Genomic DNA, 69,313 nt, shown 5'->3' on the forward strand with positions numbered 1-69,313 from the left:
AATAACGAGAATAAGTAAAGCATTACTCTATGTGGAACAACTAATATAAGTAGAATAACTACTTCGCATAGAATAACTACTTCACACAAATAACAATAAAAGCAACTTGCAATAAGTAGCAGAATTCACGAGTTATTTTCATCTTAAAATGTTCTAGAGAGTTTGATTTAGTAGCTCAGACATTGAGGTAGTTAAGAAGTTTTTCTCTTAACTTTTTTTCTGAAATACAAATGTTTCTCTATCTCGCCTTCGCCTCATTCTCCTATACATATTCACATATAGCTTCCTCTCTTAACTTGATCTCGTATAACTTTTCACATATACCTCTTCTCTATTACCTTATACTTAAAGAACAAATCTAATTATATCCAATTACTTCGATGGTCACATCATGAGTTTTTAATCGTTACTTATCATATACTAGTAACGATTACTCACATTAAACCACTTCTTAATAATGTTATTCATTACATGTAGTAAAATTTATTTTTTAAGTAACCGTCACTTTTAGCGCTCTGTATAAATTCTTCACAATTCATTTGGAGACTTTTCCAGAACTTCACATTCTAGTTCTCTTCTCTAATTCTCTAGCTATTCTCTTCTTAATCATTTCTGCTTGCCACGACAGTCAATACTTCATAAACTAATCCAATTTTCCTCTTCACTGCTTTTGGTATCTTTTTACTTGTTTACAACAATTCTTCCTTTCACAAAGAACCCCTTTACAGCTAACCAGCTATATCTGTGCCGTATACATATATTCAATAATCGACTTCATTAAGGCCATATGGGAATCAGATTTACAAATTGTCTTATGACAGCACAAAATGGTACATGGACTAATAGTTTAATCTCCACTGCCCTTTATGTACACTATCAGTAAAGCCTAGTACATCTACACATCCCGTCTACATACAGGGCATGAACCCCGCCTTATAAGCCACTTATCCACACATGCCAGGTGAAATGTGTGCTGGCACTTCGGCAAGCTCCTTGCAGTTTCCCCTACTTTAATATCCTGCCAATGACAAAATCTGTCGTTATTGTTGTTAATAGTACTATCATCATTATTTGTGCATGATTTGTAAAGATGGCATCAGGGTTATTATCAGCACAATCACAATCGTAAACAGAAGAGCATGCACACACAAAGTAGTACCTGCAAACATATTGTGCAATAGATGCCCTGAGTTGCCTTGATTTCATCTAAAATCACATGACATGGTAGGTTTTTCAGTGAATCTCCCGACAACCCCCTTAAGATCACTTCACCATAGATATCATGGATCTCATCATAGCTTATATCAGCAAGGCTTAACTGTGCCAGAGAGAGAGAGAATAAAAGTTAAACTTTTAAGTATAAGCTGTGAATTAGTATCAAGTTTCTTAAACTTTTTTGCACGGTTACATGCAAAACTAAGATTTGAAGAGACATCAAGAACAAAATGCATCATGCAGTCAGACACCTTTGGGAATCAGAACTGGTAAAAACAAATTCCATTTGGCATTATGCATATTCCTCCAAATTCAAGAAAGACATCAAAAAAGATATGTTATCAAGAAATGAGATTTTGAACAAGAAACAGGTCTAAAACTGTCTCAATAAGAAACCTCAGATGGTCATGGCAGTACTGATTTAAAGGAGATTATAACCATATACACGGTGCTAACTGAAATACACAATACTAGCAAATGCTCCAACTTATAGAAACTTGTAAGAGATCTTAAATGAGTTTACATTTTGCATAAACAGATATTTCAAGTGTTCTTTAGACTTTATCAAGAAACAACATTCCAAAAGCAAGCATGCAAAGATTGAAGTCAATAATAAACTGAGCTATGAAGCAAGCGAACTAGAAAAGTGAAGAAGATTAGGTCAAACTAGATGGTAATAAGATCTTCTATCCTCTCCTAGAGTCCTCTTTCTCATCTACACTAATTAAGACTACAGTCCAACTGACAACTATCAACTTCAGCTGTCAATGCACAAAATACCACACAGCCCTTTTAGCGAGTGATTGCCCCCTTGCATATCTCCATAACACACTAGTTAAAAAATGAAAAATTAAAGATATTTACCAATCATTTTGTCCATATTTACACACAAAGGTAAAGGCATTTTCTTGATGACTAGCCAATCGTGTAGATACGTGCATAAATTTCAACAGGAGCCCATCTAGAGTTCTTAACAACTATGTAGCAAGAGAAAAGAATAAAAACCTGCCAATTGTAGGCATTTAACATCGCTGGTGTCAACCCTTCTTCTACCAATCTTCCACGAAGAAGCTCCTCTATGAAGTCTGCCTGGACCCAAAATGTAGACAAAAACATATACCATCGTCTATAACCAAAGGAATAAAACAATTAACTTTGTGCATAACCAATAGAAAACTTCAAGAAGATTTGTGTATCATGCGCAAGCAATAAGGCTGCTAATCTAGTAAACTAACCATAGATGACGAACCCCTTGAGCCAGATTGTTCCAAGCACCAGTAGGCACGTGATGCCTCCAAGACCTCAACCGAGAGGATAGCCCCAGCTATAGCGCCTAATCCAGCCCCACGAAGGATGCCACTATCAGAAGCCTTACCTGCTAAAGCACCCATAACGGCTCCGGTAAAAGCTCCTGCTGCAGAATAGAACAAAGAACAAATATATGCCTCGTTAGAAAACCACAGAGCACTGCGGAGTATGAAAACTACAATATTTACCCAAGAAAAAAAAAAGCCAAATTGGACTGAGCATTGGTAGATAACGCCTGGTTTGTAGTGTTTCGTATGCATCAAGTACCCCTTCCCGCGTAAAAAAAGTACTTATCCATCTTGCATGGAATACAACTTTCCTGTTGTTCCCAATTGCTGGTGTTTTTATGAGCAATATGAAAATCAGCCAAAAAAAAAAAAAACGAAACACCATGCCATTAATAAATAATGCTCCGTTTTGTTGTTACTTCTTTTACTTGTTTTTATTTCCTAAAGCCAAAAACAAAAAGAACATTTGGATATAAAAGCTAATATTTTTAAATAACTAAAAACTAAAAAAATCTAACTTTTATGAATAATAAAAAGGTTATTAGATAACAGGACAAATTCTGGTTGGATGCTCTGTTTGCTCTGCTCAATCAAATATACAAAAGCAAATAGCAAACGAAACTACCAAACAGAGCCTAATCGAGCATGTGGCAAATAAGGATGCAATCATTGAATGAAAAGTAAGAGATATATAAGAAATTAAGATGAGAAGAAAATGGGGTGTAATCACCAAAAGCAAAAAGGCCCGTGAGAGCTCCAGAAATGGCTCCGGCAATGAAGCGGGGAACGGTGTCAACAGCATCCAGGAACATGAGGGCAGCAAAACGGGTAGGATCCGGATATTTCGAATGGGGTAGAGGTACAGAGCGGGACGAGTGGATCACATCCGTTTAGATAATCAGAGAGACAAAAGATTGTTGCACAGCAAGAGAGAGAGAGAGAGAGAGAAGGTTTGGGTGGATTTGCTTTGATGGGTGAGAAAAAGAAAAGCGCCTAGATATTTGGGTGACTCTTTGGAGGGCTGAAATTTAGAGCGGAGATTGAAGCTGAAAAGGAGGAGGAGGGCACCTGGACTTTGGGTCGCGAAGGAGGACTTGTTCTTTTCAGTTTTGTAACTTACTCTTCTCTTTATTTGGCCACAGAGTGCTGAAAAATGTCAATTAACTCACCTTCTTCATATAATACGACCACTCATCCATCCAAACCATTACCAACCATTAACAATACTACCGCCTTATTTTCAACCTATAATTCATACTTTTATTAAGTTGTCCCACGTTAATTGTTAAGTGTTAGATCCTACCCAAATGCTCTTTATTTTAGGGCAACAATGGCATGTGCTTCATTATCAAATAATTTATTTTGGATGAATTCAGTAGAAATAATTAATAGTATAACCGAGGATTTGACCGGGCTTCACAATTAATCCAAATAAATACAATCTGACAGTTGAGCTGGTTGTCTAAATACAGCTTGTTGTCTACATTTCCCAACCCAAATTCATTGCCAACAACTAAATCTTTAAGCTAAATATATTTGCCCTTTCGTCTAATCCGATCATGGAAGTCCATGTGGTCGCATCCTTTTCTCCTAAGCTATCACACAACTTCCTTGCAGTTTTTATCTCACCACATCTTGCATACATGTTTATGAGAGCATGCCTTGAGCTCCGGTTCTCGACGAACGTATGCATGAATCCATTCTCCCATTTCTAGTGCCCTACAGGCAGAGAGAGCAACCGTTACTGTCACTTGATCAGGTTCCACATTGTGCATTTGCGTCTTCCTGAATAGGCTCTACAGCTTTTTGGGGTTTCTGGTTCATTTCCTTTTGTAGTGAGATTAGACAAGTATTACACTTCCTTTGTGTAAGAACGAAATTTGAAACCTAATATTGGAATGAAATTTTATATTGCTTTTGATTGGTTAGGGAACACCAAAGACTCTGAGCTAGTTGAGCATTGATGTCATGATTTCCCCACCCAAGTGGCTCAACTTAGATGGCTTGCTATCAAGAATCCAAGAGATCTTCAAAGACAACTGATACATGCGATGCCAAGACTTTAGTTCGTCAAAGAAAAGAGAATCAAAAGTCTGGCATCTCGTGGCTCCCAAAGATTTCAACTAGAATGATCACTGGCAACCACAAGTATGGCAGAGCTTCCCCCCTTAGCAACAAATAATTTGATGCAGTGCCAAAAAAATTTCACTACCTCAAGCTCTGAGGGAGACAATCAGAGAGTGAATGCACCAGCACTATGGGAACCTTTCACCTATTAGAAAGATCACTAACGAGAAACTAGCCTTATTTGTCCTCATTCACTGCATGCTGAAGTTCTTTATGGTCTCCTTGATTGAAAACACCCAAGCTCTGAACCGCTAAATCCTCAGAGCACATAAGAGCTAATCTGAGGTCTCCAATCTCTTGATAACCCCTCGCCATGATCATGTTTACGGTAATGCTTGGCATGATGCCAATCTTTATCATATCAGCATGCAGCATCATCACATCAATCATATTCTTGGCTTGAAAGTGACCCTCTAACATAACGATGTAAGATGGCACATCTGCTATCAAGTCAATGCATCTTATATCTGAGAAAATTTTATTTGCCTTAAATATCTGGCCATCCTTGCACAGGGCCTGAATCAAGGTTGTATAGATCATATACATCACATGATTTGGCAAGCAAAAGAGGCCATCCATTTCATTGATTCCATTTTCACTAATACCAGCTCTAGTTTTCTCCAAGAAAACACTGAAAGCCTCAAAAACTATTCCATCCTTACAAAGGCCATCAACTAAGCAACTTAATGTGAAAGCATTGGGTGTTAAGCCTGACCCTAGCATCACTTTATGCAGCCGGAGTGCCTCCTTCACATTCCCATTTTTACAGCACCCATTAATCAAAGCTGTGTAAGCCACCACATCAGGAACAATGCTTTTGATAACCATTTCTGAGTAAAAACCCATGGCAGCTTGCATATTTCCAGCCTTGCAGTAACCATCAATCAATGTTGAGAAAGTGATGACATTTGGTTCTACACCTTTTTCAGTCATTTGAGAGCATATCTCCAAAGCTTTCTCCATGTTACCTACTCTACAGTAACCATCAATTAGTGAATTGTAAGTCACAGAATTTGCCAAAACTCCATCTTTGATCATTTTCTGCAATAAAAAACTCCCTTCTTCCACTCTGCCAACACTACAAAGACCCTTGATCAGTATACTGTAAGTGAAAACATCAGGCAAAATTTTTAACTTCTCCATTTCTGAGCTCAACTCCACTGCTTCAGAAACATTACCTGCCTTACAGTATCCATCAATTAAACAATTGTACACAAATACATTGGGAAAAACACCATATTTAACCATACAAACAAAATAGTTCCTTGCCACTACCAATGCACCCATCTTACAAAGTCCATCAATCAAGATACCAAAAGTAACAACATTTGGTCTCAAGCCATCACCAATCATCATCCAGTATATTTCAAAGGCACGTTCAACATTATCCATCTTGCAATAACCATTCATCAAAACATTAAAAGTGTACAAATTTGGAAGGAAATACAAATCTTTTATTAACCTAAACATACATTCCGCCTCCAGCATCTTACCTTCACTGCAAAGAATTTTTATGACAGTCGTGAAGATGACAACATTGGGTTGAATTCCTTTCATTAACAGCTCATGAAACAACTCGCGCGCCTTTGAAGCATCACCTTGACAACAACAACCATTTATCAACACCCCATAAGTAACAACATTAGGCAAAAACCCACGCGAAAGCAAGTCATAATAAACATCCCACATCGAATCAAATCTCCCCATCTTAACTAACCCATCTAAAAGTGAATTACAAGCCTGCATTGGCGGGAAAGTTCTGATTTTTCTATAAACCCACAAGGCTTCCTCGATCAGACCCATCTCAGAAAATGCAATGATTAACGACCCAAAAACATTGGGAGTGAATTTTGAGGTTTGTAATTTGCTAAGGGCATTGAAAATTAAGTGGCAAGCGCGGCGGGGTTTTAACGAGCTTTGGAGGGTTTTGATGAGGTATTTTATCAAACACCTGGCGTCTGTATAAAGTTTAGCACCGGTTAACACGTGAATAATGGCTGAATAAGGCTCGAGATTTTTCGATGGATTGATGAGTTTTATGTTGGAATTGAAAAGGTTTAGAGCTTGGTGGGGAGTTTGGGAGTTGAGGATGGCCTTGGTCAGATTCAGATGATGAGATGGTGATGAGTGCGAGGCTATTTTGGAGTGGCTTGAAGGGTACTTGGTGTAACAAAATGGCGTTCGATTACGCGGCACAAGCTTCAACATTTTTCAGCGAGAGGTTTACATGGCCCAATTTGATGAATAAATATGTAGTCCTAGAATTTGGCATAAGTTTTGGAGAGCGCACCGCACACCAATAAATTCTTTGTTACGTCTGCTGCATAGGTGTTAAAATTTTGGATAATCTTTTTAATAAGTTCTTGAGTTATTTAAAAATACTTAATCAAATTTTTATTTTTTTCTTATGTTTAATTAAGTTTTTATACTTTTATTTTAAATCAAATGCATTAACTATTATTAGTTAAAATTCAATTTTTCATTTTTTATATCATATGACATTAATATGACATTGATATGAAAGGTAACAAATAGTATTTTAACTAATCACAGTTAATCAACTGTTAGTCATAAAAGACTATTTGATCCAAAATAAAAATGTAAGAGATTGATTAAACTAATTTAAAGAATAAAAGTTTATTTGAATTTTTTTTAATAGTACATGATTTTGTTTTATATAATATGCCTTAAAATTGTTTGAGGTGTGTAGAGTTTATGATAAAATACAATTCATTCCAAATAAAAACTTTATTTTCCAAACTTATTCACTTTTTAATTTTTTTATGGCACAAACACTAGAGTATTTAACCCAATGATTGATGCATGATCTCTTACATAATAGATTGAATTTCTCTTTCTAAATTAAAAAAATTATTTATTACACAATGTTGTTTTGAAAGTGATAGTTAAAATTAAATTTCTTTCACATTTTTATGTATTACAATTAAATGAAAATTAAATCTCCTACATAATAGTTTGAATTCATGGCCTAGAATGATGTAATTGGTTTTTTAGTATTTCCCCTAAATAAAAAAAAAAAGAATTTCTCTTTCAGTGTTTGATTTCACATTTTTATGCAACACAATTTAATAAAAATTTTATTTCTAAAATAAGATTTTAATTAAAAAAAACTAAAACACAACATTAATATAAACTTGTTTTTAACACACATTTTTAAGATTAACAATTACATATAGGATAATTCGATGAATTTGATAAAATAAATTCAAAATATATGGATTTAAAGAATAAATATTTTTATTAAGATGATGAAGTTTATCAGTTACTCGAGGCATAGGAGATTCACATGAAATTCTTGTAGTAGTAAATAAGTTGGAAAATAACCATAAAAAAACCTTAAGTTGACAAAGTCTTCTTTTTATCATAATAATTTAATTTTACTAGGATTAAAAAATATATATTTTAATAGATTTAAGCATTTCATTAAAATACATTTGTGAAATATGGTACCAATGATTAGAAAAAAAATCTTTTGATATAATCTCTCTTAGGTTGTACTTATCACTTGTAAAGGAGGTTTTTGTGATAAGAAGAAGAAGCATTGCAAATAAGTAAAAGAATACATCGGAGGCGACAGAGAAGAAGATTGGAACAGTTTCTGAAGTATTAAGTATTGTTGCAAATGAAAGACAATAAAAAGAGAATTAAGGAGTAGAAAAGAATTAGATAGAGAAGCTTTGGAGGATCATCTATTCGCTCGTAGAGGAAGAGCTCTTTTAAATGAATTGTGAGGCTTTATATATAGTGCTAAAAATGACGGTTACTCAAGAATAGGCTTTAATGCACCTCATGAATGACATTATTATAAAGAATTTAATATGAATAACCGTTACTGTAATTGGATGTAATAATATTTGTTCTCGAGTAAAAGGTAATAGCGAAGAAATATACGTGAAAATGTATAAGAGAAGAAACTGTACGTGAACAAGTATAAGAGAAGATATTGTACATGAATAGGTATAAGAGAAGAAAGTGTAAGTGAATAGGTATACAAGAACAAGATAAGAGGATAAAATACTTATACTTTAGGAGAAACTTAAGAGGAAGATCTCTTAATTACCTTTATATCTAAGCCACTAAACTAAATTCTTTGGAACATCCCAAGATGAAAGTAACCCATAAACCCTACCACTCATTCTTGGTTGCTTTCACTATCATCCATGTGAAGTGGTTATTCTGTGCAAAGTAACTGTTCTACTTGTATTAGTTGTTCTATATGGAGTAGTGCTCCACTTATTTTAGTTGTTCTTATGAAGTAGCACTTTAATTATTGTAGTTGATATGTGTAAAGTAGTATTTCACTTGTTTTGGTTGTTCTCTGTATAATATTATATTGTAAAATAATTCTTCAGAAAATAGGTATTAACCAAAATCAATATCTACATCACTTAATTTTGTAATCCTCTCTTTACAAGTTAAAATCATAAAATTTGCTATCTCAAGATTGGTTGCTACTCGACACTAATAGAGCTCATCGAACTTCATGTTATTAATCCATTGCGAGAGTTGTTCTTTGTGATCACTTTGGAAATTGGAAATGTGATTTTTTGGTCAAATTTGAAAAATGTTCTGCATATCAAGTAGAATTATAAGATGCTTATTGGGGGTTATCAATGGCATGGGATGAAAGATGTTTTTTGGTTATGGATAACAAAACTACTGCATAGGTAATTCAAATGGAAACATATAAACCAAATGCTAATCCAAATCTGACTTTGACTATTAAAAATCTCTTAAAAATGGAATTACAAATTATTAACATTCATGTGTATCGTAAACAGGGCTGATCCTCTCTTACTCACAACTCTCTAAAAAATTTTAAAATTTTTTTATGTTACATAAATTTTTAAAATCTTTTATATATTCTCTTAACAGCCTCTCAAAATAATTTTTTATTTAATAATTAACACAAATAAAGAATAACAAAATGACCCTATATGTTCCATTCAATTTTACCCTTTTAAACTCTTACTTTAATATTAATATTTAAATATTAATATTTTATTTAGAATTTAATATTAAATATTTTAAAATATTAATATTTTATTAAAAATTAGAATCAAGGGAGAGAAGGAGGAGAGAGAGAAAATTAATACTTTATACAAATAAAGTTGTAATTTTTCAAAGTTGTAAGGAATATTTTTGTCTTTATCATTTTATGAGTTTATTCTTCAACTATGGAATAGCTAATACCATGGGGGAGGGTGGTATTAGCTATTCCTTTGTTTTGGAGGATTTTGGAGAATAGACATTTCATAGGACTATTTCTCAACCAAATAAAGGAACCAAAATTCCTTGGGAATAAAGGGGGAATGGCCAACCAAACATCTATTAAGGTTCTCTACATCTCTTTTACTCTTTCTTTTTTTTTTTCTCTTCTTTTTTGTTCTTGCATTTTTATTTTACTCTCTTTTCTATAAATCACTACTGAAACATATTTCATTCCTCAAGAGGGGTTTATGAACTTACCAACTTAGAAAGGAAGGACGGGAACTACTAACCACCATCGTATGAAATTAAGAAAAAGGTAAAGTTCTCTTTTGTCTTTTTCTTTCAACTTATGCTATTATTTTTATTTATATTTGTTTATTTTTTTTCATTTTTGTGCTATTTATTCATATATTCAAAGTTTTTATAGATTTTCTTTTCCAAATTTTTATGAACTATTAACTATGTTCTTTTTTTTGGTTATATGTGGTTCTATCTTTTATTTTCCATGTTCTTCATTTTTCTATTATATGAATTTTATTTTCTATCATTTTAATCTTTAAAAATTAAAAAAACTATTATGTAATTCTCAAATATAAATTATAGCGTTGCACTGTTATTTAAAATTTCATTAATGTATCATTTTTTTATTAATCCTAATTATATAAGAGAAAATTATTAATCATGTATATCATATGTAACTATTTTTAGTTTTTTATTTGGTTTTATAAGTTTAAATAAAAATAAAAAAGAATATTGGATGTTAATTGTATTAATTTTTTTTTCAAGTTTAATTAAAGTATAAATAAGTTGAAAATAATTGATAAACTCTTTAAAATAAAATATGCAAATTGTCCAAATGATTCTGCTACAGTGGAGCCACTAATCCTCAATACTTCAACTCATAAATAAGAGTAATGTGAATTAAAACATCCAAAACCCAATTTGGAAGAAAGAGATGCTATTTAGCACGGAATCAATAATTGATGAATTTGAATCCCAAAAACATCGTCGAGCACAATTTTTTTAAAAAATTATTGAAGGTTTTCTTTTTTTTTTTTATGTACATATTATGTAAAATTATTTTCAATTATGAATATTTTGATTATTGGTTAATTCAATATATTAATTTTTAAAAGTTTTAGCTCTTATTTCTCTATCTTTGGCCCCCAACAAAAATTGATTATCTCCGTCCCTAATCGTAAATCTAATCATTTGGCAGATTTTTTTTGTGATTATGACTTTTTAATACCCTGTTGGTACAATGCTTCTTAAGATCTCTTTAGAGTTAGTATTTCAATTTTATTGAGCAATGTTATGGAATTTCATTCTCATGAGTTATTTTGACATAAGTGTACTATTTTTATTTCTTTTTAAAAAATAAACTTGATTAAAATTATTTGCCAAGTTTAAAAAATTCTTGGGAAACTATTTATCAGGTATAAGTTAAGCATGTCAAATTTTCATTTTGTCACTTGTATACCTATAAATTATAATTAAGGCTCGTAGTTAATAATATCTACCGCGACTTGCAAATATGTCTCCTTAACAATTTTATTTTCAAATGTTAGTTGAAGGAGTCATTCCCGCCAATCTAGTCAACTCCAGAACTCTACAGCAAAGCATCATTTCCCTTCTTCAAAAATGTAGCACCATTAAAAAGATTACCCAAATCCACACCCAGATCATCATTAACGGTTTTTCTCAGAAAAATTTCATCCTAGTAAACCTTATCTCATTCTATATAACCTCTAGTAATAATCTCCCACATGCCCTTAAAATTTTCGAGACTATCGAAAAACCAAGTACTACAATCTGGAACCGGGTCATCCGAGGGTATTCAAGAACCGAAAACCCTGAAAAATCGGTTGAATTGTATAACCAAATGGTTGCAACGGGGGCTATCCCTGATGGGTTTACTTATTCATATCTTTTGAGCGCTTGCGCGAGGTCTGGGATGTTGAGAGAAGGGGAACAGGTTCATGGGAAAGTTTTGGCAGATGGGTATTGCTCCAATGTGTTTGTGAGGACGAATTTGGTTAATTTGTATGCAATGGTGGGTGGTGGTGATGGTATTGGTTATGCGCGTAGAGTGTTTGATGAAATGGGGGAGAGGAATGTGGTGAGTTGGAATTCGTTGCTCGCTGGCTATATTAGGTATGGGGATGTTCATATGGCGAGGAGAGTTTTCGATGAGATGCCAGAGAGGAACGTGGTGTCGTGGACGACAATGGTTGCAGGGTTTTCTAGGAATGGGAAGTGTCGGCAAGCTTTGTCCTTTTTTAATCAGATGAGGAGGGCGCGTGTCCAATTGGATCAGGTGGCATTGTTGGCAGCATTATCAGCCTGTGCTGAATTGGGTGATTTAGAATCGGGGAAGTGGATTCACTCACATATCAAAGAGACATCACGGGTTAGAAGCCAGCGATTGTTGGTATCTTTGAACAATGCACTTATACACATGTATGCCAGTTGTGGTTTGATTGAGGAAGCTTATCAAGTGCTTAAATACATGCCGGAAAGAAGTACTGTTTCTTGGACAAGCATGATCATGGGATTAGCAAAACAGGGCTTTGCACAAGAAGCTCTTGTCGTGTATGAATGTATGCTAAGCTTGGGAGACAGAGAAGTCAAGCCTGATGCATTAACCTACCTTGGAGTTCTCTGTGCTTGTAGTCATGCTGGATATGTTGAGGAGGGTTGGCATCATTTTACACAAATGACTCAAAACTGGGGAATTGAGCCCAGGATTGAGCACTATTGTTGCATGATTGATCTTCTCAGCCGTGCTGGTTTCTTGGATGAAGCATTCAATCTTATTGAAACCATGCCTGTGAAACCAAATGATGCTGTGTGGGGTGCCCTACTCAGTGGTTGTAGGATTCATAAGAATGTTGATCTTGCCTCTCAAGTGGCTCAGAAATTGGTTGCTGAGCTTGACCCCGACTATGCTGCTGGGTATCTTGTGCTGTTGTCAAATGTGTATGCTTTTGCAAAGAGGTGGCAGGATGTTGCTAATGTGAGACAAAAAATGATTGACATGGGAGTGAAAAAGCCTGCAGGTCGGAGTTGGGTTCAAATTGATGGAGTTGTTCACGATTTTATGGCAGGTGACAGTGCCGACAAACATGCATATTCAATCTATGATATGCTTTGGCAAGTCACTAGACAGGCAAAGCAGGAAGGCTACGAGCCAGACATATCAGAAGTTTTGTACTAATAGTGGGGGATTTTAGAATTTAGTATTTGAGCAAGGATCTGAATTTATTCCTTCTGTAAGTACCAAGTTCAGAGACTCAAAAGTTAAATCCTTCTATTATAACTACTAACTGTCATCTACTAAGTTCAGATGCTTAAATGTTATCAAGTATAACTACTAATGTGGCACTCGTCATCACCATATTTCTGAAGTAACTCTCTGTAACAGTAACAGTATCATATGTTTTATTGTGCACTTCCACACAGATATTGAAAAGTTATCATTGTGAGCAATGGCAAGTGCTTGTTATTTTGTAGATGATAAAATTGCATAATTCGCTTTTGGATGATATGTTGTCGCCAAGGTGTGTGCATCATGATGATTGATGAAAACCATTTATTTATTAGTATTATTATTGTTCCTATAATATATATATATATATATTAAATTGTCTCCTTGTAGTGCAAGCAGTTTTAAGATTCTTCTTCTTGTTGCAAGGAGTTTTGGCTTGATCACCAAGGAAACGTGGGAATTGGGACAAGGCTGCCGTGGTTACTAACTTAATAAAGGAAATAGGAATGGCTTGCCCTTGCAGTAATGGTTCTTGAACGTTTGTGCACAACGGCAAAGAATGATACCTAGTTGTACATGTGCCATTTAACTTGGTGGTTGGGGCTTCTCTTTTTGGAATCATGTCACCAAACCTCATGCCTAAAAGTGAAAACACGCATACTATTTATTTACCAATTAAGTGCGTGACTAAAATTCAATAGCTGTTTCTTCTCTGTGCTTCAAAATTTTATAGTTTTTGTTATGTCAAAAACTTGTAATATTACTTTCACAAAAACAAAACCAAAACCAAATTAATGTTAATAAATATATTATTTTGTTTCCAATGGAATACCTTAATACTTACATTAATTTAAAATTTGATCTTGAAAGTTTGGAATTTTGAAATAAGTAAATTGATTAATGAGAAGTAAGAGATAAGAGGATTATTGTGTAATCCAACAATAATCAACTCCAAGAAGTAGTTTGGATTGGATAACTCACAATTTTTCTTTAAAAGAGACTTATAATGCTTTAAAAAGTTATTGAACAATTTAAGAAAATTTACATAAATTTTCATTTAATTGTCATTAGTCAAAATATTATTTATTATTTTTATATCATAAATAATGGTGAAAATTTATAAAATCATGTCTTTATATTAAATTATCATTCACAATAATAGATTAGTTTATCATATCAGTATTATTGGATATAAAATGACATAGCATTTTGATTAACTACAATTAATCAACTACCATATAAAGATTGATTGAAAAAAAAATAAATAAATATTTTTTTAAAAAAATTCTCAATAATTTAAATTTTTTAAAAAATATTATGTGAAAAAAAATTTAGCATTTGAGGAAGAGATGATAAAGGTGTATTCTAAAGCAATAAGGAAGAAGAACTAAAATGGGCCCCTTTGAAAGAAAAAGGTAACCCACCAAACGAAGCAACCCAACTGCCACGCACAAAAAAACAGTGTTTTATATATTCCTCGTTAAATTGGAGCGTCTTACTTGAGAACTCTCTATGCTTAGACGCTTTTCAAACACAAAAGCAGAACAAACGTTTTTTCTCTCTTCCAAATGGGGCCGACAACGTCGGGTGACAGATCCGAAATCTGCTTCTTCGATCTGGAAACCACGGTCCCTAAGCGACGCGGCCAAGGCTATGCCATTCTCGAATTCGGAGCCATTTTAGTTTGCTCCAAAAGGCTCCTGGAGCTCGAAAGCTACTCCACCCTGGTCCGACCGGACAACCTCGCTTCCATTTCCCCTTCCTCCGAACGCTGCAACCGCATCACCCGAGAGGACGTCGCTTCGGCACCTTCCTTTTCAGAAATCTCCGACAAAGTCCACGACCTTCTTCATGGTCCGCATCTCACGCTCAGATTGCTCTCTCTCTCTCTCTCTCTCTCTCTCTCTCTAATATCTCATTAATTTTAAGTTTTTAAATGAATTTTTTAGGAAGGGTTTGGGCGGGGCATAATATAGTGAGGTTTGATTGCTTGAGGATAAGGGAAGCGTTTGAAAAGATTGGTCGGCCGGCGCCGGAGCCTAAGGGAATTATTGATTCATTGGCGTTGTTGACTAAAACATTTGGAAGGAGAGCTGGTAACATGAAGGTAATTTTTAATTCATGTTACAAAGCTTACCTTTAATATGGAAAAGTATCGAAACTGTATGCAGTAAATTACAAAATTTTGGATTTTTCGTTAGCTGGATGGATGTTTATCTTGTTAGGGGTGGCAAAACCCGACCTAATTAGGCCCAAATACAGTTTTTGAGCAAACCCAACGATTCAAACCTGAAACCTGAAATTGCTTGAACTTGATCCTAACTTGAACTCAGTTATTTTCTGCTTGTAGAGAGAATATGGCAAAGCTTTTACCTGAACCTGGAAAGCTCGCTAGAAATCCCAGTCAATACAACCCAAACCTGAGACCTGACCCTAAGCCCAAAAAGTCAAAAGCTGTAAAAAGATCCAATCTGCTCAATTGGCACCTCTAATCTTGATCACATTTGTGTTTGTCTGTGTTATGTTTATTCCACTGTGGGGAATGGGAATTCCATTGCCACCATATTTACAAGTTACGTGATTTAAGTTCCTAGCACATTTAGATACTTGTTTAATGATTTGCTTTCTTAGTTGTGTGCAATTCTCTAAGTAAGGCATTGCAAGTTTTAGGGTTAATCTGAAGTTTTGGTTGATTACATGTGTATGTAATTCTATGCAGATGGCAACTCTTGCAAACTATTTTAATATTGGAGAGCAGAGACACAGGCAAGTCTGTGATGAATTAACTTATAAGTCTTTTCACCTTGGATGGCTGTACAATTTCTGTTCCCTTGAAATAACTTTTTGCTACGATATTTAGGAGCTTGGATGATATCCGGATGAACCTTGAAGTTCTTAAGTACTGTGCAACAGTTTTGTTCCTGGTATGGTTGTTTTGGAGTGCTAACTTTAGTTGCTTTTGCATTCTTTGGAATGATGTGCCATCGGTTTTACTTATTTAAGAGTATCTGACATTGAAAAATTTAAGCACCATATTTGACTTGTCCTAACTTTTGACATGTTAAATCATAAAGTTTGATGAAATAGTGCTTCATTCGTTTGGTATGTGGATAAGCCGTTTTAATGGCAGTGAGAAGTTAAGATCCTCCAGCAAGTTTGATGCATTGGCTTTTCTCTTCCCTATATATAGCCCAGCTCCTGCTGTATACCTTATAGTGTCTGCTACTTGTTTGTATAATGGTATGCACTTTGGTTATTCTTGCGTGGCTATATATTATTAAATCAATCTTTGGAGAGCTTTCACGACTCCTCCTTTCCTCTTTTTAGGAAGCTGATTTTCTTTACAACAATGTTTTTGTTTGCTTTTGAGTTATGCTTATATTGTTATCATTTCTGATTGCAAAGCCCTTGCATTGAGTGGACCTTGCAATGTGTATCAATAAGCTTAAGTACTAAGAAAGGCCCTGAACTACGTCCATTTATGCAACTAAACCTTTATTCTTTTATTGTATCTAAACAAGCTTTTGTCCTTTGATTTGTACTGGAACAAGCCCTTAACCAAATTAACAGCTGTTAGCCTATTGTCAACTAGCATTTTCTATCCATGTGGCATATAACACGACAGCTAATGTTTATGCAAAGTCCTTTCCATTGAGTGGACCTTGCAATGGGTAGTGGACCTTGCAATGGGTATCAGTAAGCTTAAGTTCTCAAAAAGTCCCCAAATTATTGCCCATTTATGCAATCAAGCCTATATTCTTTTATTGTACCTGCATAAGCCTTTATCCTTTGATTTATACCTACACAAGCCCTTTTCTTTAAGGGAATATATTCAGCTGTCAGCCTAATGTTAGTTGGTATTTTCTTTCCACGTGGCATATGACGTAGCAGCTAACATGACCACATAGTAATTGTTGTGGAATGGGCTACATGACCACATCATCAAGCGATGTCATATGCCACATGAACAAAATATGTTAGTTAACATTGAATCTTGCAGTCTTTAATTTTTGGCATAAAACTTAAAAAAATTAAATAAACTCTTATTCTTTTATTGCATGCAATTAAGCTCTTGTATTTTTATTTTGAGTCAAATAAGCCCTTATGATTAATGGTTAACTAACTATTGTTAGTTAAAATGTCATTTGTCATTTTATGTTACATGATGCTAGCATGGCATGTTAACATGCCATGATAGATGATTACGTGATGTACTAATATGGCATGATGACATAGTTATGTGGTATTTTTCACTCCACATTAGCGTCACGTGAGGATAAAATGACAAGTGACATTTTGACTAATAATAATTAGTTAACCATTAGTCACTAGGACCTATTTGGCCAAAAATAAAATTACAAGGGCTTAATTGAACACAACAGAAGAATAAGGGTTTATTTGAATTTTTTTGAATAGTTTAGAAGCTTTTTCAAGTATTATGCCTTAATTTTTCATTAAGGTTAAGGGCTTGTATGTTACAAACCAAAAAGTAAGGGCTTCTTTGGGTATAGTAAAAGAATAAGAGTTTAGTTTCATAAATAGACATAGTTCAAGGTTTTCTATATTATTTAAGTCAAATTAGTTTTGTATCTATGTAATATGAGTTCCTTTAATTATACTTTGCATATTGGAGTCGGGAAAAAAAAATTGATCGAGTAAGCTTAATGTAGGTTTTGTTGTGTCTGCCATATAATGGCACATGTAAATATTATTGCTCTATGGATATAGCGGTGCTTGCATGTGATTTTGATTTGTTCTTGGTATCTTATATTACTCTACAAGCCAAGGATGATATCCATCCTGGAAGTGGCCATGTTTTATAAGATTAATTACCCAAAGTTTAAGCAAAATCTTAAATATATCTGCAGGAGTCGAGCCTCCCCGATATACTCACAGCAGATAGTGTGGTTTCCCCAAGGCCGACTACAAGAAGTATTAGTAATAGCAAGTCATCTCCTGAGGGGCCTAGCCCAAACATGCAAGCCCCTTCAAGTTCAATTTATGAAAGTGTTCCAAATTTATCTCCAACAGATCTAGAAAATGGTGAACCCCATCCAATAATCTCTCTTTTGACTTGCCACATTGGAGAGGAAATCCCAAGTTTAGATGCATCTGATTCGGCTCAACCAGATCCTTTTGACATGAGTCGGCTCAGCAATGAAATAAAAACGGAGGCCTATCAATTAGATGTCACCATGGAAGAAAAACCTGAGCCAGAATCTCCTGAGGTGTCTCTCGCAACAGCTGTTGCTGGGGGTTGCAGTGGTTATGCAGGATTCCTAGAGCCTGATGAGGTTTCTGTAACTTCTATCAGTGCATCTCTTACACCATATTATCGTGGCACTGACCGAATAAAATTGTTGCATGAAGATGTTGTTTTACAACTCTTTTGTTCTCGTTTGAGAGTGCGATTTGGAATTAGTAAAAAGTTTGTTGATCAGGCTGGTCGGCCACGCTTGAGCATCATGGTTAATGTGTCTCCAAGTTTATGTAGGGTTCTAGATGCTTGTGATGCTGTTGCGAAGAAAAGATTTGAGGATTGTGGAAGCAGCTCTGAGTGGAGGCCTGTTGTGAACAGGAAAGATGGTTACGTCAACTACCCAACTGTGAGACTGCAGTAAGTTCTCATAGCTTTTGTATTTTCCTTTTCTTTCTAATGACATGGAAATGAATAGCTCCTAGCCTAGGAAAAAGGATGAAATTTTGCACTGCAGAGTAAAAAAAGGAGTTTGTTTCACATTAAACTACCATTTAATAGGAACTCAGAAAATAATGATAAAGTTTATGAGCTTTCCAAAATGGAAACAGGTGGTCCAGGACATGCTCTTGAATCTTGACTCACCCATACATGGTTTCTTTTTCTCCTTTGCTATTCTGTTGATGTGCTATTTAATTGATGGAAGAATGAAGTGACATGAAAGTTTACAGAACAATATGATTTGCAAATTTGAGAAAATTGGAGAAGGCATAATTTTTTTTTAAACTGTCAACTCTAGAAACTTGCCTGATGCTTTGACTTTTTCTGTCAGCATACCTACTGTAGTCAGCGGGGATATTGTCCAATATGCCACAGAGATACATCAGAAAGACAGCTCTGGTACTGTGCAAAAACTTGTATTCAGTAAATTTGATGCCGCCGAGCTTGATAACTTATTTAGAACAGGGATCTTTGTGGATGCATTCTTCAGCTTGGATCCTTATGATTATCAGCAGAGTGCAGGTATCCGTTTGGTGGCTAAAAATTTGATTATACATTCTTACTAGTGGAGTAGAAAGGTGAATCAGTACAATTTCAGATAGTTGCCAAATATGTAACATGTCTCTGTTAGTCTGATCCATAGATATGAATTGATTTCTCGCATTCATAAAAAGTTTAGGATGACAAAGGACACTGATACATTGTACCAAAAGAAAAAAGGAGATTGATTCTGCAGCTGACAATTTATGTAATTGCAATAAGTGTAACAATGTTATATGCAGACTTTACACAGATATAATATAGACGCTGGTCCTAAATTAAAAAAAAGAAAAAGAAAAAGAAATTGCAAGAAGTTGAAACTTACCAACAAATGCCATGCTCTATGTATCTTCTTTATCAGTTTCCTCTCATTGTCATTATTTCTTAATATAAGTTGGGTCATGGATGGACTATAATGTTAATTACTACTGGTTGTTTCGAACTTTGATCCTTGTGTTGAACTTCAGGTAGTAAACAAGGGTACAAGATTAATTATTTCCATCATAATGTAGCTAATATACTTGATTCATTAGGATGTGGTTCTGATCAGAAAGGTGGAAAAGTGAAAAGATACAAAACTTAGGAGAGATAACAAAGTGAAAAGGAGAGGAATTTTTTCAACTTTTCCTCCTTATTGGTAGGATTAAAAGTATTAAACAAATTTATAGATTAATATTATAAAATTTAAATTGTATATAATTGAAATAAATAAAAATAAAATATAATAGATTAATATTACATTATTTTTCAAATTCATTTTGACACCAAAGTCCCAACCCATCATACCTAAGTCATACCAAGTGTAGCTTTATTTTTGCCAACCAAAAACAAGAATTCGGAAATATAATAATAATAATATGGATGAAACATAAATAGTAGGTAGGTAGGTAGGTAGGTTGATTTAATTGAAGGAGTTGCTCCTGCATGCAAAAATTTGTGTTATGAGATTGGCTCTAGTTGCCAACAAGCCCATCCAAGGGCGGTAAGTAAAATAAGCATTAACAAACCATTGCTTGTATTCTCTAACTGTTAAACACTGAAGAGTATCAGGGTAAAAACTGTGCACTGATATTTTCCGTAATTGTCAAATTTTTAGTAAATAAGATATGATAGATGCATTTAAATATTTAGTTAAATAACATGTACATGTATTTTCCTGATCAAATAATTATGTACAAATCTTTCCTTTTCACAAATTTAAAGTAAGATTAGGGATGTCGATGAATACCTTGTAAACAAGTATCTTGCATTACCCAACCAATTAAGTAAGATTAATGTACCTTATAATTGGGTTTGGATAGTAAAACCACTATCTAAAGGATCATGCAACGATTTTAGAGTACTCGTTATCCAAACAGACTTAAGTATAAATAATGATTTTTAATATTTAAATTTAGTTTTTTATAATTAATTTAATATTTACTAAAATTTATTAATTTTCTAATGATGAATTTTAAAATTTAATTTATTTTTTACGAACTAATTTTAATTTATTAATTTAATTTTTATTAATAATATACACAAAAATTAATTATAATTTATTTTAATCGATGATTTAATGAGTATGAGTATTTAAAAGGTAGTGTCTATAGTATTCAAGTATAGATTCGAATAACAATTGAAAAATTTAATCGAGTATTTACAAGGTTCGGATATCTTATCAAATAATAAATTTGAGTTTGAATATTTAAAAAATAATAATACCTTATCTATTGACGTCTCTAAATAAGATATAGAAAAAATTCTAATAAAAACGGAAAGTTGACATTTGTAGGAAAAAATGAATAAATTGAAAAAAGTAAAATAAAAAATAAAAATATCAATTAAATGAAATTCAAGGTCTTTTATTTATATTAGAAGAGGAGTGATGTTTAAAATGTTGTGTAAACATGTGATTAAAATAATGATGATAGAACATCTTCAAATGTATCATTAAATTTCTCCTTTATGATTCTACACCTTAGTCTCTTGTTGTTTACTGTAATCTGCCTTACTACGCAGTGTTTACGAAAAGAGTAATAGACCCATTTTTAAATTTAATAGGTTCAATAATTTGTCCTTAATCAACTTCATTTTGTATTTTCTCAACTTTAAATAATTTTCATTAGATTTCTGTTTCTTGCAGCTTCGTTGATAAGGAAAGAAAGACAAAGAAAAGCCAAAGACCATTTGCTAAATAAATGCAATTAAAAAAAGAAACCTTTTTGTTTTTTATTTAAACACATGTGCTATTGTGGTTGGCTGCTCACCTCTTTACTCTGACCGCTCCATGGCACTTTCCAGCTGGACTATCTACGTGTCAACCTTTCTTTAGATTTTTATTATAAAGGTATTCTTTTCCCAAATAAATAAAAAAGAAAACCAGATAATTATTTTTTTTTTCAAAAAGATATTTTTAATTTTTAATTTTAATATTTCCAAGGGGTTGCTCTTGAAAAGAGATCTCAAAGAGTGACGTGGCCTTCTCTCTATCTCTACCAAACTATCCAAACATTTGCCCCCTTCGCTTTTTCTTCCACTTTTCTCTCTTCTGTGTCCCTCTTTCCGTCCACGTCATCCTCTTCCCTATCCTACACCCTGATGCGCACTATGCAACCCTCTTCCAATCTCCTCCCTCCGTTGCCTTCCATCCAACGCTCCAAATCCATCCCACCAATCCATCGCACGTTAGTCACACTCAGGATCCCCGATTCCATCTCCTAACCATTGTCTGAAAAGAAAAAACATTTACTCTCTCAGATTCAGACCCAAAAAAGAAAAAAGAAAAGAGAAGACTTTCCTTTATCAGAACTGAGAAACCCCTCCGTCGCCCTTCCCTTTGGGCGTTACGTTAACGTGCGCCAGATCCTTGGTGAGCTGAAGTCTGACCTGTTGATGGCTCCTGCCACCTTCATCATCCGACCCTTGATCCTTACCGTCCGATTGGGTCCACTTGATCTTTTGCTTGCCGTTTATGGAAAGTGATTCATTTTAAAAAGGGGGGAAAAACCATAACGTTGATTAACAACAATCTTAGTCTTTTATTAGGCGGTTGGTGTACGGACGGGAAAAAGGATTCAATCACAGGATGGATTTAGGAACCCTAACCGTAATTTTGTCTCCAATTTCGGTTGTGCGAGAGAGGATGACTTTTACGGGCTTTTTCTAGTATTTTCCCTTTTCAGTAATTATTTTTAATTTAGAAAAAAAGGGGCTTTTTGGGGGGGTTTCCTTTGTGGGATTTTTTTTTTGTAGAAAAGTGATCATTTTTGGGTTGAGGGGATATGGAGAGCAAGGAGCTGAATTTGAATAAAGAGTGTAAAGTAGGAGGAGGAGCAGGAGAGGGGTTTATAGATAGGAGCAAAGTGAGGATATTGCTATGTGATAACGATCCTAAGAGCTCTGAGGAGGTCTTTTCACTTCTTTTGAAATGTTCTTATCAGGGTAAACTGTACTTTTATTAGTATTCTTTTTTTTTAAAAAAAAAAATCATGTCTTATTGAATTTTAAGCTATTTGTAACATTTTTTGTTTATAAGTTGTTGTTTTTGTTGTTGCGTGTGGTTTTCTTTTTTTGATTGGTTATTGGGTATTTGGAAGTGAATTCTGGGTTTTCTATCTGTTGAGTTTTTGTGTTAGTTTATTTGTTGCGTTGGTGTTATTTGAATTGTGTATTGAAACAGTTAATGAAGTGAAACTGAGATGCCTAGGAATTGATGCCTTGTTGTGTGGGTGGTACTCGTTGAATTTTGTGTAAGGCATTTGAATATTGCAACTGAATTTTGATTTGAATTGTATTCTTCCTCGGTGATTATTTGCCAATCTGATAAAAAAATTTCATATGTTTTAGAGTATGTTCATCATGTCAATGATTTAGGTTCCTTCTGCTGTCTATTGTAACTCAACTTTTGTCTCCTATTATATTTTAATTCTATCTTTATATATTTGCATTTATGAGTTCTCTATAGTTTCATGACACTTATCCTATATTTTTTCTAGAAGTGATGTGTCAGCTCCATGATTCTGTGTTAGTTTTTCTTCACAGTGACTTCAGTAAGGTCTGCTAGACAGGTTATTGATGCATTGAATGCTGAGGGACCTGAAATTGATATCATACTGGCTGAAGTTGACCTCCCAATGACCAAGGGAATGAAGATGTTAAAGTATATTATGCGGGATAAGGATCTGCGCCGTATTCCTGTTATTAGTAAGTTTGTCTTGTACTTTTTTTCTTCAGCCATCCAACTTTCGCGGAAGTGAATATTCCTTATGGTGTTTGTTGGTCTGATCAGTGTATATTTCTTTCCTTTTTATGATAAGTGATGTCGGCCCAGGATGAGGTCTCTATTGTTGTTAAGTGCTTGAGGCTTGGTGCTGCTGACTATCTTGTCAAGCCTTTACGCACCAATGAATTGTTGAACTTGTGGACACACATGTGGAGAAGACGGCGCATGGTTTGTTTTTAATCAATTTATTTTTCTTTTCACAGCTAGTCTTTGTTGCATTTGTTGTTGTTTTTCATGTGTCCTGTTTTGTTGCTTTGCTTGGTTCCCCTCTATTTCAAAAAATGGTTCAACTGCAGTTGATACTTTTAAGAGTATAATTAGAAGCAATAATCTTGGCCAGATAGAGGGAACTAAAATCCCATTAACTGGGCATTACTTCAGAAGTTGATAAAATTTTTTATCTATATTTGTATGGATGTGTAACAAAAACCATTTTTAGATATTCACTTAGATGTTTTCCCATTGGCAGCTTGGTCTGGCAGAAAAGAACATCTTGAACTATGATTTTGATCTAGTGGCATCAGACCCTAGTGATGCTAATACAAACAGTACTACTTTGTTCTCGGATGACACAGATGACAAGTCCCGGAAGAGCACCAATCCAGAGATCGGAGTTTCAACTCATCAGGAAGACGAAGTGAGTATTGAAGTTGGATAACTAAATACGTGTTTGCCTGCATTTAAAATTAAGGGGAAAACATTTGTTTGACTGTGCATTATGAGATGATGAACTTTTGCTGTAGGAAATGACCTTGCCTCATGACATAATGGGTATGAAATGCATGATTGCATTATAAATTCCAATCACACTTAGAATTGTACCTTTATATGTCTGAATTTTGCATACGATATATGAGTTGAAGTTTTAGTCTTAGACATAGAGTCAGTTATTCAATTTATGTAGTTGCTAAAGGAGTGATTGCATATTAAAAAAAAAAAAAGAATGGAATCAAATAAAAATAAAATAAAAGAAAATAAAAACATGGACTTCTGATCAGCAGATTTTGCAATCCTGAGATACAGACAGGCTATTTCTCCTGAAGTAATATTTATGTCATGTAGGCTGCCAACAAGATTTATGCAGCCTTCCTTGACTGCAATGGTTTGAAGGGATACTTTAGCTACTTCTAATTGATCATATATTATTCAAGAAAACAAAAAGAGATCTGTATTATTTTTGGCCCTGGAATTTCAATTCTGTAAACATAGTTTCAAAGTTAATTCTCAGAGACTATTGAGCTCCTATTCTCTTTTTTTTTTTTTTGAGAGGTTTGAGACTTGGAATTTTTTTGTTAATGGCCCATGCTTCTGGCTATGTTCTTAGTTGTGTGATTTGTATAGTGCTTTAATATTAACTCATCTATTATCATAGAACTAACTGAACTGAGACGGCAAGCTTATGTACCAAACAATAAAGTAAAAAAGTTCATGGCTTAAGTGAAAGTTTGGGAAATGGTCCTTCTTAACATATGATGACATTTCCCCATCCTTCTGCCCACATCCCCCTTCCCAAAAGAATAAATAAATATAGAAAAGGGAAAAATTTTGTATTATCACCTTATTAGTCATTAACTCATCCATATGAACTTAAGCTTGGCAACGATGTCGACTATCTTCTGTATAATATTGACCAAGTCATAGAAAGCAAAGATATGTGATTTAACTGTATTTTCTATTGTTACCCTCTTCCTCTTTAGATTGCTTCTGTTAAAATTATTCCCATGCTTGTAGTATCCGGTGTTGTATTCTTAAGATAAGCTTTATAAAGTTGGTGACATTAGGCTCCTGAAAAGGCAACTGTTGTTTAGTTGAACCAACTGTTCAGGTAGTAGCAGCATTAGGAAGTTGTAAATGATAGGTATGAATATATACTTTGCAGAATATAAAATCATAGACATGTTGAGGGGTGGAAGAAATTAGGATCTGAAATCAAACACTAGACTTGAACAAATTATACACAACACAATTTCAAATTATATGCATTTATGTATGTTTGCATCTATGCATTTATATCTGTACATGTGTTATCCTTATGAATATATGTGTATAAAATGGATTATGAGCAGCAAACTTAACTTGAGAAGTAAATGTAATATTGGCATCAACCTAGGGGCATATCACGTGAGAGATATTGTATGTGCTGAAGTTTAAAAGTAACCAGTGAACAAAGTGAAATTGAAAAGAACATAAAAATGGTACTTACAGATTTCTAATGCCTTCAACTATTGGCAGTCCTCTACAACTACCAGATATGATTATTTAAATTTGGAAAACCATTCATCTATCATGCTGTATGATTCTTTTCACAAAAGCTTTAGGCAATCAAGATTTTCTTCTTTAACATCTGTGTGGTTGTATGTACATGCCATAAATTTCAACCTGTACTTGGTTTTGCAAATGTATGGCAAATCAATGGTGTTAAGAGTGAAATATATTGTTTGTGTTCATTTAAGTGTTTTCCTCTTTCAGTATGTTGCTGCTGTTGTAGAGCCTCCTCAGACTGAAACATCAGAATGTCGTCCTGATGTTCCAGGAATAAGTGACCGCAGAACAGGTTGACTTCTCTTGAACTTCTCCATACCTGAAAATTGTTGGGCTGTCCTGAACATGAATTTTCATATTCCGTTCAGCTTACTGTTGCATGCCATATATGAGAGAAATTATCTTTGATTAATGCATGGGATATTCATTAGGATAGTGTGAAATGACATCATTTTGCCTTCTATTATCGTATTGCTTCTAAAATGTTAAGTCTTCAGTTTGAAACAAATTCTCAATAATGTTTCTTCTATGAATGCATGGGATTTTATCTTGTTTACTATTAATCAAGTCGGAGATTGTTTCTCTTAAGCTTTGTGTCAAAATTAGCCTTGTTTTTTGTCAGAAGAAGAAGAGTATGATTTGATGAAATTCTTTAAGGTTTTGACACTGGTTCTAATTTTAGTTTGTTTGATGGCTAGATTACTGCTTGCATTACATTCTTGTTTATTTTCTAATACTACAAGGGTGTTTCTTATTTGAGGCTTCCTTTACCATAAATAGCATTCTAGTTTACATGTTGTGAACTGGGATTGACTTCATGCTACTAGGAATAATCTCCGTCTTCTCTCTAATCTATAGTTCATTACCATGCAAGCACTCTTTATCATGTCATAACATATCAATACAGGAACAGCATGGCTCTGATTCTTTTCTGGTTTCCAAATATTTTCCATTCATGGATTGCCCTTATAAAGAAGGTGTTGGAATGTTGGCAATATTTTGCAGGGCAATTTTCATCTGGTCCAAAGAAGAGTGAGCTAAAGATTGGTGAGTCGTCAGCCTTTTTTACTTATGTGAAGTCAAATGCAGTCAAAACCAGTACTCAAGTAGTCACCCCTCATGGCGAAAATGCTGCTCAAAATAAGATCATTGAAGAGAATCTTCAGCAATCTGGTCAACAAGTGGTTAACGATGTCCAAGTACATGAGAATGGAGAAGCATGGGAAAACCGTTCACAAGGAGATGACTTTCCTAGCAGCAGCAGTATACCAGATTCACTTTCCTTGGAGAGGTCCTCTACTCCTCCTGTGTCTATGGAGTTCTCACAACAAAGGAATTTTAAGGAAGAGAAGCTTTCTCAGGTGCTTGTGCCCCCAAGAAATGAACCTCAACATGATTTATCAGGTTTACCTACACAAACTGCTTACCCATACTATATGCCAGGAGTTGTAAATCAAGTTATGATGCAGCCATCAGGCCAGTTGTTTCAGAATAACCTTCATGACCTTCAAAATCATGCCGCTTCTTCTGTGCTACCTCAATACAGTCATCTTCAACAATGTCTGTCACATCCTCATGTAAGTGGGATGGCATCATTTCCATACTACCCAGTTAATATGTGTGTACAACCTGGTCAGATGCCAACTGGTCACTCATGGCCATCATTTGGAAATTCCTCTACCAGTGAAGTGAAATTAAGTAAGGTTGACAGAAGAGAGGCAGCATTAATCAAATTTAGGCAGAAAAGGAAGGAGCGCTGTTTTGATAAGAAGATTAGGTATGTTAATCGAAAAAGGCTAGCTGAAAGGAGGCCTCGTGTGAGGGGACAATTTGTCAGGAAGGTAAATGGTGTAACGGTAGATCTTAATGGGCAACCTGCTTCTGCTGATTATGATGAGGATGAAGAGGAGGAGGAGCAGGCATCAAGGGATTCTTCTCCTGAAGATGATACGTCAGGATGTTGATGTCAAGTTTGTACATTTTGAGGATCTTTTAGTTTATGTTTCCCTCTGCCTGTCTCCTCTGGAAGGATGAGAATGAGTGACACAGTGTTCCATTGAAGAAGTCTAAACATCAGTGTATTGATTGAAGAGCGCAGATCACAGATCAGAACAAATGTGCATCCCCAAATATCAATCAGGTGAAAGCAGCTGGATTAAGTTATTGCAAAGTGCTTCCATCAGGATGCCTAAATTGCCTGGTTCACCTTATTGAGGTAAGCATCAGCTTAAGGAACTAATATAAGGAAGCAATTGATGGAGCCAGTTCCCCTGTCGACTGCATGTCAGTGGAGATAGCACTTGGTGTTGTATTGTTTTCATGGTTCAAGTGTTAAAAAAAGGTTCCAATTCCAAAGGCTTTTCCAGTTTTTGAGAAGTGAAACTTTCTAAAATTGTTCTCAAAGGAGAATGCAATCTTGTAGGAGTTTTTCAAGGAAATGCGAAGCTTGTAGGCTTTTCCACTTCTACATATTTGTTTCTATTATTAACTTGTGGCCCCATTTGTCAACTAAATGAATCAGTGAACGGATTTTCAGGACCATGTGCCGTTTGATTATGATAGCTGACAGGGGTGAAATCGTGTTTTGAATTAAATTCTTACGTTTGCGCTGATGTTGCCAGTGTCTGTTGAAGGGCGAAAACATGCAACCGTGGAATGCAGCTGGAGAATGACTTGAACAAATGAATGACCATCAGATAACTAAACCAGGGATGCAATCCGGTTCGGATGGCAACTAGAATTTCTCAAGTTAGGTCTTTCTTCAGTCCTACAACTTAGGTTATCTTACCTAATCTGACCAGACTGAATTCTAATGAAGCAAATTGAGCCTTCTTACAATCTAAGCATAAAACCTGGGATGCCTGAATTTTCCATGGTTTACATAGCTCGTTCAAAACACCGGCAGATCATCACACAATAGAAATGCAAAATATTTCTAGTCTTAGCTATGTGATTTAAGTAAGAAGCACAGAAGACAAAAGAAAATAAGAGACTTTCATAATGAGGCATAAGCGTATTATATAAAGTTAAGGTGGTAGCTGTAGTGCAGGCCTCGGGTGAACAAACAATAAGCAATTATGGCACACAAAACTCAGAAACGGATGACATACATGCCTTTTCTTTGATACTACAAACATCAAAAAATTGGAATTTTGAACCACCAAGGCCAGCACACTAATGAGTCAGCTTAAAATATAGGATAAATAGGATGGCAAGAACTAGGGCTGCAATTATGGAGCCAATTATCCATTTGTTCCTGCTCATCCTTCTTGACATGTTTGTCAGTATCTTTTTGCTCCTGCTAATGTTGTCATCTACTCCATGGAGCTGCAGAAGTAAGAAGCAAATTTGTTACATTTTCAGCTACATCTCTGCTGTTTGATTAGAGAAACGAAATTACCTACACACACACACACACTCTAAAGCCAGTGAACCCTATTTGGAACCCAAGAATGGGTGAAAAGCATACTGTGTTATGCGCATGGAGGAGAGATTCGCGTTGTTGATGCAAATCCTGTAGGATTGAAACACCCAGCTCTTCTGTTTCCAGCATTGCTTTTCTGCTTTCTTTAATTCTGTCAGTAGATTGGTTTAATCTCTCTGTTGACATCAACAATCTTCCTCTTTGATCAGCAGAGACCTATGCCATCATTCAACAATGAGTGTTCATAATAAAATGTTATTAAGATGTTTACCTTAAATTCAAAGGGGAGAAAAGTTTATATGTTATTACCTACAGAGACTGGCATTCTCCCAGTTCAATAAGATGCAAAGCCAAAATGTTAACAGATTTATATAGTAACATGTTTTTGCTTGTGCACATTTGCGTATGTGGCAATGGATTTGCGTACACGTGCATACACAAGTGTGCTAATACCTATTCCATAATTTCTTCCTCTAGATTCAAATCTCAGCATCCTGTAAGCAGAACATCTCATATATTTAATGCACAAAAGCCTGAAAAACAGGCAACATAGTTTTTTTCTATGGGTTTGGTTTTTGTCAAAGGGCAAATGAAAGTTAATGGTGAACAATCAGATGAAGCTATAGGACATACAGGACATGCTTCACAAACTTTATTATGATATAAGAAGGAAAAAGAGTTTCATAGTAGATGGTTGCTTTACCATACCAACATTAAGTTCAAAATGATGGCACTTTGGAGAAAAGAAAGTAGTATCAATTACCATCCTTGCATCTGCCATTCCAGACCCCAACAACTCATCTCGAGCAGCCTGATTTGCGTTACCTGAGGTAATTCTTTTAACTTCACTTTTCAAGTTGTTTAGATCATTTCTATATTCTCTTAATTTAGAAAGAAGTGTTGCCTTTATGCTTGGCTGCAAACTCCTTGCTTCAAGGTCCATTTTCCGAATCTGGAACAATTCAGACAAAGGATCACATTACAAATCCAAGAATGTCAAAAGAAAAAACAAACTTAGCCACAGAAAATGTCTTTTTCATTACCAAAGCATCAGCATCATCCAATCCTGCTTTGATTTCAGTAAGTTTCTGCTTCTTCTGTTCTGTAAATCAAGAAAACAAGAAACTAAAGAAGTTACAGAATGTACAAAACAAATTACACAGTAGAAATATATTGATTATCTCCGAACCAATCTTTCTAGAATTACTATATATATAAACACATGATACTACAGATTAAGCATAAAAGTCAAACAATTCATTCACACAACCAGTGATTTGTGTTGGTTGCAGTGTTAAATGCATTTTTTCTTCCCATTCCACCCAAAAAAACCCATGGAAACACTGAACCTAATGCTTAAATAACCCTCAAATATCATATTTTATTTTTACCAATTAAGCAAAAACCTAAGCATATAGAACTAAGACATATTTCATCTCATTTGCTTATTCGTCATCAGCATAATCAAAATCAACACACTAAGTTCAACGCGGATACTCATATGAATGAAGAATCATAGAACCCTGCATGCCCAACTAATTTAAATTTCACTATTGTGCCTGCGTATATGTGTGTGTATTGAAAAATCAAAAATAAAAGTGTTCAAATTTCTCGAAAACCAAAATTTATGATTTTACCTTTTATAATTTCTAAAACAAATCAAATAAAATTATGCTGTATTACAATTTACAACCAAATCGACAAAGCAAATTCCAAATAGCAAAAGTAACAAAACCGACAATCAAATAGAGCCTTGAGCTAATCCGCTACAAATTAAAACATCAAACACAAAATTTTCGCCGATAAAGAAGGGATCAATGAGCAGAAATGCGACAGCGTTTCCTTACCTCCATCAAGAGCGCTGGCGGAGGCGCACTTGCGCGTCAAATTGGCGGAGAGCTCGCAGTACTGGCGCTCATAACCCTCGAACACCTGACTCATTTCGCCCCAATCTCTCGCCAACCTACATTCATCGCAATTCCTGTAATCTCAACCGATCGCTAAAAAACAATCTAGAAAACTACATAGGAAAACTAAATGTAAAAGATGGGTGACGTACGAACCGGAATGGCGCAGGAAGAATCACCGGAGAATGATCGGAGAAATGGAGATGAAGGATCGAACAGTGGAAGAAATTTTCAATAGTCTTATTACAGAAAATGCAATATTGCAATTTCAGTTGGGAGGTCGTTATTGCCCTTGGGCTTCCATTGGAATTTCCAGCATGCACACCGTAAGCCGTACCATAGCTCACCTATTTATAAATAAAAATTAATATTTTTAAATATAAAATTTGAAGTAACGTTAAAATATTAAAATATTAATTTATAAATTATTTAAAGCAATTAAAGTTAAAATAATATTTGGTCAAAATATCCATTAAGTTTTTATACCCATACATTTTATTTAATTTAATCTATATACTCAATATTGAACCAATTTAGTTTCTTAATTTTAAAAATTGTTTAAATTTAGTTTCTCATCTAATGACATACAATCTTATCGTTAAACAGGATGACGTCAGTATTTGACACGTCAGTATTTGACATGACACATTCTGATAATGTGACACTAACATAATGATGTGACAGTGCCATGTGACACTAACGTGGTGACATGGAATTGATGTGATGATGTGTTTGTGTCACGTGGCAATATTGACGTGACAAATCGAGAAAAAATTTCAAAAAAAAAATGCCATTAGGGAGAAAGATTAAATTGGAGCAATTCTAAAAATTAAAAAATTAAATTATTTTAATTTTGAATATAGGAATTAACTTTAAGAAAATATATGAGTGTAGGGACTTATTAAGTATTTTGACCTATATATATATATATATATATATATTATAAAGTAGCTAATTTTTTATCAAGTAAACTACTTCTAATAAAAATTAAAATAAATTTTAATGTAAAAGTGTCATAGCCCAATCCCAAGCCATGACCCGAGCATAGGCCTAATAAGCAAAGCCCACTACGCCCAAGCAAGTCTTTCCATGTAAACCTGTTCAGTAGTCCATCTATCACACCTCATTCTTTAATATCCATAATTCATAATTTCCAATAATAATTTCTTTGAAAATAAATCATGACAACCAAGCGTATACCATCCTCAAAATAGTGTTATCACTTGCCAACTAATGACGACCTTATTAATCAAACTAGACATATAGTGTTTACAAACAAATTTCATAATTTATATTAAAATATCTATATACACATGCAAAAGACCCTTGACTACTAATAGAGTGACTTTGGGTGTGAGTAATATTATTGAGTGCCATGGTAAACCTAGACTATTAGACTGTTACTTCCACCTCTTAGATTAGAGTTAGTTAATTAGATTACTTTTTAATTATTGCTCAAAATTTAATTATTCCACCTCTTTTTTTTTTTGGATGCACGCCTCACCCTATAAGAGGCAATGTTCTTTGATAAAGTATGATCCAATAACCTTGAATTGTATGTTAATTAAAAGCTAACTACTCATGACACTACAACCAAGATTTTTAATATTCGAGCTTTAAAAGATGGCTACAAATCTCAATCCTTATGACTTATACTAGGGCTTGATTATACCTACCATTCAAAGTGTCACCTATAGTCTCATTGATTTCTCCCATATTCTTTTGAATTTGTAACTATAGTTAAGATTTCCAATTTCACAATTCTATGATTGATTGTTGGCCTTACCACGATATTTAGTGATATCTTATGTAATTACAATACTGTGAGATCTTGACTTTTATAGACTCGTAGATAGAAATATACACGATATCCCTAATCAGGGATAATTTCGTTATTTTCTCAATAAGCCCATAAAAGTAAGTTTTAAACAATATTATGGCTTAAGTAGGCATAAAGCATAAATGAAGGATGAAAATATGGGTTAAATGACAAGGAAATAAAAATTTTGATGATTTTCATGTTATAGGGGCAAAATGGTAATTTTGTCACCTGAGGACAAAATGGAAATTTTTAGAATTTTACACCACTTGACACTTGTCATGCCTATGGATTTTAGCCATTAACATTTTACATTGTGGATAATTGAAACATTTTATGTGGTAGAGAGAAATTGCTTAATGGATAAGTATTACACATGGACCAATGGAAACATCCATGTGTCAAGCTTGGATTATTCTAGAATTTCCTTGTAAAATCTATTTAAAACTCTCTTAGTCTCACCCAAATGGCTGGCCAAAGTATGAAGTGAAGAGGAAAGGAAAGAACACAAACCCTAGGTGGAAAAATTGAAGAAAAAGTGTGGAATTTCAAGAATTAAGCTAATTTATGGATGGGCATTTTAGTAATTTTCAAGGGAGTGGATAAGCTTGGGCCATAAATATCCTCTCCTTCTAGCAACTTCTTGGGATTTCTAGTAGCTTCTTCTTCTTGTTCTCTTCCCTCTCACGTTACTTCAATTCCTCCATGGAAGCTTGATGTGAAGCTTTCATAACTTTCTCTCTCTAGCTCTAAGTTTCATACCTTGGTGCCCTTTTGACTAGAACCCTTGTATTTTTCCACTCTCTCACTTTAAAACCCTTAAAAATGATGAAAATCTTGTTTCCATAATCTCTCACTAGTTAGGTGTTTTAGGGAGAGAAAGAGGAAGCTTTATTAATAGCTTGAGAGCTTTTGGAAAGAAGTTCAAAGTTACAAAGCTATCAAGGTGAGTAGTAAACTAGTATGGGGTTTTAAGTGTTGAGAATGACTAGAGATTTGATTTGTGAATATTTTGTAGTTGAGATTGTTAATTCACTTTGGAGTGATAGGAAAGTGAAAATGGATGGCCATTTAAATGGCAATTGAAAGCTAGCTAAAAGATAGTTTTTAGGGTTTATAGTATGTAAATTGACATTATGGAAATGTTAATTTGATGGTAGGTGTTAACAAAGCCCCACCACCCCAATTGGATCATTAGAGGGATTAAGAGTAGGCTAAAGGCTCAACGAATATCGGTGAGTGGACTGCCTATCAAAACTATTTTTGGGAATGTAATTATTTTGTGCAAAGTGTTTGAATGATTTTATACAACTTTTCTTAAAAATGTATCTTGGGAACAAGCTTTTAGTAAAATGATTTTATATTGTGAAATGTGTGCTATACAATGGTTTATGTGTTATCACAATATGATAAAATGCATGATATGCATTAGATGCTTCTTTGCATGTTGATGTGGACTTGGCTATGTGCCAGCAGGAGTGCACATAAGCCGTTGCTGACCTGGCTATGTGCGAGTGGGAGTGCACATAAGCCGTTGCTGACCCAGATATGTGTGAGTGGGAGTGCACATAAGTCGTTGCTGACCCAAATATGTGCGAGTGGGAGTGCACATAAGCCGTTGCTGACCCGGCTATATGCGAGTGGGAGTACGCATAAGCCGTTGCATATGAGATGATGATGATGGGAAGGTGTATATGATGATTGATATATGTATATATACATATATGGTATATGGTTGTAAATGCAAATATGTGAGCATTTGATTTATTGAAATTTGGGGAGTTTACATGTGTTACATGTTGCTATTGTTATTTTAGCAGGATGGCTTGTTTTAAAGGAAAATGAGACTTTTTCCTTGATGTTCTGACTCTCGCTGCAGCGAAAGTGAAGTTTGCTGTAGCGAGAAACTTTCTGTCCATTTTGGCTAACTTGTGGGTTTTGCTATATTTTTCGATTCTTTGGTACCATATTTGAGTATGGATCTTTTAAGTGATTTACTCATAAGGGGTTTACATGAAGGGTTCTACTAAGAATTAGAACAAATTGCATTGTTTTGAGAAAATGAGTGCATGATGATTTCGATAAACATTTCTTATGGTATGCTTGTTCCCTTCTTGTTCACTCACTGAGTTTATGCTCACCGCTTTCAACTTCATGTTTTTAGATTAAGAGACAACCGGTAACTAGGACGAGGTGTCCTCGTGGACTTGTATCCATCTTTTGGTAGGTGTCTTGGCATTCAGTAGCTGTACATTCACCCGAGTCTCTCCGCTAGACATCGAGTCTCCTTTTGTTGTGTATAGATGAACCTAATGTGAATTATTAAGATACATGTGTAGACAGTGCATATACACTTGTTTAGTATGCCAGTATGAAGTGGCAATGCTTAATATTATTTTGATTCTAAGTTATGATATATGACTTAGTAGTTTATGATGGAATGATGAACATGTCAGATTAATAGACTTGCTTGGGCTTAGTGGACTACGTCCATTGGGCCTATGCCAGGTCATGACCTGGAATTTGGGTCGTGACAAATACATTGGACTTTCTTATTATAGCATAGTCCACTAGTTCAATGTACTTACTCAAAAGTCAACTCCTTTGATACAACTTGCCCCATAATCTGTGACTTTATATTTTATTTATTTATTTTTTGTATTCAAAATCATGACAAAAACCACATACTATGATAAACGATAATTCCTAATAAGCGCTATCAATTCAAATGTCATTTTGTACCTTGATAAAAACTAGGGTTACCATTCGAAAGTCATTCAGGTTAATTGGTAACCATTTCATAGTACTCCAAAAGATGTTTATTGTCAAGTCTTGTAGTTGCTTGTACCATTAATGACTTTCTACGTCAACCTTTAATAATTGTCTAAGGCGACCAACCATACCACTAAGGTGAATATCTTTCCTTAATCATTGTAATGCTAATCTATATTTGTCATACGTGAAAATTCCAATATGCATCAAGTCATTAAAATAACAACTTCATAATTCTTTTAAGTCATATAAAAATCAAAGCCAAACTCTTAAATCCTTCATACAGATAACAACTATTACTTAATTCTAACTGCATCTGCCTAGTCTTAAAGCTATACAAAATTCAATGAAAGTATTAGGTTTCACTAAAATCATCGTTGCCTTGATCCGAACACATTGACAAATCATAATCCGAGTAGTCCTCTATCACCCGAGGATTCTCCATATCTTCATCATTCTCTCCTTGTTGTTTTCCCACATCTCCTTCCAAGTTGAGAGGTGTGACACCTTTCTCTCTATAAGGAGGAAAGTCCCGAACAACTGACACCTTTCTTGGACAATAACGCTTTGTAAATACCTCTTTCATCTTCTTCTTACCTTTTTCCTCAAGAACATTTTCCTTGTTTTCTACCCTTTCAGGGCTTTCCAAACTATGAAATATTATTTTCGCTCTTGGTGGAATCCATCCAATAACAACCTAGGGCAGGCCACTTTCCCGACTTCTTCACTCAAGGCGACAACAGCTTCTAGTAATGGAATTTAGCGATTCCTCGCTAGTATTATAAGGGTTATCCTAACTACCACTGCTTTTAAACATGACGTGTGTAACAGGCGCACCTCAAAACCTGTACACAACCAAGCATCAATTACTTAATCATTTATACATTATAGGAATAGGTAGGGTTTTAATGAATTAGGGGCTTATGTAGCCTTTAGTCCTTGGCTTGTGTTGCGCACCCATAATCCAAGGATAAGACTCTACACGAACTCCTATAATCTCCGTTGATAGCCACAAGAATCCCTAGGACTCGACTAAACCTAGAGCTTTGATACCAACTTTGTCACAGCCCAATCTTAAGCCATGACAAGCGCATAGGCCTAATAGGCATAGCCCATTAGGCCCAAGCAAACCTCTCTATGTAAACCTGTTCATTAGTCCATCGATCACACCTTATTCTTTAAAATCCATAATTCATAATTTTCAATAATAATTTCTTCGAGAATAAATCATGACAACCAAGCATATGCCATCCTCAAAATAGTGTTATCACTTGCCAACTTATGATGACCTTATTAATCAAACTAGACATATAGTGTTTACAAACAAATTTCACGATTTACATTAAAACATCTATTTACACATGCAAAAAACCCTTGACTACTAACGGAATGACTCTGGGTGTGGGTGCTATTATTAAGTGCCATAATAAACCTATCGAAAGATGAACGAGGAGGCGCCTCAATCTAGGATCCAACTACCTCCGGATCTAAAAATCAAAATATGAAGTTGAAAAGAATAAGTATAAACCCAGTGAGTGAATATAAGAAGGGAACAAGCAAACGATACATAAGGTTTTATTTAACACGATGCACTTATGTTAGGAACAATGCAATTTATAAAAAAAAAAAAAAACCAAACCTGATGATATGCTGTCCTTTAAACCATTTTGAAAACATTTGGAAGTTCCAACCTTCAACATTCAATGCAATCATATTACATTTCTCACACATCCTTACTTTATGATGTATGTACACGTGTATAAGTATTTATATATATATATATATATATATATATATATATATATATACATATATTCTCAGATATGCGTATCATTCTTAAAAATATTCAACATGGTTCGGTACATGCAGCTGTCGACCTCAATACAAGTCATGTGCACTTTCACACCGCACATAGCTATTATTGTCATGTGCACTCTCACACCGCACACGGTCATCGGATCATGAGCTCACCCATACCGTACACCACCATTACTGTCATGTGCCTTCCCACACTACATATACACGGTTATAAATGTCATTTGACAACATCTCCTAAGGCAATAGCATACATGACAACATGTAAACAGGAATCTTTATATATTAATACCTTCCACATAGTTCATTATTTTTGGTCATATACATGGTTACACAATCCAACTTCTAAGGAAAATAATATTAGCTATCATACCATTAATTTCAACATCCTAAGATTCTCAATGTATCACACACTATAATTCACTTAGCAATTCAATATAATAATTCAAATATATGGTTCATCACATTATACATTTACAACATAAGGATATCACTCATCAAAGGCTTGTTCCCATGCATATTTTAAAAGATTCAAATAAGTGTTTTCAAGTATTTTCTTCAAACACATATGCATTTCTTTCCAAAATATTTTTATATACAAGCTCACTCACCTTTGTGATGCCACCTTACAAAACTAGCACCAATAAGACCTCAATCTAAGTTAAGTCTTAAAGTACCATTAGAACCTGTATTTACCAATAAACACTAATAGCCTCAAATATATCATAAATTTGAACTTAATAATTCTAATAAATATACATTAGATAAACTACATTCTAACCTATTATTTAACCTAGAATTCTAGTCTAATTCATAAACCCATTAAACTAACTATTGAAATTTAAGGTTTCCTTAACTTAGTGAGCTTGAAGGTGTAAAAATCAACAAAACCTAATATTTTCAAGAAAAAGAAAATCGAAAAAATTAGAAAATAAATTCTAAAAATATAAATAAATTTGAGAGTTTTAAGGCTGAAAATATTACCTTACTTAGCTCAAATTTAAAGGAGTTAAAGTTCAAACCTTGGCATTGAAAATAGGTGAGGAATAAAAGGAAGAATGGAGAAGAGAGAGAGAAAAGAGAGAGAGAGAGAGAGAGAGAGAGAGAGAGAGAGAGAGAGAGAGAGAGACTTTCTCTCTCTTAAGGTTTGACCCAAAGGAAGTGAGGGTAAAGTGTTGACCTTTTTTATATATATATATGTTGACTTTGCATTTTCAATAATCCCACATGGGATGGCCGGTCCTTATGATATAATACACTTACTTTTCATTATTTTTGAAAGCTTATATTTCACTTATTTAATGCAAAGCAAATTGCTCATCACTTTATTGGCCAAACATTAATTTAATTTAATTTTAATTAATTTATTTTTTTTTTCTTACTCTCCCCCACTTTGGTCATATCCAACTCATTAAAATTGACTTTCAATATTACACTGTTTTATTCACCTGTCATCAATAAACTAATATTATTTTATAACAAAAATATTATTGTAATTCTACCTCAACTTCTCCACTTCCACAAAACTTTTCTCATCAACAATAGCCACAAGTCATCTTTATTGGCATTTATTATCTTAATTTAATTAACATCCCAAGGAACGAGTGTTACAAGAAGAATGTAAGAAAATATCTAAAGTGTATTAGTATTTGGTAAATACTTGTTTCTTTTAAAATTAAAATGTAAGAAAAAAATAATGTTTGAAAAAAAGAAACAAGTTTAGTACTATTGATTTTGAAACATTCTATATAATGGAAAAAATAAAATTCATTTCCTCTTATTGTGTATATTTATAATCAAGATTTTGTCAATTTAGAGCACTTTTAAGACTAGTTAATATAATTTATAAAAATATTTTTGTATTCAATGTAATAATTAGTAGGTAACCTGATGATTTTCAATGCGTTGAAAAAATATTACTTAATATGGTAATTTTTAAGAGTGCTTTTAAGAAAAATAAAATTAAATGCAATAAAGTAAATATAGGATAAAACATGATATTAATATAATTAAATTTCAAAAAATACAATGTAAGATAGTAGTACAATGAGTTGGTTTATTTTTTTTTTCAATTTTTTTGTACAATTTTTTTATTTTAATACTAAGAGTTTAAAAGTCTAGTAATTGAATATCAATAAACATTTATCATTTTGTTGGTTTTATAAAAATATTTTATATTATTTTAGCATGTAAACTAATTATGTTATAACCGTATTAATTTAAGCAAATTGTCGTTATCTATAACCTACATAAAAATGAGATCCAAAACTGACTTTATGTTTAGCCACAGTGTTATCCTCTTAAGTTGCCACTTGGAAAGTTATGAAAATAAGAAAAAGAAGCTGGCCTTTGACCTTTCCAGGTTTAGGAATTGCAACATGTTGTTTGAGTGTGCAACAAGTTAGATGGGTTGCGTGAACTTTTCTTCTTTCATTGGGAATTACATCTAATCGTTCCTCTATGTACAGCATGCTAACGTGTGTGCCTTGAAATGATTCGCGTATTTCCTTCTTCCATTTGATACCTCCTATATATCTATCAATTGTTTTCTACATTGGTTTTATCGCCTTTGCTTGGACTTCTCTTCCTTTCCAGAAATTTCTTTTGTTATTTACAAGTTTCTTTACTTTTGTTTCTTACCTCTTGATCTTTTATTTACCGTTTTGTAATGCTTTTGTTTTTGGTCTGTTCTTTGTTGATCTTTGTTATTTGCCCAACTGTAAGTGCTTACTTTACTTCGTTCTTGGTACTTCCTTACCTTACCATGTTAGCCCTTTTCATCAGCCTAGTTGTGATTAATTTTTAATGGGTTATCATTTTAATGGGTTCTTTGGTACAGAAAAACTATTGTATGAAAGTAAGTCATGGTGATTAAACAAAAAGGTTTCCGCCCAGAAGACATAATCATCCTAATTTGATGACAAATTTCATCTCTGTCAATACCATTAATGACTTGGAATTCCCATACATATCAAGTCTATTTTAAGTTTACCCTTGAATCCATTTGACTTATTTCTCTTACAACCCAAATCGTTTGACCCGACCCTTTCTTTGTTTATTTTTTATTCGGCATTTGAGTTTTATTTTTGCTGTTCTATAGTCTAACATTTTGCTTTTGATTGTGTAGATTTGTGTTACATGAATTGCTTTAGAAAAAGTTTGTTTTGTTTATTTCCTAATGTTTAAATAAATTAAAAAAGTTTTACTTTGAGAGATTTGATCTCCTTCATTTAAATCATCCAATTTGTCTGCATCAAAGTTCTCAACAACGTCTATGTTTATTTTGTACGTAATGGTTCTTAATAAGAGGACTATCTACTTCAGGAATCTATCTCTGTTTATATTTGTAATAAGATTCTTGGTGATCTTTTTCTTTATTTTGGTATAGTAGGGATTTCTAATAAGGGTCTGTTTGACGACGTCCAGATCTGATCTAAAGAGCTTCATAGACTTAAAGCTTGACAATAAGCCCACTAAGGTGATTAAAGAAAGCCATCTAAAATTCCTTGGGTAGTTGACTTATTAAATCAACCCATTACAAGTAACTATAGTCTATTCCTCCATGGTTGGAAAAAGTCCACTTGCTTGGTTTTAAGTTGTTATAACTAACAAGGATTGAAATGCCTTTTGTCTATATCCAACCCATGATAGTTATCATTGAATCAGAACCAACTATTTTCTTGAAATTTATGATTTAATTTTTTTTAGGATTGAGTCAGATTTATTAGTATTTTATTATTATTCCATTAAATGTGAACCAAAGTATTTACACTTATACCTAAATTTTCAATTACTTTTCCTAATTATCGCACTAATTATACTAATTGAAAGCTGTTCAATCATAGCTATCACTCTTTTTATGTTTTAGTATCTTTCATTGTATTTTGAATGTTTTTAACAAGTTCCTTTTTTTGCATGTGTGCATTTATGTTTTGGAAATTTGGATGAGTTACGTATCATTCACTATTGTTTCTTTAATTTTTACAGCAGGTTGCAATTTCTTTCTTCAGTCAATGGCATGCATTAACATAGAGTTGTGAAATTCATTATGATATTCAATGCGAGCATTCATGTTATAACTTTATATTCTTCAGTTGTTATTTTATTTAATAACTTTTATTATAAAATGTAATGTTCATAATTTTACCTTGATATTTTTGGTAGGTTATTGCTATGTTTATTGCAAGATCTCAAAGGACCAGACTAAGTAGAGTTATCCTAAAAAATTCAAACTCAAGCATTGATTAAAATGAGCAACAAATGTCTATTCAAATAGATGAAATAAAAACATATTTAGATTGTAGATATTTGTAGCATGTTGGAGACTTTTTGCTTTTCTAATACACAATCAAGAACCAACAATTCAAAGATTAGTCATACGTTTACCAGAACAACAAAACATTTACTTGCATGATAATGAAAATTTATCTAGAGTCATGCATAGTGTCATCACGTGCCAGGTCCTGGAACCTGACCGCTAGACGTGGTTAACTTGGGGAATCACCACCAATCTTTTTTATACCTAAGTGTGATTGGCCACCTAATAAATTTGTTCTATTCAACGAAATCTTAAATTAATTTTAGATTTATCGAAAGAACGATAAACTGGTCTACGTATTTTTAAGAGTTAAGTTTGGGAGTGCGGTTACGCACAGGGAAGGATTAGCACCCCCGTAATGCCTGTTCCATGAACAGTACCATTTAATCATATATTATCCTAACCCATTAATTTTATTCTTATATTTTCTTAATTATTATTTATTGAAGTTATCTTTTATTCTATTAACCAAGTTAAAATATTTTACAAGTTTGATGTACACGTGATGCAATTGTAAAATGCATGGCATAACATCGAGATAATGCTAAACGAAAATTTTTTATTAAGCGTACTTTTCGAATTCGCCCATCACACTGGTTGGATCAAGGAGTATTCTCTCACCTAGAAAAATACCTAAGAAACTCATCTTCGCAAGTTTGCTAGGTAAATTTCATTATCGGAATAGTCATTTGCGAGTAAAAATAGTATTTTCGTGAATGCAAATCCTAATGCGATAAAAAATTTTCATCAAACATATTTCTCTGAACCCTCCTATCATACCGGTGGGATTCGAGGGTATCTTTTCACCTAAGGAGTTTACCGGATAAACTCGCCTTCGTAAGCTTCCTCGAAAAGTCTCATCATCGGACTTATACTCGTATACAGAATATTTATATATGCCATAACATTTAACAATGCAACAATGGTACATGATGCAGTCATGAGTGTGATGTTCATTGCTTTCACGAAATTTTCTACTTTTCTTTGTGTGCATTTTTTTTATCATGAACAAATATGTTTATATTATTTATTATTCCGTTTTATTTCGTTATGCATTTTGCTATATAAATACTTATTTATTTTACTATATGAAATTTTTCAGAACCATAATTTTAGACCAAGTATTTTCTATTATCCGTGATTATTATTATTCATGCATATGTATTTTCTATTTTTTTATTATTATGATTAACAAATTTATTGTTATCATTAATTTCTTATTTCTTTTATTTTGTATATTTTTGATTAATTAGTAATTGCATATATAATTTTTATTTCATTTAGAAACATTGAAATTTCAAATTATGACCCTCTCATCGTATTGGTGGAGTCTTAATCGAAACCCCTAACCTTGAGAAGTTCACTTGGAATTGCAACTTCTCGAGTTCCAAATATATCGGTATTGATTCTAAAGTGATTATTATATATTTCATATCGTTTTTATTGTTATTGTTATTTATTGTTATTTTCTTAATTATCATTATTATTATTATTTTTGTTCATTACTTTTATTATTATTCTTTTTTATTCTAAAACATTCTATATTTTTTTATTGATTTTTTTATCTCTATTTAAGCTAAGCAGATTTTTAATTAAATAGAATGGATAAGCCCTAAATAACAAGTCCAAATCCATAATAAATGGGAAAGGCCTCACTTTGCTTGGGCTAGAGTGATGGCCCAAGTTATCTTATCTGCATAGGAGCGTCCTGAGCCTACTTTGTTGGTTCGCTAGGCTCTACTCCAAACGCACAGTTGGTGCTCCAGGGACTCCCTCAAACGATGCTGTTTAGGTGTTGATCCCTTTTAATTCCTTACTCTACTGAAATGGCGTCGTTTAAACTCTAAACCTGGGTATATAAGGCCCCATTTTTTCTTTTCTCTTATTTTCACCTTTCACTTCTCTCTTTAGCCTATCACCCTCTCCATTTTCTCTAAAAGTTTTCTTTTTCCCTTTTCTCCTCTCTAACTCTGATCGGATCTATCTTCCTTTCTTAACCGGTGGCCTTAACCTCGTCGGTCTCTCTCACCGTTGGATCTAGCCAAACTCCCCTTTCTTCGAGCCTCATCGCAGGTCAGATATCCTTTTCCTTTTTTGCCACTCTTTCCCTTTTTTCGGCTACCCAAGTGACCGACTCTTTCTCTCTCTTTTTGTCGATCTTTTCCTCTTCTCCCTCTTCATCGTCTGCTACCTAACTGAGTATCCCTTTCGCCGTCGATCACCCAAAACTCTAGCTTTTTGTTGTCGACTTCCCAATCGGATCTTTCTTTATCTCCTTTAGCCAGTCATTGCACTTTCAAACCCTCCAAAAAGCTCACAAATCTCCCTCACCCAAACAAATCCAAACCCAAAATCCTAAGCCACTGTCGCCTCTCATTTTCTTTTTTTTATATATATATATTTTTTTGTATTTTGTTTGTTGGTTGTTGTTATGGTTATGTCGGCTGCAAGATTTTAGGGTTTTTTTTGCTTGCTTTGGGTTTTATTTTTTTGGTTTAGAGAATAGGATTTTTGTTGTTTTTGGGTATAGTTTCTTTGTTTATGGAAGATTATTTTTTTTTTTGGATCATTTCTCTGGTTTTCAAAATTTTTTCCTTCTTTTGTTGAATCTACCTTCATTTTAAAAGATCTGGATTATCCAAATTTTTGGATAATCTCAGGAGTGCAATCATGTGATTTCACAAGGCTCTTGGCACAAGCAAGCCCGGGTAGGCAGTTGGAGTTGACTAGAGAGGGAGGCTGAACAAATGTTTAGTCTTTTCCCTTCTCTATTCCTCTTTTTTTTTAATTTTAATTTTTATTATACTATTTAATTATTTTATTTATTTATTTAGATTAATTTTTTATTATATATATTTTTATTTAGGGAATAAGTGTCTACACATAGGCCAGATATCAATAAAACGACCTTTACTGAATGGATGGATGCAATCAAAATGATCAAAATGGTAAGTATGTACTTTATGCAGACTATTTTACTGAATGTGTTTGGCATTAATAAGAAACAAAATGGATGAAAAGGGAGAAAGGAATAGTTATAGATAGAATAAACTATGTACATCCAGCATCAAGAGAATTGTATTTCCTACGATTGTTATTGAATGTAGTAAAAGGAGCAACTAGCTATGAAAATATCAGAACAATTGATGGCATTACTTATCAAACCTTCCAAAAAACATGTAAGGCACTTGGATTTCTAGGAAACGACCAAGAATGGCATGATGCATTAATTCAGCTTCACAATGGACTACAAGTCAACAATTAAGACAATTATTTGTAACCATTGTCATGTTTTGCCAAGTAGCAAATTCATTAGCCCTTTAGGAAAGTAATTGGAGATTATTTTTTAAAGTTATTTAACATAGATTAAAATATGCATTTGGATCAATGCAATATACAATTCTAGAAAAGATCTAAAACATTATGTTCTAATAGCTTTGGAAGACCCGTTCAACAAAAATTTTAGCTTTTTATCTGAATTTAAATTACTTATGCCTAATCAACAAAATCTTTACCGTGGAGAAAATAGGTTGATACATGAAGAAATTAATTATGACTTAATAGATCTCCAACTACACCTAAACTTAAACAATCAATAGACAATGAAAAAGGACAAATGATCTTTGTATATGGACATGGAGGAGCAAGCAAGACTTACTTATGGAATACAATTATATCTGGAATAAGATCAACAGGAAAAATTATTTTGGCTGTTGTGTCATCTGGTATTGCATCATTGTTATTGCCAAGTGGTAGAACAGTTCACTTAAGGTTTAAAATACCTCTCAATATCAATGAGTACTCCACGTGTCAAATAAAAAAAAGAACACAACTTGCTAGGTTAGTTCAAGCATGTAGCTTAATAGTGTGGGATGAAGCACCTATAGTACATAGACATTGCTTTGAAGTTTTAGACAAAACTTTAAGAGATTTACTTGATAATGATTCTATTCGAGTACTAAACAAACCCTTTGGAGGAAAAACTATTCAATTATGAGGTGATTTTAGACAAATTCTTCTTGTTGTTGAGTTTGAAAACAAAACAAATATTATTAACGTTACAATAAATCAATCACAATTATGGCACAAATGCAAGTTTTTCGTCTTAAAAACCAACACCAGACTATTAAGGGATAACCTTGATGAGGAATTGAAGAAAGAAATTGAAGAGTTTGCACAATGGTTGCTAAATCTTGATGATAGAAATTTAGAATCTTTGACTATGGAAAACAACGGTGACTCAAATTATATACCATTACTACAAATACATACCATTCCATAAGCATTAAACCAATCACTGTATAACACACACACACACACACACACACACACACATATATATATATATATAACCATATCTTAACAGAGTTTCCCCTTAAAATTTATTACAAATAGTTTGGTCGTTTCTCAATTAGGAAAAAGCATTCTACAATTGTATAAACAACAATCAAATTGATATTTCTTTGTAATTCTTACTTATAATTAAATAAAAATGTTAACAAAGAAATATTTAATTCTTTCATTCTTTACTATTATAAAATATCAAGGTTAATTGGTGCTAACTAAATAGCTAATCCAAAATACTAATAAATATAATTCCAAGTTACCATGTGGTCGAATTTTTCTTAAACACTTGACCTTGTCTTGCTACGGCACTAAACTTATTATATAGAAATCTTGAGGATATTCCTTTCTATTATTAGTTATTATTACAATGATAGGAGAATGTAAATGATTACCATACAAACTTTGAACTTTGTTTATATAATGAAGAAGGTAGAATGCAACCTGGTTGGTTAGTAAACAAGTTATGGTGGATTGCTGCTCCTTTGTATGGGATCAAACAATTTTTTGATGCCATACATATTTTTAATTCCTCCAACCTATATTAATCTAAATTGATTTATATATTCATTTAGTTGTCAGAATTCTGAGATATTAACAAAACACAGATTTTTCTTTATTTAAATATTAACAAAACATACATTTTTGTTTCATTTCAAAATTTAGGTACTTCACATATCAAGATAATAAAATTTTGCTTCAATCTCTGTATGGTTGACTATTGAAAAATAATTTTAATGTTAAAATTGCATTTTGCATTCTTGGAGTTACAAATTGGTAATAACATTTTGAATTCTTCATTTAATAGAGAAATGCATTGCATTTTATGGTGAGAACCCTGAACGTGCCATAATTTCGACCTCAATCTAAAGAAGGATTTTTATATCAAATCAACAAGTTTCAAACAAGTGATAAAAAGTCCAATTTTAACACCATTTCCTCAAATATAATAGGGATATTTACAAAGAACACACAAATCCAAAAGCTTCATGAAGATTTGACCCCATACCCTTCATCATATTTTACTTTTGCATCATTTAATTAGCTCAATGCAAGGATCAGATATGAAGCTGTCTTAACAAGTACAACTAAGTCAATTATTTCCCAAATTGCTAAAGCATGATTTCTATAGCATCTTTTGTTATTGACACTGCAAATAATCACCAACCCTAATTAAAATGATGTTTCAAAACCTCATAGATTTTATTGGGGCTTTAAAATAGAAGACCAATATTGCAAAGGTTCGTTTGCATAACAAAACATATGATTTTAAAAAATGTGACCTTTACATTGAGGATCTCATGTAAAAAAAAAAAAAAGTAATGAACACATTTGATCTTATGGGTGAATAAATTTTTACATCAAATCTCATACTTGATATTTTTATGTATAGTGGCAACAACTTAAAAGTGTTTTATACACTAATAAAGTTGAAGACATAAATGAAGACCACTTTCTTGATGAAGTGATCAGCCCTGTTATTGTCTTGACCGTAATAATAATGAAGAAATACATGAGTAAGAATATCATTTTCTATTAGTTATATGATTCAGTATTTATCATATTTTTTTATAACTGTTTGCTACTTTTACAAACACCCTTGACCTTGCATCTTGTTCAGCCACGAAGATATATATCGATCCAAATATACTTGAAACTGCAGCATTTAAACAGAGATAATATCAATATTATAATTATAAATGGCAATTCAAATATGAAATATCAGCTCACAAATGTTTTAACTCACAGATATCAAGAAAAACCATTTAACATTCAAATCATAAGCATGGAAATGGACTCACAACCACAAATTGGAAATAATAACAACATTGAAAAATCAACCATTGTAGCAATTAATGGAGTTGACCCAACCAAACCCAAGTAAAAGCAATCTAGAACAAACGATTTTTGAAACAAAATGTTAAACACAAACATACTGATAATAAGCGTATATTGCAGAACATCAAATTCCAGATATATGCAACGATTACTGATATTGATTGCAGTAATGGATGGTTTTGCACTTCATGTAACGAATGTGGGTTGGCCTTACTATTTTGTGCTGAAAAGTATTAGTGCACTCAACATGATGAAAAGACACCATTGCCAACGTAAGTAGATAATGAAACTCTTATATTCTTAGTTATCTTCATTTCATGAATTCAATGCTTTCTTAAATTCTTTTTATAATACCACATTGAGGAAAAATTTTTTTGGTGGATATGTGCTGATCTAGCTCAAATCGAGCAAACTGTCACGATCCAAATTTCGAGTCATGATCGACCCATGGGCCCAATGGATGTAGTCCACTAAGCCCAAGCAAGCCTAATAGTTCGACGTGTTCATCCTTCCATCATAAACTGCTAAGTCATTCTTCAAAACTTAGAATCAAAATAGTAATAAATACTGCCAACTCGTACTGGCATTTCTCATTTATTATATACATACATTGTCTACAACATGTATTCCAATAATGTACATTAGGTTCGCCTATACATCTCAAAAAGAAGACTTGACTTCCAACGGAGGGACTCGGACGAATGTACAGCTATTAAATGCCGAGACACCTACCCAAAAGATGAATATAAGTCTACAAGGACACCTCGCCCTAGTTATCGACTGCATCTGAAAACATGAAGTTAAAAACGGTGAGTATAAACCCAGTGAGTGAACAAGGAAGGGAACAAGCATACCATAAGGAATCTTTAATGAAATCATGATGCATTCTTTTTCAAAACAATGCAATTTGTTTCTATTCTTAGTAAAAACCCCTCATCAAGCCCTTAAATAATTGATCATTTAAAAATCATGAATCCATACACAACGAACCATTTGAAGAATGAAAACTTCAATATTACACAAACAAGTCAAATACGACAACGAATCTTCGCTGCAGCGAGAATGAATTTTCGTTGCAGCGACGTTGGAATTTAGTTATTAACCGAACGAGGGTTTCTCAACTAGCTGAGGGTTTCTCACTAAACCTCCTCATTTAAAACTTAACTCTTTTAATCCTTAATGTTGGAAGTCCATGCTCCCATATGGTAGCAAAGAAGTGAAAGATAGGACAGCAATTTGACAAGATAAGAGACCAAAACAGAAAGTTTTTTGCTGCAGTGAAATTTCAACCCAGAAACAAAATGTTTCTCGTTGCAGCGAGATTCAATCTCGTTGCAGCGAAATTGCAACCCAAAAAACAGAAAGTTTCTCGCTGCAGCGAGAATGCATTTCACTGCAATGAGAAGCTACCGTGTCATTCTTGCTGCAGCGAAAATGCATCCTCGCTGCAGCGAGTTTTCGGCCAGTGTACCCCTAAAATCTGAGAGTTTCTCGCTGCAGTGAAATACAGGGCATCAATGCAAAATTTACCTTTCTCCCAAAGAAAAAACCACCCTGCCAAAAGGTCCAAACCAGCATGAAAACACATAACAATTTCTCAAGGTTTAACATGTCAAGTTTCACATGCATTACAACCATAATCCATTATCCATCAATTTCCTATAACACACACACATATATATATATATATATATATATACATATATACCCATCATCATCATCACACCATCCCATCATCATCATCATCACCAGTTCATGCGCACTCCCTACTCGCACATGGCTGGGTCATCACCGGATTATGCGCACTCCCTACTCGCACATAACTGGGTCATCCTCGGCTTATACGCACTCCCTACTCGCACATAGCTGAGCCAATAGAATTAGACAACATTATACTCAAGCATATATGTATATCAACATAATGCAGCCACATAGAAATCCATAATAATCACATTTCATAACATAAATCTTTTCTCAAAAGCTTGTTCCCAAGGCATTCATTTTCATGAAAAATTGTATAAAATCATTCAAACACTTTGTCAAATCCATCATATTCCCAAAATCAGTTTTGAAGGTAATCCACTCACCAATTGATTGTAGAATCTTTAGTTGACTCAAATTCTCCTAATGATCCAATTGGAATGATGGTGCTTCCTTAAAAACCTAGGATCACATTAACATAAACAATAGATTAATTTACACACTATGAACTCTAAAAGCTATATCTTAGCTAGTTTTTAATTGCCACTTTACATGGCTATCTATGTTCACTATTTTAATCACTAAAAAGTAATGAACATACTAAACAATAAAACAGCTCATAAATCACAATTACTAGCTATTTTCTGCAGCTAAAAATCAAACTTGGTGCATCACTCACCCTAGAGTTCCTTTGTAGTTGGATTCTCTTTAAATAGCTTCCAAATCAATGGAGTGATTCTCTCTTTCTCTCTCTAGAACTCCCAACTAGTGAGAGAAAGTATCAAAACAAGATATTTCAAGGTTTTTGAAGTGAGAAGATGAAATAGCACAAGGGTTTATGGAAGGGTGCACCAAAAGCATGAAAATTGGAGCTAGAAAGAGAAAGTTGTGGAAGTTTGAAAATTAAGTTTCCATGGAGTTTGAAGAAACGTGAGAGAGGAGAAGGGAAGAAGAAGACCAGCTGCTGGAAAATTCAAGGTAATTATAGGCAATCTTATCCTTTCTTTTAAAATTACGAAAATACCCCTCCACCAATTAACTTATTCTCCTCCAATCTTTATGCAATCTTTTTGCTCTTTTAACACTGGGACAATATCCATAATGGTCTAAACATGCTCGGGTTCATAAAAACTTAAAATTTTAACCTGAGGTGAAAAATGACCATTTTGCCCCTGTTATGAAAATTGTTGAAACTTCTAGTTTTCTTCGTGTTTTCATCAGCACACATCATTTATACTATCTTATGCCTATTTAGGCTTTAAAATATCATAAAACTTTCTTCTGAAAGCTTATTAGAGAAAATGACGAAACTACCTCTAGCTCATATTATTACATCTATACTTAGTTACAAGCCTATAGAAGTTGGGGTATCACACAAACATTCACATATTCTTAACATTTAAAACATTAACATTTTGGTCATTTCTTTTGTTCTAGAATATGGATGTTTATGATCGAATACCTTTTGTCTCACATTCTAAAAATCACTGCTAAATCCAATCCAATCTTCTTCACGCAGTCAAAATCTTCATTTTTGTCTTCTTAACAATGAATTAAAACAAACAAATATACATGAACACAAGTTTCTGTGTTTGTATATTAATTTTATAAACATGTTTATAAGTCATTGTGTTAGTATTTGAAACATTTTAAAATTATTATTATACAATACATGTATTGCCGGTATAAATATCTTTCAAGTTTATTACCAACTCCGTATCTCCATCTGTAAAAAACTCAAAATCAATTTTGTAGATATTCCATACAACTGATTATGCAAGATAGCACTAGACAAATGGGATTAGTAGCCTTCGGTAAAGTGGCAAAGAAGTTAGTTAAAGCGAGTATCACAAAACTTGCAACACTCAATACTATCCATCGCATGACATTGCCTAAACTTGTCAGGGCCTTGATCAACCATACAAGGACATTTGTAATAGGTTTGACGTTAAAGGCAATTAAAATAGGAATTTTAAATTACAAACTATTCGATAATGATGCGATGGCAAACCAAGAACTTATCACTCCAACTTTTACAAGCATTGTTGTATCCTCAACACCTCCATTAACAATTGAACAACTAAAGGAGCAGCTCCTATCATCACCAATTAACACACAAGTGGCCAGAGAACTTTTCCTAGAAAACTCTTCTCAGGAAAGTGTTGTCATCAGCCAAAGACAAGAATCACCCTAGAAAATATACAAAACCAAGTTAGGATTACAATACAATAAACTTCATTTTACATATTTGCTCTTCATCTAATTGTTATTAGGTTATTTTTTCCTTTTTTCATATAGTTTGAATTGCAAGCATGATATGAAAATGATGCATTTTGAAATACATCTATCTTCATTTGAATATTCAACATTTTCAAAATTGACACACATTCCTAGCACTTTTCATGAATGATTTATAGCTGAGATATCAACACTAAAGTTTTAAATAAATTAAATTCTTCTATGCATTGGTTAAAGATGATGGAAAATTGTAAGTAAAATATTCATGTATTTGCATATGCATTTATGTAATATTTTCATTGAGAGATCTGATAAAAAATTTCAAACAATATATGATACTCCTTAATTGCTCTGCCATTATTTGCAAACACGGCACACACTAGACTAAAACCTCGATAGAAGCGTAGCATTACTGACACTTTTTGTTCATGTATAGCTAATATGAAATCTTGACGTCTAATTGCCAGCTATATATTAAGATGCCTCATTCTTTTGTTCTAGGTGGCATGTAATATTACACATTATAATTATATCTTTTTGGTATATGCTTCAAATGCTGGCTGAATATTGAAACACTACTTTACCCAACTACATATATTTTGTAACAACAACAATGACATCTTTTGTGAAGCTTTACAAAAGCCTTATGTTGATTTCTACTTACAAGCACTATCTTTTCTACTTAACCTTAAGATGATGGTATAAAATTATAAATTTTCATAATATTGCTTTACGTTTTGTGCTAATATCTATATATCTATACATTATATTATGACCCTTGGTTATAATATTCCAAGACTTTCTACTACCGACTATAACATTTTGTATATGTAATTTTTAGTACATGGACTTGTTTTAGTTCTCATCTACAAAAATTTAATAAAATAAAAAATATGATAAACATAACTATTATAACATGTATTATTATATTCCTGTGTAACGTACAAGTACATTTCTAGTAGGTTTAATTAGGTTAATATTTGAAATATATAAATATAAAAATATATAAATATAAAATATATAGTAAATTTTACAGTACAATCATGAAATTTAACTTTAGTGTAAGGTTATTGAATGATGAAACAAGTTATATCAGTGCAAAATCACAACATTAACATATAGGAATATCATTTTGTGATAAATACGTCAAAAATAAAAATATTTTTTTATATTAATTTATAATTATAATATGACAATATGACATTTGTCACATTCTACATCAACCTTATATTAATGCTGACTAATAATAATTAATCAATTATTAATCGATTAATTAAACACAATAAAATTTATTTATATTTTCTTAAATAATTTAAAGATTTATTTAAATATTATACCTAAATACAAATTCCTTGTACTCAGCCAAATTCCAAATCCAGAGAAAGGTAATACGTAGTCCTTCTGTTTCCATGACAAATGTCCCATGGCTGTGTTCGACTCCGAGACACAAATGTCTCTCCTCAATATTCTTACGCTTATCACTTTCCTACTTTTTCTTCCCTTGCAATTACATTACTGCATAAACTGCATTTCCAATGAAGACAATACTTAATAACTCAATGCTGTTTTCCTTCCTTCGTGTAGAATACAAGTTTGATACTACGCACACAACTCGTTTGATGAATTTCCTCAGATATGATGCATTTCCTCTTTCGACCAGATCGGCACCGCTTTTTGACGCAAGTTATCACTACCCAGGAACCCAAAAATCTTTTGCACTCTCCACATTCAACAATAACAACACCACCGGAATTTGAGGAGCTTTGTAAAGTTGTTTCGAGCTCAATGGGTGGTTTGGATGACTTGGAATCGAGTTTAAATCGGTTTAAGCTTTCCTTATCACCATTACTTGTTACTCAAGTTATAAATTCTTGCGAGAATGAAGCTCCCACTAGAAGGTTATTGAGATTTTTCTTGTGGTCAGTTAAGAATTTAAGTTCTAGTTTGGAGGATAAAGACTTAAACAATGTGGTTCGAGTTTTTGCAAAAAAGAAGGATCATACTGCAATGGGGATATTGGTTTCAGATATTAGGAATCGGGGGCGCGCAATGGAGAGCCAGACTTTTAGTGTTGTAGCTGAGATGTTGGTTAAATTAGGGAGAGAAGATGAGGCATTGGGTATATTCAAGAACTTGGAAAAGTTTAAGTGCCCACGAGATAGTTTCAGTTTGACTGCTATTGTTAATGCTTTATGTGCTAAAGGGCATGCTAGGAAAGCTGAAGGTGTAGTTTATCATCACAAGGATACGATTGCCGGTGTTGAGCCTTGTATATATAGGTGTCTCCTCTATGGGTGGTCTGTGCAGGAGAATGTGAAGGAAGCGCGCAGAGTTATCAAGGAGATGAAGTCGGCTGGTTTTGAGCTTGATTTGTACTGCTATAATACATTCCTTAGGTGCCTTTGTGGGAAAAATGCTAAACGTAATCCTTCTGGCCTTGTTCCTGAGGCTCTGAATGTGATGATGGAAATGAGGTCCCAGAGAATTGCTCCAACATCAATCAGTTATAATATATTGCTTTCTTGTTTGGGGAGGACAAGAAGAGTGAAAGAATCATGTCAGATTCTGGAGTTGATGAAAAAGGCTGGTTGTGCTCCAGACTGGATCAGCTATTATCTTGTTGCTAGAGTATTGTACTTGACTGGGAGATTTGGCAAGGGTAATAAGATAGTGGATGAGATGATAGAACAGGGGCTGACTCCCGATCGTAAGTTCTACTATGATCTGATCGGTGTCCTTTGTGGAGTTGAGAGAGTGAATTTTGCTCTCGAGCTGTTTGAGCGGATGAAGAGAAGTTCATTGGGTGGGTATGGGCCAGTTTATGATGTCCTCATACCAAAACTTTGCAGGGGAGGGGACTTTGAGAAGGGTAGAGAGCTATGGGACGGGGCTGTGGCTACGGGTGTTAGTCTTTCCTGTTCAAGTGATGTGTTAAACCCCTCAATCACTGAAGTTTTCAAGCCAACAAGAAAGGCGGAGAAAGTCCATCTCAAGGGCTGTACCATGGCTAAGAGTCCGGTAAAAAATAAGCAGAACACCATGAAGGGAAAGAAGAAAAAGAAGAAGTCATCTTCAAAATAAAATGGTAATAGACATCTTTCTGTTGCAGCACCTTAGCACCTGTTATTTCTAATAAGTGTCTTATTCTTGTAACTGACTTCACTGATAAGTAATCAGAAAAATGTTAATATTTTTAACCAATTGGTGAGTTCTTTCTTTACAGAATATTGACGATGTTTTTTTTTTGAACAAAATGTGTTCGCTTTTTGACAATCTGGCATCTCTAAGCTGCTTGTTTATCTCATTGGAGTTGGTGTGTCGGTCCATGTTCTTTAAAATCCTATTCTATAATAAAGAGTTTGCTTCTCAACAACCTGACATTACCGAGCTGCGCATTTATCTTTAAGTTATGTGTCTGCATGCCCTATTAATATCTGTATTGAGCAATTTAAACTCCTGTCCAATCTATTAAATCATGTCATGTAAAGACATTGCCAAGTGTATTTAGTTACAACAATAAAACTGGCTTTTTGATGAGAGACGTTGGCTTAACTGAACTTATACTACTTTTGCTGTTCATTCTTACATAACCATTTGAAATGATGCCAAATTTGTAGCTTATAATTTTTAATTAACTCCATTTCATGGGTCTCTATTACTTTATGGCTTGCTGGACATGGTTAAGTTTTTTGTGTATTCTCCATTGCCCTTAGAGGTAAGGGCACCATAATATTTGCCCAACTATGGGTGTAACTAAATTTGTTGGGATGTACATATTACTGGATGATGCGAAACACTTTTAATAGGCTCTTCCTTGTCATTGTACACATAAATACATCACATGCCCTCCCTTATACAAGTTTGTGAATTACATGTTGTATTTTAAACCTTTTTTTCCTCCTCGTGATTTAACAAGTTCCAGAAATTTTGGAATTCTGCAGTTGGTAGAAAAAGAAGCCAGATACAGTGGACAATTCAATGTGCTTGAAGCACACTTCCAAAAACTTGTGGCTTGTGTCTGATACAGTTTGCAGAAAAAGTGCATGTGGCAGCAAGCAAACCATTGGAAGTCACGGGTACAATGCATGTAGATTCAGAATGGGCAGTCTCACTTCACCATAGTTGGAAGTGATGGGTCTGGTGTCAACACAATGTTTGGGGACTTAATTAATGAGGGAGGGGGCAGTGACCATCAGTGAGTGAGACTGTGAGAGGTGAAGCTGAGTGCAAGTAAGCACCGTTTTGCACATGGGCAGCACCGTTTTGCACATGGGCATATGGAACAGGGCCTTAAGGCAGCAGTTGAGATTGGATCCTGTCCAACATGCCCCCACCCCCCGCCACCATCACTCACGTGGCATGTCCAGGCAATGGCAATGCAACAGACGACAGTGAATGTTTCGGAACGTGCGAACCACGCTCTCTTAAGTAGCGTGGTGGTTGTTGTTGGCAATAGGCACAAGAATAAAATAGATGGAGGACACCACACCAGCTTAGTTGGGGACAAGTTGGATCCTCAAAATCAACGCGTCGAGGCTTAGCTGTGCAGTGCAAAGAACCAGTACGCCAACACCGGGAGGGTCCATTTTGACAGCCCCCATTGGAAGGCATTTAATTTAAGGATTAAAACCCAAACTTGGTTACAGTTTTGCTTTGACCTTTTCAATGCAATAATTGATCATGAATGTGCTGCTGATTTTACATTTTTTTTCTTTTTCAATAAATAACTTAACAAATACCCTTTCTAATATTACTTAGAAATTCATATAAATATATATATATATATATATATTACACTTTTTTTTTTTTAAGTTCATAAAGAAGGATGATGTCTCCAATTGGCGCTAGTTCAAAAACAATAAAAAATTTTAGTAAAATGATGATAAATTCTTTAGAACAAAAAAAAATTAATATAAAGAATTAAAGTAAACAAAGTGATAAGTCGGCAGGAAAAATGGTGCGTTGCATTGCATGAGGGGGATGCATGATCATCATTTGAAATTGACCTCCCACTTCTTCCCACTCATATTCTAATTCTACTTCACATTTTTATTTCCTCGTGCCTGCCCTGCTTCTTGTTTTTATTTTATTTGGTCCAGTCAAAAAAACTAAATTTAGAAACATAAATTACTTTGAAACAAGAATTTGATTAATACTGCACCTGAATATTTAATTCATTAGTTAATGTATAATCATGTTCCCTTGCTCAATTAAATAAAAAAAAAGCTTAATTAATGCTACTAATAACTATAATTATGGAATATAAAAATACAATAAAGCCCAAAATAAATAATAAGATACTACCACTAGCACAAAAGCTTTTGTCTGTCCAATTACTTCACAGTCTGTGTTTGAACACACGTTTTCTCCACTCTTTATGAATTCCAATCTCAATCTCAATCTCTCCCTTCTTCTTCTTCGTCTTCTTCTTCTTCAAATTCAATTATTCCTTTTCTAGGGTTTTACATTTCCACTCAGATCTCTCAATACCCATTTTTTATAACCCAACAGAAGAACAAGATATGCCATGCGTGCCATTGATGGCCTAGGCATATACATAACGGGGGATTCATAGAGCAAAAGAGAGAGAAGAAGAAAAGTTGGGCCTCTCTCTCTCTCTCTCTGTTTGTGTGTGTAAAAACACCCGAAAAGGCCAGTTTCTTTTTGGTGGGAGAGAATAACCCTTATGGGTCAAGATAATTTCACTCCGCAGAAGAGATCTTCCACTGGCGGTGGAGGTGGGTTACCTACAACCAATAACGCGGCGGCAGGAGCCGGAAGAAACCGTGGATTTCCTGCAATGCCGCGTGGTAGGCAGATCCACAAGACCTTCAACAACATTAAAATCACAATCCTTTGTGGCTTCGTTACGATCCTCGTCCTACGTGGCACCATCGGCGTCGGCAATCTGGGGAGCTCCGAAGCCGAAGCTGTCAACCAAAACCTGATAGAAGAAACCAACCGGATCCTAGCCGAGATCCGCTCCGACTCCGACCCTACCGATCCGGACGAACCCCCCGAAACTGAGATCAACCCCAATATAACCTTCACTCTCGGACCTAAAATCTCGGACTGGGATCAGCAGCGTAAGGTTTGGATTTCCCAAAACCCTGAATTCCCTAATTTTGTTAATGGAAAAGCTCGAATCTTGCTCGTTACTGGGTCGCCCCCAAACCCGTGTGATAATGCCATAGGAGACCATTATTTGTTGAAATCCATAAAGAATAAGATTGATTATTGTAGGCTTCATGGGATTGAAATTGTTTATAATATGGCTCATTTAGATAGGGAACTCGCCGGGTACTGGGCGAAGTTGCCTTTGATTAGGAGGTTAATGTTGTCTCATCCGGAGGTTGAGTGGATTTGGTGGATGGATAGTGATGCTTTTTTTACGGATATGGTGTTTGAGATTCCGTTATCGAAGTATGATAAGTATAATTTGGTTGTTCATGGATACCCCGATTTGATGTTCGAGCAGAAGTCATGGATTGCTTTGAATACGGGGAGTTTTCTGTTTAGGAATTGTCAGTGGTCATTGGATTTGCTTGATGCTTGGGCACCAATGGGACCTAAGGGTGTTATTCGTGAGGAAGCAGGGAAGGTTTTGACTGCTAATTTGAAAGGAAGGCCAGCATTTGAAGCAGATGATCAATCGGCTTTGATTTATTTGTTGCTCTCGCAGAAGGATCAATGGATGGATAAGGTGTTTCTGGAGAATCAGTATTATTTGCATGGGTATTGGGCAGGGTTGGTTGATAGGTATGAGGAGATGATTGAGAAATATCATCCAGGCTTGGGAGATGAGAGGTGGCCGTTTGTGACTCATTTTGTTGGTTGCAAGCCTTGTGGGAGTTATGGAGATTACCCTGTTGAGAGGTGCTTGCGCAGCATGCAAAGGGCTTTCAATTTTGCTGATAACCAGGTGCTTAAGCTGTATGGATTTAGACATAGGGGATTGTTAGGCCCCAACATTAAGAGGATCAGGAATGAGACAGTGACTCCTTTGGAGATTGTTGATCAGCTTGATATTCGCCGTTCAGTGCATGGAAAAAGTGGATCACAGAGCTAGTGATTGAAACATATTTAATGTGTCATAATGTGTAGGTGATGTAATTCCTCAGTTGAAAAGCAAATTTGAATTTGATAACAGTTGAAGTTTGAGTAAGTTTTCATTGATCTGTTGTCATTGTGCTGCTTTGAGATCATGAGAGTAGAATTCTTTTATTAACATCAATTTGTCTTCCTTCGATATTTGAGTGATTTATGAAGGAAATTTTAGTCAACATTACATCACTTGTTTTTGCATATTCTTTTATGGCGCTTGGAATAGTTTCACTTGCGATAAATTTCTCCTTGCTTGGTATTGAATGAAATGAAAGTTGTGGTTTCCGTGTCTTTAGCGGTCAAGCGGCAAAAAGAGTGGCAAAATCCAATATGTGAAGATGCCATTTTCAAATTGATCAATCTGCCTTTGTGTTTTTAATCCTACCTCACTATGTCAGGATGAAGAGCATATTCATACCTCTGGTATGCGTTGCCATGTGCATGCAATGTATGTGGTTTATTCATGTTCAGAGCGACCATGCACTGAAAACGTGTGTGATGAGGAGTCGCTTATTTGAATGTGAACTGTGAAAGAAGCTTGACAATGCTAGAGCACCTAACTAAGGAAGTATCACTTTCAATTGATCTATTTTGTTTTGTCTGATGTATGCAATAGAATCAAGATTATTGGAAGTGGTGACCTTTGGACATAACTAAACTGGTCTGTTTTGGTTGCTACTTATCTTACATCCATACTTAAAATTGAGAGTGGTTCAAATAACTTGTATATTTCTAGTCACGCATTACCTTTTTTCTTAGTTGAAGCTCTTCGTGCATTAGCTTATTTCTGTTTCTTCTGAAGCAATTAGTAAAATGATGGAAAGTTTGTCTTCTTAAGGGCTAGACGCCAAGACTTTCGTTATTTTCGTGGGAACCACTTTATCTGCTTGAAGTGGCATGTCCTCTCTAGTGTGTTAGGCGGGATGGGATGGGATGGGATTGGAGGAACTTTAGATGCTCTTTGATAGATTGCTCACCCCTCGGTTCACACGTCTTTAAGGTGTTTTTAGTTCTCCCAAGATTGGGTTTAGAAGATTTCATAGTTTAGATAGTAATTTTGAGTTCCTCTGGCTCTCACGTAGCATAGTTTACATCCATTTCTAGATTCACATGAACAAAATGTTGATGTAACCCCAATCAGTTGGCCATGCCTTAATACTTGTGAGCTGAAAGCAACCTGGCTACAATGTAGATGAGAATTTGTATATCTTTTCTTGTCTTGTGGGATTTGGTTTTGAACGCGGTTCATTAGGTGAATTTGTCATGATTACTCTAATAAGCAGGGCAGCAAATGATTGGCATTGATTCATGAACAAATAATAGAAGGGAGATTCAATTCAACTTTTTTCACATAGTAAAGGCGATTAAATTCAGAATTTGAACATTACAGAATGGTTTCCTTTCAATAGTTCCTATTGTTTTTTGGCAGTGAACATATGAGCCCTTTACCTGTCTGTGGCATGAAGTACTCCATAGGAAGTCAAGAATATTTCACTCCCCAGTCCCCATATAAAAGAAAAAGAAAAGAGCATTCCACGCCCAAGAATCAAGAAGCCTTTCTATTATTCTCTTTTCTTCATTCTACAATTTGCTTTCCTCCTAACTCTGGGAATCCTTTAGAAGCAGGAACTTACTAAATTTGAGCCTTGTGAGGCCGCATGTTTCTTCTACCAAAGGCTCGAAAACTAGGCTTCTTACTGATAAATGAACCATAATCCAAAAGTACCAGTTTGTGGAGTATTGTTTTAATCTGGGTCTATGTTGAATGAGACAACATGTCATCCATGATATATTTTTCTTTTCTTTATTAAAGGCATCAATCTTTATTAATTTTAAAGCCAAAGGGAGGCGAAAGGGTGTTGATGGTGCAATGGTAAGAAAACACAAAAAAAAAAAAAAAAAGAAAAAGAAAATGATGATGTGTTTGTGATTTTATAAAGAAATTGATATGGCGAAAGCAAGGAAGGGATGATCATGACTGAGGGCTAAAATGATTGTCAGATGAAGAAACAACCAAGTCTACAAATATACACTAGTTCATGCTAATATATATTACATATATTATTTTATGAATTTCGGAAAATTTACCTAACATCTCAAACAGATGCTATAAATGGGTCCGGTTTGAAGCTAAAGCTTTATGACGTGCTACCAATAGTTGATTCATTTCAGCAATCTGGTTTAACAGTCCTCTAATTTTCTGCAACACAACATGTTTGAATCCAATGAATTTTCCCATCAAATTCACATCCATATACAAACACACACAAGCATTTCCACAAACACCTTACCTCATCTTTCTCCTTTATACTCCTCTTCAACTGCTCCACGCTCTCTTTCCTACACGTCCGCCGCCTGCAAAGCCACCACAACACCGCCGCCACCGCTACCCCAATAACCCTTCCAAGAGACCCAAATGCCCTCCCCATTGTCCCATTTTTGTAACCGAAATAACAGGCGATGCTCACCATCTTGGCGCGCAAAATCTCAACCCCGATTCCCAACCATTCTCCGATCCCGCCACCAGCGGATGCTGGGATGACCTCGCTGGCATCTGGCCGTGGTGGTGAAAGAGTTGAACTGGAAGGCGGGTTATGTTGTTGTTGAATTTGATTGGGAAGATTTTCGTGGTCGACGGGAGGGAAGATGGAGAGGTCGTCGTGTGGAAGAGAGTCTCTGATCATGACCATCGACCATTGCTGCTTTATTTGAGGATTGGGTTTGGGTTTTGATGGTTGTTTGTGATTGATGGAATGGAATTTTTCCCATCCAAATAGAAAGCCTTCCAAAATTCTGTCATTTTCTAGCATTTTTGTAGCTTGAAGAAGAAAAAGCGAAGAGCTGAGAGCTGCTCCCAAACTCAAAAAACAGGGAAGATGGCATGTTGTTTGACCCCAACACATTACACCCTGGTAAGGCTAAATCCAGCATTGTAAGACTTTGTGCTATAGCCCGGAATGGCCCATTTAGTGTGTCATTCTAAGCATGGCCCAAGTGTGTTGTGTTTGACATGAATGACAGGAATAGTTCATTTATTCAACCATTGGTTTTGCAGTGGCATTGAAAATTGAGAAAGAATTGTCGGGAAATGTTTTCTCAAAAGCACTGTTTCAAGGGGCAAATGCAAACATTGCTGATTTGGAGTTTTACACAGCATGAATCCATTAAGAGTACGTTGTTTATTTATTTTTTATTTGAATTTTAGGGAATTATAGAAACATAAAGAGTACATTGTTTATTGAAACTCTACTATAAGTGCTGCTATACATCAATTATTGAACTCCAAGCTCACAAGATGTTTTGTGTTTCCATTACTATTCAACAACAAGATAAAAGGGGAGGCCGGGGGGGGTGGGGGGGTGGGATGGAAAATTAAAATGAAAGGGGAAGTCATTAAATCTGCACAACACATTCTACAAATAAAACATAAGCGTTTTAGGATTGAATTTGGAACCTCAACCAAAGGACAAGCTGTTGTCTGCTAAAAAATCAACCAATTGATCTTTATCTTCCCTTGATGTTTCCCGTATGAGGAAAATGTAACTGAGAACTAACTGTCATATCAGAATCATCACTAGCAGCAGCAGGGTTGGCTTTGGGGTCATCATCGTCACTTGGTTTTTCCAAAGCAATAAGATTACTCCTATCTTCTGGTACATCAATCTGTGAGGAAGCATCTTGAAGCTGCAATGAATATTCTAAGTTCCATAACACATCTCCCATGCTAGGTCTATCAACTCCATATTCTGCTAAACATTTCTCCGCAGCTTCCACAAACTTTTTGAGTGATTCTTCACTTATACTCTCAGCAATTTTAGGGTCAACTATCTTCTCAATCATGCCCTTTCTGTGCCACTGCATGGCCCACTCAGCCAAACTAACCTGCTCCCTTGGCAGCGCTGGGCAAATAACTGCCCTTGCGCATAAAACCTCAAAGAGGACTACACCAAAAGAGTAAACATCAGATTTCTCTGTAAGCTGTTGACTTCTGAAGTATTCAGGATCAAGATACCCGAAGCTACCCTTCACTGCAGTGCTAACATGGCCTTGCTCCATAGGTGCGGCTTTCGAGAGGCCGAAATCCGACACTTTAGCTACAAAATTCTCATCAAGAAGAATATTTGTGGTCTTTACATCACGGTGGATAATTCCTTGCGCGGCACCGGTATGGAGATAATGCAATCCTCGAGCTGCACCAATGCAAATATCAAGCCGTTGTTTCCAGGACAAAGTTGGTTTGTTTGAGCCATATAGATGGTCACGAAGTGGACCATTAGCCATGTACTCATAAACCAGAATCATCTCTGATTCCTCATCGCAAAACCCAATGAGTGATACAAGGTGGCGATGCCTGAGCTTCGAAAGCATTTGTATTTCCGTCTGGAATTCGTTTATGCCTTGTTCTGATCCCGGGTTTCCTCTTTTTATAGCGATCTTGGTTCCATCTTCTAGAACCCCAAGAAACACTTTTCCAAACCCGCCCACACCAATCACTGTCTTTTCATCAAAATTCTGTGTTGCATTTTGTAACTCATTGAAACTGAAGAATCTGCCAAGACCTTGATTTGAGTAAAAACTGGAGTGTCCAGTACTCTTACTTTTTCTGGAGCCAAAGATGCTAGATTTCCTAGAGCTACTCTTGCTGCTTAAGAAACTAGTGTGGCTACCATGAATAGGTAGAAGCCATGCTGAGAAGCTGTTCCGCTTTTGCCAATCATGAGGCCGTCTTTTCCACCTAACACAAACTATTCCAAGTAACAGCATTGCAAAGAACGCCATAGCAAGCCCTGAAATTGCAACAACTTTCAATTTGCTAGATCCTCCCTTGTATGAGCCATCAACAGCAAAAAATCCATCCAAGCTATCTGCTATGTTGCTCATCTTCATGACCTCCAAGCCATTTAGAATAGCATTAGGTAGACCGCCATTGGACGCTGGGCCGACCTGAACCATAATGGAACCATTTGTGATTGCTGAGGCATTGAGCAAAAAATCTGTGTAATATGCAGTGGCCAAGCCACCAGCTTTGGTTGTGAGATCAAGACCAGACAACCCGATTAAGCCGTTTATATATACATTGAAGTACAAGTCATTGCGGGACTTGCTTACAATGTCACAAAAGTGCATCCTGATGAGATAGGAAAAGCTTGCATCAATATCCATCACCCAAGTGAGATTGAAATTTGGTTCCATGGATTGAGCATAGGCCTCAGTTGTCATCCTTTGCGCAGTTGCATAAACTAAATCTGGTGCAACCAATGGAGTCATCCGTTTATCAGGCTGGTATTTGATATTAGAACCTGTCACAGCTTCAGCTCCTTGTGGGAACACATTAAATGGGGCATCAGGTAGCCATGTCCTTGACAATGTATCATTTTTTGGTGTTAATGTCGGCCCTCCCATATTCAATCGATAGGACACTTCTAAAGCATAATTCAACAAGCCATTGACGGTTTTACCTTGGGGTACTGAAGATGCTGAATCAGAGAGAAGTTCATCAGGAATAGCCACGATCTCAATGGCATTGATGAATGCATAAGAATTCTTCTTGGGCTTGAAGATGAGGGAGAAACGTTCAGTAGCGTTAACAAGATATTCCTTGAAAACCACTCTATTATCATCACTCACAGAGAAGTCATGCAAAAGGACAAACTTGTCTGTATGGACAGTGAAAACTGCAGTTTTCAGATCATACTGAGGGTGAGGAAGCGGGTAGAAGTAGAGACGAACCCAATGTTTCCCTGGCTTGGAGATGAAAAACGTATATGTTGAGTGAGCAGGAAAAATCCTTGCAGTTTTACATAAATCTTGCATGGACGAAGGGGTAGAATTGGAAAACGCACTGCTGGGAATGGAATCTATTGAAGCTTGTACATCTTCACTGGTAGATAGGTAACTACTTGTTTGAGAGTCTGACTTGAATGTTCGTCCATCATCAAGCTTTGTTTCACTAGAAGATCCACAATCGATAAGATAGTTATCGGGAGGCCGATATGCAGCCGGAGAAGAAGAAACAATAAGAGAAGGGGCAGGAGCGGAAGGTTTTTGATTAGCATGTTTTGCCAAAATAAAGTTTGCATGGTTTAACAAAAGGAAAATGGAGAGAAAAGAAAGGGAGGAGACATGTAGAGGCCTTGCTGGCCTATGATGATCTCCCCCCATAGCTCAAGGCGGTGGCCAGAAACCGCGGCACTAGCTAACACGGCGGTGACCGTGGTAGTGATGGTGTGGACATGGTGGTGGTGGTCGTGAATGGCAAAAGGCTAGGGAAAGAGGGAGAGAGTACCAACAAGGGATTTGTACGTAGAAAAATGGTTGGCGGGCAGTTAGGCAAAAGGGTAGTTTGTTGGAAGCATGTAGGGAGGGACGTGCAAAGGTGTAATGTGTATGTTAATGGGCACTCTTCATCTGTTTCAATTTTGTTATCATTTGTTGAAGGGGGGAAGAAGACTTGGTAAAAGGAGATAGATACAAGTATTATATACAACAAACAGCGAGCTATGCGTTGGGCCTTAAAAAGCCACTTTGTCACAGCTTATCTTGACAACAAACTAACAAAGCAGGAGGGGCAAAAGGGGAGTTGACAGCGCGTACCGTCGTGGGCATTCTCTTTATTTCAGCAGCGTTGAATACAGCGTTTTCAGTCTCCTCCTCTATTTCTACTTTCTATTTGGTGAGAAGCCGAAGCCGCCTTGACTATATAATTATATGTTTTTATTATTAATAATATGAAAGAAATTGGTTTCAGCTACTGATTTTTACAACCAAAAAATAAATAAATAGGGATCCACAATCTTTATTAATGTGGCCCAAAGAATATTGAATTAATGTCAAAAACAAATAAAAAAAAGATTACAAACTCATATACCACTGTACGCTACGACCTTGTGCTTCTGCTGTGAGGTATATTAGACCCCGTCTTATCCTCTGCAACAGAAAGTGGTGATTAGTGAGCATTTCACAGTGGAGTGCTATGTTGCCTGCCTTACATGCATAACACAATACAAGTGCAAAATCATACCTCTGCTGTGTCTCTGATTCGCAGCAGTTCCAATCTTTCTGAAGGCCTTCGATTGGACAACGTAGCAAGCTGCACCCAGCCCAGGTATCAACAAAACGTTAGCAGCCACCTTAAATATTATAACCATACCCTACCCTGCACATTTATCAAATAAATAACTAGACCATACGTGCACAACTATATAATGGGAGCAAGCACTGTACCCAGAAACTGAAGCGCTCTGGATCCTGTGTATTGGGCATCATTACTTCAATATTATAGAGTGCTTCAAGCACTCTTCGTTCTGTCCGCAAGGCAGGAATTGTTTGTATTAGCATGCAGGCCATAAAGGAAGCAAAACTACAAATGTTTAATGTGATTTAATAGGTTTCAATTCCAGTAATTCAGATCAACTTGCAGTAACCAAGAAATGTCTTAACAATTTCATCAGTAACTAGACCCTTCACGTCAGAGAAAACTCAAGGCTGTAAAGTTACCATGTTTGAGAACAACTATTTCCCTCTACATTAAAGAAACATGGGATTTTATTTTGCTCTACATCCCAGCAATTTTTAACGGCTCAAACAACTGACATCACGGGCAACTCAGCTAAAAGAGGATTTTCAGAAAGAGTAAAAACATCGGAGAAAAGAACCCTAAACCTTAAGTTTGACACAGGTGATTGCACGTGTCAGTGCTTGCCCATCTTCAATACATAGTAAGATAAAATCACGTCAATTTGCCTCAAGAATATGGGGGAGAAGTGACATGAGACTGTAGCTCAATTTCATAGAAAATTTATCTTAAATGAATTGATATTAGACAAGTAACAATAACAGAACGACAAGCTGAGCTAGGACTTTTAACCTCTAACTATCCTACTAAAGAGTTTTACCATGCGTTGCTTCTTTTGCTGAACTCAACCATGACCGAGCATATGCTGCTGCATTATTTGTCGACTCCTGCAACTGTTAATATCAAAGACATTACACAAATACTGATAAATATATATATAAATAAAATAAAATAAAAACAATATGAATACCATGAGGTGGGTATGCTTGTATACTGCCATATTCAAGCTATCAAATTTTAATGGTTACACAAAATTAAACCTCTGATAATACTTGTAAGATCATATTCGATGTGAAAAATAAATCTTACTGTTTTTTATGAGTTAAGAACCAAAAAAGTACAGGCATCAAGCAGTTACTAACCCATGTAGGCTAAGGATTACATAACAAATTAGTCAAATCTACCAAACAAGTAAGTGTGAAACCATGCATCTAAAAGCTCCGGCAAGCATGAATCTAACCCCTTCAGAAGCCCATCTATCTCTTTCCCTCCCAATAAAAAAAGGGGTGGAGAGAGAGAGAGAGAGAGAGAGAGGGAAATTAAATCTCACTTCACTACAGTCTGCATAAGCATAACCATCCCAACCCCTAACCTGCCACTACCAAGAGATGCCCAACCAGTGCAAGCTAAAGGCCAAAGCTGTCTCGGCCATGAGCAATTGAAAAGAAGATAATGAGCATTGCACTGCTGCCTTACATACAAATCATCCACTAAATATGAATTTCCCCTCTTTTTGAGGTTATAAATGGTTAATATTCCTTCCCAAGATGATTCCCTTTAGTAAAAGAAGCAAACTGAAAACTGAGAAAAGGCAAATTTCACCTCCTTGCAGTCTATTGTTTTTGAAATTTGATGTATCTTGCTTCATTTATTCTTTCATTGATAAGGAAAACTAATACAGATGGGAAATAAGAATAAAGATAATCATACATCTTCTCTATCTCTTGCATCTGTTGGGAGTATGTCTTGTATCCACTCAACCTCTGCCATTCGATATCTGCATTGAACATAACTAAGGTATGAGGTCCCACGACAAAATCAAGTAGGCATGAATAATGGGAATTGTGAGTAAAACTGTATGATATACAGGAGCCAATGATGAGAAAACTAACCCATCTTGGTCCCAAGATCTGAGGATGCGAAATCTCCTGCGACTTTCAATCTGTATGCCAATTAGTTTATATAAATATATGAACATGTTTTTTTTTTTAATTAAATATGAACATATTATGTAAGAGCCAGAAGTTGCTAAATATTTTGGGTCCAACATAAGCATGAAAGACGAGGAAACTGTTTTTTCACAGACCAAATTATCAATCATTCACCAAAAAGAAAAAGGCTTTCTCTAGGAGCCTTTTACTACCAGCTGCTACATTAATAAACTAGAGAATAAAAAAGATTCAAATACTACTGATCGATCTCCTGAATAGAAAACTCACAAATTTGTTTCTGTTTTTCATAATTAAAAAAAAAAAAAGCTTAGTGATCTACTCATATACCTAAAACTATGCTAGTATTGCACAAGAAAACATGAAAGTTCAATTCTAGAAGACAAGTTTGCTGATTATAGGACATGACGGTCTAGTTGCCAACAAGCACCATACAAAGCATTTACACTTGCAGAAATTTCTAAAGCTAGGTGGCAATAAAGTGAAAACCCCACCCGTTTTGATGGTGAATATATCCATGGGGAATCAAACCAAAATATAATTTGCATGTAAGTGAGATCTAAATAACCGTTTATTCTTGAAGCAACCTCCAAAATTGAAGCAATCAAAATCCTTTCACCCTTTTGGGAGGGTAGCACAGGCTACAAAATTTTGCTTCTAGTGAAAACACAAACTATATCTCAGCTTTCCAAAACTATCTGCAGGTTCTTCAAAATTTCCTACTTAAATCCTCTCAAATGTGCAATGACTAATTGAAGATGGTCATTGTTACATTAAATGGAAGGAAAGTGGTCTGTCAAAGCTTCATAAGAAAGGATATGCCTTGTTAAAGTTCTATAAATAAAGGCTCTTTTGATCATGGAGAAAGAAGATAAAAAAAAATCATTAGTATGCAAAAGTAATAGTTGAGAACAGAAAGCAGAAGAAAGATTTCTTTTTCAAATCATCTTGCCTGAACCACAAGCTAGTGAGAGTCCACCATATGAATGACCTCATCCGATCATTTGATTTCAAATGATACTCCCACTATTTGTTTGTCTATCCAATATTATTTGTCCACTGTGAAAGCTCAATAAGAATTTGTCT

General features: G+C 34.8%; 10 protein-coding genes and 1 pseudogene across 21 annotated transcripts in view; 5 read left to right on the forward strand and 6 right to left on the reverse strand.

Moving 5' to 3' along the window:
- Positions 1-758: 758 nt before the first annotated feature.
- Positions 759-3,688, reverse strand: LOC18604743 (RING/U-box superfamily protein). Of its 3 annotated transcripts, none has more exons than XM_088804236.1 (5): positions 3,262-3,688; positions 2,451-2,629; positions 2,221-2,304; positions 1,160-1,318; positions 759-1,034 (listed from the first exon to the last, which is right to left on the reverse strand). In XM_088804236.1, exons 1-5 carry the CDS (start codon positions 3,341-3,343, stop codon positions 1,011-1,013), a joined length of 528 nt encoding a protein of 175 aa, XP_088660362.1. In that variant the 5' UTR covers positions 3,344-3,688; the 3' UTR covers positions 759-1,010. The 3 variants fall into 3 exon arrangements, with proteins under 3 accessions (XP_088660362.1, XP_017973838.1, XP_007037421.1); XM_018118349.2 differs by having other exon boundaries at positions 759-1,018; positions 2,451-2,626; positions 3,262-3,686; XM_007037359.3 differs by having other exon boundaries at positions 759-1,018; positions 3,262-3,684.
- Positions 3,689-3,922: 234 nt separating this feature from the next.
- LOC18604744 (Pentatricopeptide repeat (PPR) superfamily protein) lies at positions 3,923-6,484 on the reverse strand. Of its 2 annotated transcripts, none has more exons than XM_088804180.1 (2): positions 6,376-6,484; positions 3,923-6,256 (listed from the first exon to the last, which is right to left on the reverse strand). In XM_088804180.1, the coding sequence occupies exons 1-2, from the start codon at positions 6,377-6,379 to the stop codon at positions 4,836-4,838; spliced, it is 1,425 nt and encodes a 474-aa protein (XP_088660306.1). In that variant the 5' UTR covers positions 6,380-6,484; the 3' UTR covers positions 3,923-4,835. The 2 variants fall into 2 exon arrangements, with proteins under 2 accessions (XP_088660306.1, XP_088660307.1); XM_088804181.1 differs by lacking the exon at positions 6,376-6,484 and having other exon boundaries at positions 3,923-6,050; positions 6,152-6,269.
- A 4,937-nt stretch (positions 6,485-11,421) lies between these two features.
- On the forward strand, positions 11,422-13,835 carry LOC18604745 (pentatricopeptide repeat-containing protein At5g66520 pseudogene; annotated as a pseudogene). Of its 2 annotated transcripts, XR_016025140.1 has the most exons (2): positions 11,422-13,162; positions 13,585-13,835. The product of XR_016025140.1 is annotated as a pentatricopeptide repeat-containing protein At5g66520 pseudogene, transcript variant X2 (transcript). The 2 variants fall into 2 exon arrangements; XR_016025139.1 differs by lacking the exon at positions 13,585-13,835 and having other exon boundaries at positions 11,422-13,435.
- An 823-nt stretch (positions 13,836-14,658) lies between these two features.
- LOC18604746 (Polynucleotidyl transferase, ribonuclease H-like superfamily protein) lies at positions 14,659-19,728 on the forward strand. 2 transcript variants are annotated; one of them, XM_018118270.2, is made up of 6 exons: positions 14,659-15,012; positions 15,108-15,265; positions 15,878-15,924; positions 16,019-16,082; positions 18,027-18,775; positions 19,188-19,728. In XM_018118270.2, exons 1-6 carry the CDS (start codon positions 14,727-14,729, stop codon positions 19,420-19,422), a joined length of 1,539 nt encoding a protein of 512 aa, XP_017973759.2. In that variant the 5' UTR covers positions 14,659-14,726; the 3' UTR covers positions 19,423-19,728. The 2 variants fall into 2 exon arrangements, with proteins under 2 accessions (XP_017973759.2, XP_007037426.3); XM_007037364.3 differs by lacking the exons at positions 15,878-15,924; positions 16,019-16,082.
- Positions 19,729-21,903: 2,175 nt separating this feature from the next.
- TOC1 (CCT motif -containing response regulator protein) lies at positions 21,904-28,463 on the forward strand. Of its 2 annotated transcripts, none has more exons than XM_007037365.3 (6): positions 21,904-22,819; positions 23,420-23,581; positions 23,695-23,828; positions 24,130-24,297; positions 26,130-26,214; positions 26,928-28,463. In XM_007037365.3, the coding sequence occupies exons 1-6, from the start codon at positions 22,660-22,662 to the stop codon at positions 27,884-27,886; spliced, it is 1,668 nt and encodes a 555-aa protein (XP_007037427.2). In that variant the 5' UTR covers positions 21,904-22,659; the 3' UTR covers positions 27,887-28,463. The 2 variants fall into 2 exon arrangements, with proteins under 2 accessions (XP_007037427.2, XP_007037428.2); XM_007037366.3 differs by lacking the exon at positions 21,904-22,819 and adding an exon at positions 22,881-23,127.
- A 436-nt stretch (positions 28,464-28,899) lies between these two features.
- Positions 28,900-31,569, reverse strand: LOC18604748 (vesicle transport v-SNARE 11-like). Of its 3 annotated transcripts, none has more exons than XM_018117857.2 (6): positions 31,433-31,569; positions 31,194-31,309; positions 30,390-30,448; positions 30,110-30,298; positions 29,392-29,562; positions 28,900-29,249 (listed from the first exon to the last, which is right to left on the reverse strand). In XM_018117857.2, exons 2-6 carry the CDS (start codon positions 31,285-31,287, stop codon positions 29,097-29,099), a joined length of 666 nt encoding a protein of 221 aa, XP_017973346.1. In that variant the 5' UTR covers positions 31,288-31,309; positions 31,433-31,569; the 3' UTR covers positions 28,900-29,096. The 3 variants fall into 3 exon arrangements, with proteins under 3 accessions (XP_017973346.1, XP_007037430.2, XP_017973345.1); XM_007037368.3 differs by having other exon boundaries at positions 31,410-31,563; XM_018117856.2 differs by having other exon boundaries at positions 31,406-31,534.
- A 21,890-nt stretch (positions 31,570-53,459) lies between these two features.
- Positions 53,460-56,784, forward strand: LOC18604750 (Pentatricopeptide repeat (PPR) superfamily protein). Of its 2 annotated transcripts, none has more exons than XM_007037370.3 (2): positions 53,460-55,184; positions 56,041-56,784. In XM_007037370.3, the coding sequence occupies exon 1, from the start codon at positions 53,735-53,737 to the stop codon at positions 55,178-55,180; it is 1,446 nt and encodes a 481-aa protein (XP_007037432.2). In that variant the 5' UTR covers positions 53,460-53,734; the 3' UTR covers positions 55,181-55,184; positions 56,041-56,784. The 2 variants fall into 2 exon arrangements, with proteins under 2 accessions (XP_007037432.2, XP_088660890.1); XM_088804764.1 differs by lacking the exon at positions 56,041-56,784 and having other exon boundaries at positions 53,468-53,551; positions 53,684-55,300.
- A 625-nt stretch (positions 56,785-57,409) lies between these two features.
- Positions 57,410-59,387, forward strand: XXT4 (Galactosyl transferase GMA12/MNN10 family protein). Its single transcript, XM_018117322.2, has one exon. It carries the CDS (start codon positions 57,786-57,788, stop codon positions 59,166-59,168), a length of 1,383 nt encoding a protein of 460 aa, XP_017972811.2. The 5' UTR covers positions 57,410-57,785; the 3' UTR covers positions 59,169-59,387.
- Positions 59,388-61,152: 1,765 nt separating this feature from the next.
- Positions 61,153-62,106, reverse strand: LOC18604754 (uncharacterized). Its single transcript, XM_007037374.3, has 2 exons — positions 61,495-62,106; positions 61,153-61,403 (listed from the first exon to the last, which is right to left on the reverse strand). Exons 1-2 carry the CDS (start codon positions 62,104-62,106, stop codon positions 61,311-61,313), a joined length of 705 nt encoding a protein of 234 aa, XP_007037436.3. The 3' UTR covers positions 61,153-61,310.
- LOC148763725 (Protein kinase superfamily protein) lies at positions 62,013-65,891 on the reverse strand. Of its 2 annotated transcripts, XM_088804762.1 has the most exons (2): positions 65,798-65,891; positions 62,013-65,153 (listed from the first exon to the last, which is right to left on the reverse strand). In XM_088804762.1, the coding sequence occupies exon 2, from the start codon at positions 65,015-65,017 to the stop codon at positions 62,708-62,710; it is 2,310 nt and encodes a 769-aa protein (XP_088660888.1). In that variant the 5' UTR covers positions 65,018-65,153; positions 65,798-65,891; the 3' UTR covers positions 62,013-62,707. The 2 variants fall into 2 exon arrangements, with proteins under 2 accessions (XP_088660888.1, XP_088660887.1); XM_088804761.1 differs by having other exon boundaries at positions 62,013-65,891.
- An 84-nt stretch (positions 65,892-65,975) lies between these two features.
- Positions 65,976-69,313, reverse strand: part of LOC18604755 (zinc finger (C3HC4-type RING finger) family protein) — an 8,469-nt gene continuing 5,131 nt past the window's right edge. The window contains exons 13-18 of the mRNA XM_088804763.1: positions 68,171-68,220; positions 67,989-68,055; positions 67,099-67,171; positions 66,428-66,507; positions 66,225-66,293; positions 65,976-66,130 (exon numbers count right to left, since the gene is read on the reverse strand). Of these exons, the coding sequence (XP_088660889.1) occupies positions 66,056-66,130; positions 66,225-66,293; positions 66,428-66,507; positions 67,099-67,171; positions 67,989-68,055; positions 68,171-68,220 (414 nt within the window). The 3' untranslated portion in view covers positions 65,976-66,055. The remainder of the gene's footprint in view (positions 66,131-66,224; positions 66,294-66,427; positions 66,508-67,098; positions 67,172-67,988; positions 68,056-68,170; positions 68,221-69,313) is intronic.

Source organism: Theobroma cacao, chromosome 3 (genome assembly GCF_053813885.1).
Source record: "Theobroma cacao isolate CCN51 chromosome 3, ASM5381388v1, whole genome shotgun sequence".
NCBI classification, from domain to species: Eukaryota; Viridiplantae; Streptophyta; class Magnoliopsida; order Malvales; family Malvaceae; genus Theobroma; species Theobroma cacao.

Coding starts and splice junctions, on each gene's coding strand:
- LOC18604750 (XM_007037370.3), top strand. CDS start 53,735: ATGATGCATTTCCTCTTTCGACCAGATCGGCACCGCTTTTTGACGCAA.
- LOC18604746 (XM_018118270.2), top strand. CDS start 14,727: ATGGGGCCGACAACGTCGGGTGACAGATCCGAAATCTGCTTCTTCGAT. Junction 15,266..15,877: donor GGAGAGCTGGTAACATGAAG/GTAATTTTTAAT, acceptor AATTCTATGCAG/ATGGCAACTCTTGCAAACTA. Junction 15,925..16,018: donor ATTGGAGAGCAGAGACACAG/GCAAGTCTGTGA, acceptor TACGATATTTAG/GAGCTTGGATGATATCCGGA.
- XXT4 (XM_018117322.2), top strand. CDS start 57,786: ATGGGTCAAGATAATTTCACTCCGCAGAAGAGATCTTCCACTGGCGGT.
- LOC18604743 (XM_007037359.3), bottom strand. CDS start 3,343: ATGTTCCTGGATGCTGTTGACACCGTTCCCCGCTTCATTGCCGGAGCC. Junction 2,630..3,261: donor CACGGGCCTTTTTGCTTTTG/GTGATTACACCC, acceptor TCTATTCTGCAG/CAGGAGCTTTTACCGGAGCC. Junction 1,319..2,220: donor TAAATGCCTACAATTGGCAG/GTTTTTATTCTT, acceptor TCTCTGGCACAG/TTAAGCCTTGCTGATATAAG.
- LOC18604748 (XM_018117857.2), bottom strand. CDS start 31,287: ATGAGTCAGGTGTTCGAGGGTTATGAGCGCCAGTACTGCGAGCTCTCC. Junction 30,299..30,389: donor TGGATGATGCTGATGCTTTG/GTAATGAAAAAG, acceptor GAATTGTTCCAG/ATTCGGAAAATGGACCTTGA. Junction 29,563..30,109: donor GAATGGCAGATGCAAGGATG/GTAATTGATACT, acceptor ATGATGGCATAG/GTCTCTGCTGATCAAAGAGG.
- LOC18604754 (XM_007037374.3), bottom strand. CDS start 62,106: ATGTGTTGGGGTCAAACAACATGCCATCTTCCCTGTTTTTTGAGTTTG. Junction 61,404..61,494: donor GTATAAAGGAGAAAGATGAG/GTAAGGTGTTTG, acceptor GTTGTGTTGCAG/AAAATTAGAGGACTGTTAAA.
- TOC1 (XM_007037365.3), top strand. CDS start 22,660: ATGGAGAGCAAGGAGCTGAATTTGAATAAAGAGTGTAAAGTAGGAGGA. Junction 22,820..23,419: donor TTTGAAATGTTCTTATCAGG/GTAAACTGTACT, acceptor TTTTCTTCACAG/TGACTTCAGTAAGGTCTGCT. Junction 23,829..24,129: donor TGTGGAGAAGACGGCGCATG/GTTTGTTTTTAA, acceptor TCCCATTGGCAG/CTTGGTCTGGCAGAAAAGAA.
- LOC148763725 (XM_088804761.1), bottom strand. CDS start 65,365: ATGGGGGGAGATCATCATAGGCCAGCAAGGCCTCTACATGTCTCCTCC.